General features: G+C 38.3%; 1 protein-coding gene across 1 annotated transcript; it reads left to right on the top strand.

Moving 5' to 3' along the window:
* Nucleotides 1–41,759: 41,759 nt before the first annotated feature.
* HCRTR2 (hypocretin receptor 2) lies at nt 41,760–71,732 on the top strand. Its single transcript, XM_009911650.2, has 8 exons — nt 41,760–41,988; nt 54,421–54,599; nt 56,039–56,282; nt 63,112–63,227; nt 66,937–67,157; nt 68,537–68,658; nt 69,712–69,912; nt 71,530–71,732. The coding sequence occupies exons 1-8, from the start codon at nt 41,760–41,762 to the stop codon at nt 71,721–71,723; spliced, it is 1,506 nt and encodes a 501-aa protein (XP_009909952.1). The 3' UTR covers nt 71,724–71,732.
* The last annotated feature ends 357 nt before the right edge of the window (nt 71,733–72,089 follow it).

Raw genomic sequence — 72,089 nt, 5'->3', positions numbered from 1 at the left:
GTGGAAAGGAGGCATGCCAATAAGGCAGTCATTTGTAGGATCAGTGTCATAGATTATTATATGCAGCAACATAAGGGAACAAACATGAATTAAATAATTATAAATCACCTCAAGCAGCAAATTAAATCATTAAATCCATTGTAAAATATTGCAATAAATTAATGCCATTAAAATCACAAGTAATGCAGACAGGCCAGATGCTAGACGTAAAGATCTATCAGTGTCCCTTTGGCCACACTTCAGATCTGTTTGTTTCATGAATCCAAAAAGCATAGACAGAAGCCCAGTAAACCAGAGGAAAGGATTGCACCTTCTGCAGTGACTCTGTTTGCTGACTTGCTACTTTATCTTACAGGTAGCCTGTATCTTTTTCCCAGATACTAGATGACGCAGACCTGTATCTGGTGCACTCGCCACCAGCCACCTCTTCATCTTCTGTCTCTTCTTAAACTGTGAAAAATTCTTCTATAGATATGGTGTTACGATGTTTTCCATGCTTCTGTTGTCTTTTGTCTTTCTGTACAGTGCTTTTGGCTTTTCATTTTCCACTTCCTCTCTATGGTTGTTCTGATAGGCCTCTTCCATTTCTTTGTCAGTCTATTCACACCAAACGTGTGGAGTGCACTGAATACTGATGTTCACCACAAATGAGATTGTGAAAATGAAATAAATTAGTATAGGGACTGGTACTGAACTGCAGAGACAGATACAGACTCACACAGGTGTTTACGTCTTAACCAAAGTGTCATCTGAGCTCTGAAATGTTCCCAGCATTCCTAACCATCCCAGAAACAGAATACATATATGTGAATGGCAGTGCTGAATTTGTTGTGGGCTTTTTGCTAGATTTTGTTAGACTGTGTTTGTTCACAAGTAAATAAATCTGCAAGGATTTCTTTACATTTGTATGCACACTCAGCCTAAGATGGCCTCCTGTTTTGTAGGTTGCATTTTCAAATTCCTTCCTTTCAACACTGGCATCTCTTCATTTATAGAAGCAGAGGATGTCTCATCTAGATTGTATGTTCAGTCTGTGTTCTGGGGCCAGAAGTCCTTTATCTGTCCTTTATGAGGACTATGGGGAAGAATGCTGAACATTAATCTTCCAGGAAGCTGAACTGGATATCTGGCAGTGCATGCTGAAGCATATATCTAGTGAGCAGCACTGCCCGGCTGCAGGGGAGTTAGAAAAGGCTTTGTACATTTTAGAGTAATTTGCACTCACAACAGCTTGTCCTTTTAGAATGGAGACCAAATTTTTTATTAGTATTATTCCGTAAATGTGTTCTTAGGAGTGTATAAAATTGCAAATCATACTAATCGTTAAATGCAAGAGAAGACGATGATGTTTGTCATGTTGTTTGCTTTCCTCCATCCCACAAGGCAAGACACAGCAGACAAGTGCTTTAGCTCCACCTAGGAGGCAAAAGAACTATTACTGCATCTGCCTAAAACCAGTTTCCACAGGTTTTTCTCATGTATCAACTGCATTATAAAGGCTACAATGAATTGGACTCACTGCTTCTCCCTGAATCAGACTGCTATTTCTGCCACCATTTTTGTGGATGTGAAATTCTGCAATAAGAGAATGATTTTTGCCCAGCATAGAGGCAGCTAAGTTTCCACAGTAAGTAGCTTGGTTAACAAGAATGGAGCTTAAGGAAAATAAAATATTATTTAGACTGCATGAATTCATTCTTGAAAAGAGGGATGAATTCTAATTGCATTATTTAGGGAGAAAGATCCATTTTAATGGAAACTGTTAGTAATGCAAAAGAAATAAATTTGGCCTTGAATGGTTCATTCAAGGTCACATACAAAATCAGATATAGAGATGGAGTCAGTCACTGAAATACCTTCTTCCACTTTACGCAGCAGGCAATCCACTTCTTCCCAGCTAGCAGAAATCTGTCATGACAAAGGCTGGGGTGAGAAGAAACTTGGAGCAAATTCTGTCCTACAAAGAGATTTTATTTTCCATTTTTGTTGTTTATTTTATGTCTGCATTGTCACACATAGAAACCAATACATCTTTGTAATATTTGCACAAAGGAATGGTGGGGTTTTACCTGCTTGTGTAGTGGTTATGTCAGAATGTAAATGTCTTCTGGCCATTAACATTCTGCTTTCATTCTTGGCAAAGGCAGGCTAGTCAGAATACCATGAAGTCATGGTTGTTGATCTCACTCCTGTGGTGGTCTTTCTGCTCACTTCCTCATATGCAGCTTCTTCTTACAAATACTGTGTGCTACTTATACAACTAACTGATTGTTCATTTTTCCTTCTGTTTTTCTGATTAGCAAAGCCTTCATTTTGCATCTTCCTTCCCCACCCCCCCCCCCCCCGAGATTTAAAAAAACACCACAGAGAATCTCCAGTTCTTTTCTCATATCAATGAGCTAATCCAAATTACAGGAGGCTTTTCTGTAAGCTTCAGAGTATGTCTGCACTTTCCTGTTGTCTTAATATGATACATGGCTTCTGACAGTAAACTCATAACCAAAAATAGGAATGTTACCACCTGCTTCCTAGTGCATTTAGTAAAGCAGTTCAGTTACGCTTAATTAATTTTTTAATATTCTTCATATCATGCCTTCCATACAGTTGAAACATCATTCCCAAATTAAAAAGAGATTTAAAGATCTGTCTAATTTTAAGAGCTGGTATGGTCTCCTTGCTTTTCCCTTTTTTATGGTTACACTTATTCTCTAAGCATCCTAGCACTCTGTTTTGGAAGCCATCATATTTTGGAAGCTCTGAGGAAACTTTGCTGAACTAAAGAATACTTCCACTACAGCTGAATATTCTCACTCAACAGCATTACTCACTTCATGGAAGTGCCAATTACTTCACTGAATTTAATGGAGCTACTTAGGACTTGCAAAGATGTCAGGGTCATCAGAACTGATCTCTCAATTTCTGATCTTTTCTCTGTCTCATGACCATTTCAAGGTCCACACCATTTTGATAATGGCTTCTTTTTATCATTATATAGAAATGGGTACATGCAAGAAAGCTAAATGTCTTGCATGACTAAAAGCAACATTTGGATATAAGTGATAACAACATTAATCTGAAGTAACTGCACCGATTTCCTCAAAGCTCTTCCAAATTTAATGACACATCTGAGATAACAATACAATCATAAATACCACCGGGGGAGAAAAAGTACATTAGATAATGGACCTTTAATATCATTCTTCTGTGTAGTCTTCGAAAGATACAAGAAGCTTAAACAGTATGTATCCAGGGAGCAAAGACTGTTGTTGCTTTGAATGCAATATATACATGGCTGATAGTGCCTATACGCTATCAAAACAAAACACAAAAGATTCATCAGGTCTGAGAGTTGTTCTCTGCAGCAGCCAGAGTGTGTGTAGAAACATCTCAGAGGACTCTAAGCACTGCATTTATGTGGAATATGATGGTTCTGCAGGGTTTAGCCTGTAACTTTGTTTTAAAACTCTCTGCAAGCAATGTATTCAATCTCTGTGTTGTTTGCAGGTTAAATTCTTCAGTATGAAAAATATACAAAGGCATGTTATTATCTGATTTTTTAAACAAAAATCTTCCATCTTTGCAGAATGAAAGCATCTGGTTAAGATCCATAATTAAGTTTTGTTTTCAGTTGCAAATGTGCAGACACCACCACATAACCATACAGTAACCATTAAAGTTTATATTGGTGTTAGCACAATAAGACCTCTTTATAGCAATTTATAACAGAAGCTGGAACTACTGCTCTGGTAGACTATCACAAAATATCAAATTATAAAAGGAGTATGAAATATTTAACTAGTTCTTCTGGTTTGCATGGTAAATATTTGGTTTCTTCACAAAAAAAAAAAAAAACAACAAAAAACCCAAACAACCACAAACCAAAAAAAAAAAAAAAAAAAACCAACCCAAACCCAAACCAAAACCAATAGTAAGTAGCAGCCTTGCTTTAAATTTTCATCCCACCAGTGTCTCTAAAAATGCATTCTGTAGCCAGCAAGGATACAAAACTGATAAACATAGATATTAAAAATGAACAAATCATAATAAAGTTAAGGGCACAGGACACAATGCTGGGAAATCACTTTTCCAATGATGTCATGACCTTTAATTTCATACAGTAGGATCTCACATCTATCTATATGCTCAAAATGATCCAGTTTACTGGAGCAGAATTAACCAGTACAAAGATTTCTTCAGCGGGCTACAGTAATTTTAAAACCATAGTTATAGCTGTTACATTTATGCAAAATCATCTTATTTTGGAATATTTGCACAAAAACATATTTTTCCACTGGGGAATTTTTGCATTTGTTAGACCTGAATGAGTTTACAAGGTACATGTCAATCACTGCTCGATAAAGCGAGTGCTATGGTTTAGCTGTCTCCATCATATGGCTCTCAAATCTTTACTGAAAACATTCAGCAAATGTTTGATGAAACAGATTTCATACAAAGAGGGTTTGACAGTGCTGCACAGATGTTTAAATAGCTAATCTTTCTTGAAAGTCAATGTTTTTCACTTAGTGGCATGCAATCATGTAACTAAGTCATGTAGCTAACATGTCAGGTTTCCATGATCTCTGTGTTTTCATTCTCACAGGAAGAGGAAGCTGAAACTTTTTTCAGTATTCAGTAGTATTCATGCAACTAATGAAATTAACTGCTTTCAGGAGAACATAGCTGCTCGGAGAGTTCATTTCTTTTTTCTTATTCTTACTGGAGAAATGCTGGGCTATATTCTGTCTTCTCTGTTGCATCTACAATGGGAAATTAGAAGCATGTATTTGCCACTTATTAGGGATCAGTGATCTGGGCATTAAAGAGGAATTCTGAAGCCTGTTGGCAATTTTTAACATAAGGAGAATACAGAGAGAGAGAGAAGGAGGTACTCCTTGGAATTGTAGGAATACACAGACCTTTATAATGCCAGAAGAATTAAAGGAATAGGAAGCAAGATACAACACTTCTCTGCTTCAGCTGGTAGTTGAGGACAGATGGTAAGAAAAGAGATGCTGCACTTTTTGGAGGAAGAGTTCCCCATTCCAGAGTAATTCTGTGTTTTGGGCTGATTGTATTTGTCAGCTGCCATTTTAGATAATAACAGTCAACTTAACTTTAAAAGATGCTATTTACTATATTACTAATAGCCTTAGCTCTTATCCCCCTTTTTTCTCTTTGTTCTTCCTAAGTCATGAAGCCAAGAATTAATCTCCAAAATCAATGTTTGCTTGTATTTCAATTACTTGTATATTTTCCATGCTCTGAAAATTGATGTTTTAAAAGAAACTGCAGTGTACTGAATCAGTATTGCCTGAAGCAAAGTACTAGATCACTTCATGTGAAAACTAACTTAAAATCCACCGATCTCAAATGGTAAATAACAACAACATTCTTCCTTGTGGGAATTCTAGTGTGAATGCTAATTACTACTCTAAGCTACTGATTCTACATTGATCTGAACATATGTAGCTTATTTTGCAAGTAGTGACATCAGATTCAGTGAACTGAAAATGTGGTGAACAATTTTAAGGGTCTGAGAAGAAAAGTATTTCTTATGAATGCTGGTATTTCCCATATTCTATGCAATCTTTCCCATCTTTTCAGATAAATAATTCCTTTCTTATAAGATGTTGTTGCACCTGATACAACCTCTGTGGTATCAGAGGAGAAAATAACAAGGCCCACAGGTTTTTATGCTTTATATGGTCCTTTGGTACACATCGTTAGTCAAGCAAAGGTGACAGTCACCTTCTTTTCTGTCTCCACAGCTGAAGTGGGAATGAAAAGTTTCCATAGTTCACAAACAGGGTGTAATTTGCCCTCATAAAAGAAAGGTTTTATAACAGACCTAGCTAAATTAGAGCCAGGAAATATAAAGGTTGGACAAGTTTCTTAATTTGTAATTAAATTTTCCATTACATAATGGTGTGAAGTGCCAAACCAAACTTGCTTCTCAAACTGACTGAATTACTTCTAAAGTTCCTAGTTATTTGGTCATGAGCCCATCTCCATAATTAATTTTTCTGGATATACTCATTTCTCTGAGGTATCTAATTGTTATTTCTGGCTACTAGGGCCTTTTCCATATAATTATCTGATTTTAGAAATAAGCAAATTTGTATAGGCTGAGATAGGAACTATTTGTTCTCTATCACAAAGCCTTTTGTAGTGGTTAAGTGTCATTTTCCTTCTTGAAAATACTTTTTAAATAGTTTTAATAAAACCTACTGTGACTAGAAAAGATCTAATATTCCTGCAGATGACTAAACAGTCTTTGTGAAAATACTGGTAGACAAATAAATGACATAAAAGTGGAGTTCTGGTCTTCTGAGTAGTTTCTCCTTCTTCCTCAAGCAATAATAGAAGCAGCTATATTATATACTAGTGCCAGAATAAACATTCACATTACATCACTGTAAGCCCACATGAGTTTTCCAGTTACGGTATAGTTACCTCTCTGCTAGATAGATTGCTTTAGTTGGATATAAAGAGAATCCAGGACTCTGTTTTGAATATTGATGGTAAGAGCTTTTACTTTGGTTTTAGTTCCCCTTTTTTCTCTCCCTTTTCTAATCCCACATTACTTTTATGTATCTGCCATCTGATTTCTTGAGAGCTGAATGGGATACTGTGCAGTTTTACTGTCAGACAAAGATGGAGTCAGGTCTCATGTTCTGCTCACTGTACATAACCTGATTTGTTGTTAGGTTGTTCTTGTCTATTATCCTGAAACAGGAATGTAGTAGCCAGATTGATCTTAGTAATGACATGTAATAAAACCCTTTGTGATTTGCCATTGTCTGTAGATAGATTACTAAATTTTTTTCTTCCTCTTATTCAGCCTCCTCCAGGATGCATGCAATGCCTACATATTCCTGAAAATTAATCTCTAAGTAACATTCTAAAATGTGCACACAAAGTATGTGAGTTTTATTTGGAGTACTGATTGGAACAGATTGCCAAAGAGGGCCTGCAATTTCCACCCCTGGAGAGTTTCAAGACCTCTCTGGAATAAGGCCTTGTGCAACCTGATCATATGTCATGAATGACCCTGCAGGAAACTGGACTATAGAGATCTAAGACCTTCCCAACCTAAATTATTCTACTTTGTTTCACCCCATCAACTCTATTCATTCTATGAGCTTCTGAAGCCCATCGACGCCTCAAATAAAACATGGAATATGTCCCAGTTAAGACATACTTTCTTATACAATTATATCTCACTTAGTCTTGATTTTTCTGCTGAAATCATGTAACTATACTTTGTATACCCATGTCAGCTAATAGCAAATAGTCTTGTGTACAGCATGTGCTTCTTACATGACAGCTTTTGGAGACAGCATTCAGTTCAAGAACCCATTTAGGTATCTAGGTGTGTTGTATGTGTTGAAGTTTTCATTACAACCAGTGGAGCGAGTCAGCTGATCATGCACTTTGGGCAGGATTCACTGCTTCTATGCAACCCTCTAGTGCCAGTTCAGCTACACTGGGCTGTGCAAGATATCTACTGAGGAACACAGATTATATGGAAGTCTTCTGGAAAGACAACTGCAAGATGGGTATTATGCCATACATGAACTGAAATTATGCTTGGCATTAATGTCTAGGCAGCTGAATTTCATTGTAGGTCTCTGCTGAAAAATTAGCTGAATTGCTTTCCTTGAGTCAGTGACCTCTATTGTCAGCAATGAGAAATGAGACTGTTGATGTGTCTACAGACAACTATTAATTTAGATATCTTCATCTCAGACTGAATTTCTGCATAGACAACTTCATCTGAAACCAAGTTTTATCCTTAGCAAAGTTGATGAAGAATCTCTTTGTCTAGGATGAACATTTGTAATATTCATAGGCTGATTAGTCTTTGGGGGAGGTAGACAGAAATAACTGCAGAAACATGTTAATATGTTCTGACTTTATTTTCTGATTTCTGATCCACAGAAAATTAGTTTCTTGTAATGACGTTAGAAGGATTAAAATGGAATTTAAAAGCTGGGGAGCTGGGGGATTTTGAGAGAATGTGTTTACATTGACTTACTTTTAATTTCTTTTTGTTGCATTGTAAACTTTACAGGAATCTTCTGCACTTCAGCAGCAATCTGGAATCAAACAAGGAGGTCCACTACTTTCTCTAGTGAGAGTTTAAGGTAATTAGAGCTGTCAGAGTCCTTCCTTTGCATTTCCTCATCAATTAAGAAAGCTGATGTTTGAGGGGAGGAGGTTTGTACAAATGAAAAGTAACCTTAAAGCACTATATATTTGAATTTGACATCTTTGGTGATGTCTTTCATTTCATCAGAGTTCATTGTCAAATAATAAGTGGCAATGATGTAATCATCACTTCTTTTGATAATATCTGGGTCTGACTTTATTATTAGCCATGCATCCAAACACCCCAAGGATTCTCATGCTTGTGTATTTCAGAGCAGGCACATTTTGTTCATGTTTTCCAGACAATTGTGATTTATCTTGTCACATGCATGATCTGCGAAAGGCATTACTTCTCCTTCAGAACCAACCAGCTGCTGGCAAGGCTTACTTATCTCCATGTCCAAAGTCTGCTTACATGTTATCTTGGGTGAATCCTTTACCTTTTTTCTTCTCAGTTAGGCATACCATTACTTGGAGATCCCAGATCTCTACTATCCCAAGAACTATTTCATTTATAAAGCAACTGATTTGAAGCCATATTTCACATCTTGATTTTCATGTGGCTGTATAGACTCTGTTCTAATAAAATCCCTGCTCAGCCTTCTGCTTCTTTTTCTTGTTTCTAGGTTCCATCTACTATCAAAAATTGGTGTATTGACATACTCTTTTACCAGTTAGTCTCTTAAGCTATTTCTCATATATCTTATGATGCTATGTGAGTATACAAGTGCTCAAAGAATGACAATCAATGCAAAATAGACAGCTAGGTAGCAGTAAAATTATGTTCATGCCACACATTTCCTTCTTAATAGGCTTGCTGTCTAGAATAATATCTCAAGTTTGGGGCCTCTACTTTCAACCAGAGAAGGCAAGTCCAAAGCCACACTGGATTATATACGGCACTGTAATTTAGTAGTGCTATATGAATACTGCTAGAGTTGTGCTTCTGAGATATCCTGACTACCTCTATATGTGCATTTAGTTCTTTAGAAGGGCTAATGCACAGACCTGAGCACTCCTTTCCTCACCAACAATTTCTTTTCACTGCCATAATTACAGCATCCCAAACCCAGCTCAGAAGTTAGCATACGCTACAGACGAATCCCAATGTAGTTCAGCCGCATCCATCTCCTAGTTTTGTGGACATGAGAAATGAACAGTGTGTCAGCTTGCCTTCAGTTTCTGCTGTGCCAATCAACCAGTGTTACTCACTATCACAGGCAAAATCTCTGTGTTTGCCAAAGCCTCTTCACTAGGAACATGGAATAACAGATTTCTAATGATGTTAATCAGGTCCCAGCATAGCCATAATGTGTTTGGGGCTGGTGGGAGGCTTAGGCCTGGAAAAATAGAAAACATTTATTAGCTCAGAAGAGAGGATTGAGAACTGGATTTGGGAATTACGTTTTGTAGCAACAGTCTGCTCTTTAAATTATTGCTAATTATCCTCTGGTTTTGTTGTCAGGTCTTCTCAGCAATCATTAAAGTATTAATTCTAATTTTCCTTTGCACACACACAGTAGGGGTATTTCCAGTTGCCTGCCAACAGTTAGTCATGAAAAAACTTGCAAAAGCATTTTGTTGGTGTGGGTGAGGAGTGGTCTGTCAGTTGTTGGTGTTTTTTTTAACATACAACTTAAACAGTTATCTTTTGGACATGAATGTAATGGGAGAGGAATGGGAGCTGCAAAGCCTGAGAAGTCCTTTTGTCCAAAGACTGATGTGAATGGCAGTGACAGGAGGAAGTTCAAAACAAGCCTATGATGCCCCTAAAGCAAGTGTTTCAAATAACCCTGCAAGGGCTTGCATTAACACTGCATATAGCTACAAGATGGGATTTGCCTGGCTCTGGTAGCTCTAGAGAAATTGTCCCATACTGGGCTCTGACCAAGATCTGGCATAGGGTATGATAGAACAGATGTTGAGAACTCTGACCCAGTCTGATATGTCATGTCATTATACTGGGGCAGCTTGGCACAGAGAAACCCAAGTGTTGCCATGGAAATACATGGTGATCAGCACAGGCTTGCACTGAACACTGTCTGCAGGATTGCTCCCAGGAGATGAATCAATGGCTGCCTTTTAAAATTAAATTCAATATCTCTGTAAGAGCTTAACATTCCCCCACTTCTTCTGATGAACTGTTACAATGTTTAATTTTCATCCTTAGGGAAGTGGCCTGGCTTCAACTTCTAGTAGCGGTGCTATCTCATGCTCTTCTCTGTAGGACTTACAAATTCATAGGCTTTTTGACCCTGCGTAAGTACTAATTACTTGTTATGGACAAGTGACTTCCATCATTTCTTTCTGACTAGCTGGATAGAATATGCTTTTCAACCTTTACAACACAAGGGTCTCCCCTTTCCCCTCCTCCCCCCCCCCACCCCGGTCCCCTTGGATCTCACCTCCTTTAAGACTGGTTTAAAGAAAGGCTTGTGAGAGAATTGGAGTTCAGCCTAGAGAAGAGAAGATTCTGAGAAGATCTTATTGCAGCATTTCAGTATTTAAAGGGTACTTCTAAGAATGATGGATACAGCCCTTTTATCAGGGTCTTTTGCAACAGGACAAAGAGTTGTAAAGTAAAAAGGGCAGAATAAGACTAGATTTTAAAAGAAAATTTTCACAATGAGGGTGATGAAACACTGGCATAGGTTGCCCAGAGAGGTGGTAGACACCCCAACCCTGGAAACATTCAAGGTCAGATTGGACAGGGTTGTGTGCAATCTGATCTAGTTGAAGATGCTCCAGATCATTGAAGGGTACTTGGACTACGTGACCTTTGAAGTCCCTTCCAACCTGAAACTTTCTAGAATTCTATGATTCTGTGATATCAGATTGTACATGAGAAGGTCTGGAAGCCAGTTTTGGCTATGGATATCAAGGGGAAAAAAGTAATGGGTAATTTAATGTTTTCCATATCATCCACTACAAGATCTCTCTCATCCAAAAAGATATCACATTTCCCCTGAGTCTCCTCTTATTACTAGCACACCTGTGGAATCCCTTCTTATCATTTATGTGTCTAGCTAGCTTTATCTGCAGGTGAAATTTGACCTTCTTGTTTTGTCCCTAAATGACTGTCTTTGTTTTGACTTCTTTTATGTCCCATGGTTCTATGTCCATTCTGTATTATTAGTAATGCAGAGTGAAGTATTGGGTCACCTCAGTGAAGGACATTTGGCCCTGTGTGACAGACCAGAAGCCAGTATTTTCAATTGCCTCCAAATTACACATAGTTTTTGTGCCTTGAACAGCTATAGGTGAGGACAAAAATGGTCCTTTCCATCAAGACTGGATTTGTGTAAACCGGTTTCTTTGGCCCTTCTCAAACTGGTGCCCACCCAGGAAAGCAATAAGAGCAGAAGATTATGTATATGTTCTCCGAAGAAAACTGTCAAGATTCTGTAGTATGAAGGGAACGTGATTAAATGCTAATGCATTTTTCTGATATGGTAAAAGTAACAGAAAATTTAAGACTGAATTTCTGCCATCCTTCTGAATGTAGCACTGGTCTTTGTGATATCAAATGCAAACTCCTCACCAAATAATTTAGACTATGGATATAACTAGTGTTTTTATCATTCCTCCTGTGTGGTCTAATTGCCAAATATCAGCAGCTTGACCCATGATGTTTCTTTGCTTTATAGCTGAAAGCCCATATAAATTTAAAACATATTCTCTTGTCATAAATTTTCTGTCTTCATAGTCACTTTAAGATTGCTGTGGTTTCCTTCATGTATTTTGTTTCTGGTGTAATTAGTAAGAGCTAATAGAAAATCAGTTTTTCTGTTTGTGAGCAAATGCCATCAGACAGGAAGAGAAAAGGAATGGTAAAAGGTACACAATGTTCTGTTCTTAGTGTCTCTAAATTACTTTGGCAAAGGAAGAAAGCACAGCAATTTTTTCACTGGTTAATTTGTAGTCGATAGAAGTGGAATTGCCATAAATGCTTCCACACAAGGCCAACATAATTTTAAGTGCTATGACAGTCATATGCTGAAGCATTGTTCATGAGAGGAAAATAGCATTTCAGCTGACCACAGCACTCAAAAAACCTTGAGTGAAAATCACAGGTTTGTGGTTTTTTAAATTTATTTTTCCATGCTCATTGAATCCAACTCAGTGTACAAGCAGCGCCTCAGGTTATAGTTACCTTCACAGCGCACTTTTTGACTCAGTGCTCAAGTATTTAAAAGTAAGTTTAAAATATGGTCATGACACTTGTTTTCATCCTTCCTCACCAAAACACTACCTTCCTCTTTGCCAAGGCCAATAAACATCATCCAGTCTCTGATCTGCTTTTGGTGGCCCGGTGTCCTGCAGGCATTTTCCAGGAAAACAAACAAACAAACAAACAAACAAACAAACAAACAAACAAACGGAAAGTAAAATACACAGAGAAGGTGATAATGTAGTCAGTCTGCCTTTGAAGAACAACCACTTCCAATGTGTGTGGCATCTGGATTTTAATCCTTCCTAGTGAGGGTGAACTAAAATTGTATTCTGAGCTCCCAGCAGAATGTTCTACCAGGACAAGTATCAAGTGGGATAACCCAGGTCATCCCTCATGTCCACTTCTTTGTGGGGAAAAAACCTCTTCAGAAGGGGAAATGAAACCGACCATCCTAATGACTGCCTGACAAAGTCATTTCAACAATACTTAGTGTTTCAACACAGTCTGAAAATTAAGGACTTCACATATCCCATCACACTGATGAGATTCTCTTCTCCCCTAGCCTTCTTTTCTCCAGGCTAAAAATCCCATCTCTCTCAGCCTCTCCTCATATTTCAGATCTTGCTGTCCCTTAACCATCTCCATGGTCCTGAACTGGACCTCTTGCAGTATTTCCACTGGATAGAATAGAATAGAATAGAATAGAATAGAATAGAATAGAATAGAATAGAATAGACCAGGTTGGAAGAGACCTTCAAGATCATCGTGTCCAGCCTATCATCCGACACCACCCAACCAACTAAACCATGCAACCAAGCACCCTATCAAGTCTCCTTCTGAACACCTCCAGTGATGATGACTCCACCACCTCCTCAGGCAGCCCATTCCAATGGGCAATCACTCTCTCTGTGTAAAACTCCCTCCTAACCTCCAGCCAGAGCTGGCAATGTTTTCCCAGTGCAGTCCCAAATGCCATTGCCCTCCCTTGCCTCAAGGCATACTGTCAAATCATGGCAAATTTTTTGTCCTCCAGGACACCCAGGGCCTTCTCCCCAAAGCTGTTTTTCAGATGGCTGGACTCCAGCCCTGGTTTTTCATCAGCTTGCAGGTGCCTCTCTTGCCTCTGCTCCCGTGTTTTTTCTTCTCCTTTGGCATTTCTCCTGCTCTGGCATTTCTCCTGCTCTGGCATTTCTCTTCTGTCTCCCAGTGGTCACTGCCATTTCTTGAATTATTTTTTAAAATTTATTTTTAGAGGTACCATTAACTCATTCGATTGTTTTAGTTTTGGCACACAATGATTCTGCTTTTCTGTGCTGAGCTCACTGGAACCAGTTGACCAGCACAGGGCAGTCATTGACTTCCTCCTGTCTTCCTTCTGCTATCAGGTTTGTCAGACATGATCTCTCCTTTGCAAATCCTTGAAGACTTCACTACCTTCTTGTTCTTCACTTCCTCTTCTGTTACCTTCCCATGGAACTGACATGAGGCTCTAGTTACTCAGATCTTCCTTCTTGTCCTTTTTGAAAGTAGGAGTGACAAACCCTTCCAGTGTTTGCTTCTCCTGACTGACCTCTCAAAGGTAATTGAGAATGATCTTGTAACAACATTGACTAGTTTCCAAGCACTGAGGAATGTATCACACTAAGCCTCACAGACTTCAGCATGTCCTCTGTTTAAATATTCCCTAAGCTGGTTTTCCTTCTCCAAGAGTAAGTTGTCCTTGATCCAGATTTCCCTATTGGTCTTACAGACCTGGGATGCTTGAAGGTCCATCGTAGCAGTACAGATTGATACATTCAGTAGTCTGCTCAGATTCAGCATCCCAGTCTCATATGCCTCCAGCCTGATTTTCTAGAGTGATAAAAACTCACAGATCCAAAAGTTTTAAATGAAAGTTTGAGTACGTACTTATCCAGTTTCTCACTCTGTAAGTAATCATCCAAAGTTCAGTAACTTTCCTGAAAGTGCTAATATTCCTGTCTCTTGTTCTCAATTAAACAATGTCTCATACACTTCATACACTTCTAAGACCCTTGTACTTTGCACCCCACTCTGAAACGATAAGGAGCTGTGCAGATGAACACCGACTGTCAGAGAATATCATTACAAACACACAGCCCTGCTTTCCTTTTCATATAACAGCCCTTGTATATACAAATTTTGTATCTTTAATTACCAGCAAATTATAGAATTTTATGAAGAAGTAAGTGAAAAAAAAAGTGGACAAAATTAAGAGATTTATTCCAAGATCAACATGTGAAGGCTTCATCCACCAGTTCATCTCACATCAGTAGGCTGCATTCACAAAAGAATACAGTTTTGTTGTATTTGTTACATTGTTGTATTCTTCACATCTCCTCTCACTTGGATTTTAATTGAGGATTAGATATGTATAGAGAAAATCTAGAATGTGTTCCTAAAGGAGATGCTCAGGGTTTGGTAGAATGAATGTGGGACTCTCTCTTCCACTTTTTAAGTACTATAGCATTAGGTGGTCCAGGACATTAAGAAACTTAGCCAGCCTGACACCTGCATTTTTAATTATTTTTTTTCTGGTGTATTTTGCCTGGACAGATAGAAAATAGCTCTCTGAAACTAAGATACAAGGGAAAAAAAACAAAGAGAGAAAAAAAAAAAAGTATGTTTCTATATGATCATTTAATCTATGCAATCATAATTTCTTGCATCAAATTATTGATAAAACCAGAAACAACAGTGAATTAATCTCATGAAATGTAGGATCTTCTCTTTTGGTGATAATTTCTTATTACAACTTTGCATTTATTTTTGATTAAGCAGGCATTTTGGAATTTGAGTCCAACATGAACTTAATTAAAGGTTGACATTTCCATTTTCCATAAAACCTTTTTGTAATTAGATCTATTGCAAAAATAATTACTTTCCCTTTTTACTTACCTATATGGAACTGTATAACTATTTCTAAATATAAAAATGATGTGAACGAATGTTTCTTTGAAAGGTTAAGGACTTTATTCAAAAACTAATTTTGAATACACATAATTTATAGAGTACCTTAATATTAATTCTTATTCCTCAAACTACTTCCAAAAGGGAGGGTAATCATTTCTCACACAATAATAGAAGATCTAATGATTGAAAATTTGTCTTACAAAATTAACTGTGGTTATTGTTAAGGTTTCTTAATAGTGGCCACCACCTCCAGCAGCACTGACTGACCCAGGACTTCCTCCTGCCCAGATTCTGGAGCCCAGATCAGTGCTCCAGAGATCTGGGGTTTCTGCTGAGGCACAGTCACTATTGTAACTGACCAGGTTTGTGGGTTTTGGTTTTGTTTTGTTTTGGTCTTCATTACCATTGTCTGTCAGGTTTGTGTCTCTTTATGTTCTTGTTTATGCCTTCCCTTATATCCTTAAAGGAGCAGATGCTCTTTCCTTACACTCATCCTTGGAATTTATTCCATGGGTTGCCTGGACCTCATGAGGGGTTGGACTTGCAGGCTTCAAAAGGAAAGAGTCCAGAACATTGAGTCAGAGTTTAAGTCTGTTATGAGGTATGTTAGTAATTATAAAAGCTAAATATGTATTTAATCTACTAATGCCAAGTACTTTTGGTGCTTACAGACATGAAAGGAACCTTCTGACTTGAGCTTACCATATTTAAATAGAAGGTAATTAGAAAAAAGTCTCACTTCACTGACATGGGGTTAATCTTTCTAGGGACATTCTATCCTCAGTGAATGAAGAAGTGCCTCCAGGAGGCTACTCAGACTTACTCTTAACTCCCTTAGAGGAAATCCTCTCTGGAAAAGGAACCTTGTAAGATCAGCCTTGCAAGATCAGTCTTGCAAGAGATATTGTCAATACTACCAGGCCAGTTTCAGTCATCTTTGACAAAAAAGGATCTTGCTTTGTTTTTCCTAAACACCCTCTGTGTGTAGACCATCCCGTATTTGCAATGCCATAGCCTGTGTGTAGGGATGTGGATATGGATGTGAAAAGGCAAACACTGCACCACAAAAAGGAAAAAAAAAAAAAAAAGAGAGAGAGAGAGAGAGAGAGAGATACTTCATTAATCTACAACAGCAACTTCTTAAAACCAGGTCTATGAGGAAAGAAAAAGACCCAGAGTATTAGTTCACAGCAATGGAAAATAAAACCAACAACAAAATAGTCAAAACCCATAATGATAGAAGTTCCTAAGAACTCAAATTTTAAAAATATCATACTATTAAACTATTTTAAATGGTGTACAGAAAGCTGCAATTATGAAAGAAGGAAAGAAGACAAATCTGCCTTTCTCTTAGGAATTGAGAAATACCAATGTAAACCTCCTCAGACAGATGGAGGCCTACATTGAAAGTTTACTGAGATACAGTTTTTGAGTCCATTGTTTAACAATATTTGCACTATGCTCACCTCCTTTGCAAATGAGATTTTCTTTGCTTAAAGACACCTAGAATCAGAAGATTTGATTCTTACATTTCTGTGTCATTTAAACATGCATCTCAAAGCTCCAGGGACATAATTAATCCCAAGGGGAAACAAGTTTTTGGAAGCACAGAATCACAGAATGTTAGGGGCTGGAAGTGACCTCTGAAGATCATATAGTCAAACCCCCCTGACACAGCAGGATCACCTATACCAGATCACACTGCAATGCATCCAGATGAGTCTTGAATATCTCCATCGCTCTCACAGTGAAAGAAATTCTTCCTCATATTCACATGGAACTTCCTATGCCTCAACTTCCACCCATTGCCCCTTGTCCTGTCATTGGGCATCACCACTGACCCGAGAGACTCCACTAGTTGCAAGCCTTCAACTAGACTCTGTCCCATTGACCACAGCTGTCTGACTTCTTTTCTTTAACCATCACATCTCAATATTTTTTATTGTGTAGCTTATACATTCCTTCTGCTCAATTTTTGTTCTTCCATGAATGAATTAGACACCTGACACTTCATAGCACTTTCTGTGCAATGTACACGAGCTGTAGCCCTGTGAATCTATCCTGGGAATACCATCTCAGGCTTCAAAGAAGGACAAAGCCTGTGGATCTGCACACACATAAGTTAATTGTACATCATCATCAAACAATATTCATCTATATTTAATCCTTTTTCAAATGAAAAGCCATTAAAAATGAGGAAGTTCTTCACCATGAGAGTGGTGAAGCCCTGGAATGGGTTATCCAGGGAGGTGGTTGAGGCCCCGTCCCTGGAGGTGTTTAAGACCAGGCTGGATGAGGCTCTGGCCAGCCTGATCTAGTGTGGGGTGTCTCTGCCTGTGAGAGACTAAAGCTTGTACCTCCTTGTGTGACTCAACAAAGGTAAAATCACTTGCTGCTTGCCCAGACAATATGTGTTGGGCAGAGCCACTGGAAGGAAGGTGCAAAGATCATGTAGGAATCCTGTCTACCAATCCTGGATGCAAATCACCTTGCAATTGCATTGTGATAACACTGGACTGCAGCTGGCCTACAACAATGGCCCAACGACCCAGCCACCACACCTTCAGGACAAGATCATTTCCAGCCATCAGATACCCCAGGAATGGAGGATGGTGAGACAATGGATTCACCACCTGTTTCCTGATGTGTAATGAGTGTGGGGGCATGTAGATGGAGAAGGAGGAGGCGGACACACACACACCCCCACCCCCCTCCATCCAGACCCCTGCCCAAACACACAGGAATGCACAGAAAGATTTCCTGGGGAACGATACCTAGATATTTACCTAAGGATGATTTCCTGGCCCCTGAATTCCTGAGGGACAATACTTGGACAGATACCTAAGGACTAAAAACTGTATAAAAGACTTGACCACTACTGGCCTGGAAGAAGAAAAACGCAGAAGAAGGACTATGCCACTGAGAAGGAAGGAAAAGCCCGGGACAATGCTGCTCCGGAGAAAAGAGGCCATGAAGCCTGGAAGAAGCAGACTGAACCCTCTCTCCATGTCCTAAGTCCTGCCTGCTGCAACTCATGGAGCTGAAGAGGCTGCCCAGAGGACCACATCTCTTCTCCAGCCAAAGCCTCAGCACCCTTTCTCTACAGACCCAGGCTGCCCAGAGGGACCACATCTCTTCTCCAGCCACAGCCTCAGCACCCTTTCTCTACAAACCCAGCATCTCCTGCAGCACCTTTCCTCCACAGACTCAAAATGTCTTGGGGCGGGGGGTGAGGGGTGTGGTAATATAATTCCTTTCCTCTTTTCTCTCTCTTCTCTCTCTCTTCTTTCTCTCCCTCTCTATTTTCTCCCTCTCCTCTTCTTATTTCCACTTTATTTATGTAATAAATAGTCTGGCTGTTGATATTTTGGCCTTGTTTGTGCCTCTGATTTCACAACACAGGAATATTCAAAAGAACTTGAGTCTCTTTCGCCCTCCGGACCAAGACACTGCCCATGGCAGGGGGGTTGGAACTAGATGATCCTTGTGCTCCCTTCCAACCCCGACTGATGCTATGATACTATAGTACTGTGAAATATAGTATCAACCACAAAGGTATCAAAATTAGAGTAACCTCTACCCTCAGCTCTAGCTCAGCTCCTAACCAGCTGGAAACCTCCTTTACTCTTTGCAGTTTGCCACAGAAAAATGATGGGGAGATTAAAATGCTAGCTAGAACTGTTAATGCATGATAAGTTTGCCTCAAAGCAATCCAACACTACAGCAGTGAAGTCTCTTGTCATTGTATACACACATCAATGAAATGTGCTCCAAACACCATTTGGAAAAAACAGAAATACAAAGAGGGTAGTATAAAACCATGTATTGGTAATATGATAAACTGTAAAGGAATAAAAATAATTAAATATAGAAGGTAGAATCTGTTTGGGTCATAATTGATCTGCAAAAGGAAAGACATTTTACAAGGAATAGCTTGGAGTCTACTACATGATCAGTTTCAAGTTAAAAGAAAAACATCCACACACTTGTTAAAGAGATAATGCTTGTAGTATTTGGACTCTTTATGGGACATTTAATTTTGAAGAATATAGAAAGCATCAGTTATTTATGGTGTGAGAGTGTACTCAGGAGAACTGCTCCCCTCTTAGGATTAGTTCTAGAAAGCAGTAAGAGCTTCCATGAAGATTTAATGACAGACATTAAATTTCAACTGAGTAATCACAAACTGATTTAATTGAATGGAAAATAAACAGAATGCTGAAACTAAGTGTTTATTTTTCAGGAAGGAAACTGTAGATAGGAGTCTGAGTCCATGAAGCTTTAAGAACTGACAAAAAGTCTTTATGTTCCATCCTTTTTTTTTTACTTACCATCAGTCATAGATTCCTATCCTTTGCCTCTTCACCTCTTCAGAGGAGTTAGCTATTGACACTTGCGCCTCTTAAGCTAATAATCTACTTTGCTCAAAACTGGATCTGTAAAGAGACATAATTCAGGGAAAAAAACCCAAACAACTATCAAAAAAAGCCAAACCAAAACTACCATTTTCTTGTTAGAAGTCTCACTGCAGTCAGCTGGGGTCAGGTTTCTCAGAGGCTCAAGTGTAACATGGAACATGAAATTTCTATTAAGCTGAATACAAAACTTTGTGATGTTTGTGGTTCACATCAAGGCGAAAGCACACTGAGGCACCATGTCTCCATAAATGAAAAGTCATTTCATTCATAATATTAGAAATAAATCAGAGCCTAAAAGAACAAATGAGAAAGCACAGTGTAATGAAGAAAGCTGAACTACCTCTTGCAAACTGCAATGAACCACGAAATGGTCATTCAAAAGCCATGAAAAACAAATGAAACAGGGATGAAGTAGAATTGGTCCTATAACAAGAATGAGGAAGATAATCTATGTATGATATCCAAACAATAAATAATAGCTTTTGATTTTCAGCAGGACAGAAAGCATTGGGCTATTACTGGGAATAAAGCTACAGAAATAAAAATACTGAATTTAAGGAACAAGCACAAGAACATTGTATTCTGTAATCTTTCGACCCTGGAAGAAGAAGCAAGTGAAATTAGCACCCTGGTAATTATAGTTTTTTAGTAAATCACTCAATCTGAGATGTATGATCCTTGATTGTAGTATATTGGTCAAGATTTTACAAGTTTTAAAGGAAAGAAAGACCAGTGGATACAGTTAGTTAAGCAAGTCCCTAAGTCAGAAATCTGAACAAAAAGAGTCCTAGTAAAGATCCTGTTCAGAATTCTGTGTCAATGAGCCCATCTTTATTTGAAATTCATCCCAACAAGAGTCTAAGAAGCAAGGGGACAACTGAGACCAGTGTGGCTAATTAAGGAATATGAATCAATAAATCAATAAGCATAAAAATGCTCACAAATCAAAACCTGCTTCATAGAGAAAGGAGGCAGTGTGAAAGGAAAGAGAAGTTAAAAAACAAATATTTTAAATGGACACAGCTAAACAGTATTTCAAAGCTTAAAACATCTTGGCTGCAATTAGTGTCCTCTGGAACAATGATTTAGTGTCCATTATCCTGTATTTTTCTTTGAAGTTATACATGAGCTTCTGAAATGTTCTGATTTTGTTTATGAATTTAAAACAGAGTATATGTGAGAAAATAGAGTTTATGTGAGAGTCCTTGAGATATTAATCAGAAAGTCTCAGAAAAGGTTAAAGATGAGATGAATAACTAACTCCCCATCTCATCATATTTCAGTATTGCCAGTGCCTGACTGTGAAACTCTTTGACTGACCAGGAACTTGCTGGTGAAGCTGGGAAGCTCTGAACTGTGACATTTCTAGATTCTGCATTAAAGTTATCCAGCAAGGATATAAATTGTCATTTGTAGTGTTAAACTTAGAGTTCAGTTTTAAAATAACAGGTGTCAAATGCTCACTGAGACCTGGTCAGGATATGTGTCAAAAAAGCACCTTTGAACCACCTAAAATATTGAGATAAGCAAAATAATGAGTAATATCAGTGCTTTCAGATGTCAAATATATTTCTGTCTCTTTGTTAAAAATCTTTGCTCCCCAGAAACTCCTATAATCCCTCAGACCACACATTTCAACCTAGTTTGCCAGCCCTGTGATGTCTGAAAGGCACTTTGAAACATTTACTCTATCAAATTCTTTTTTTAATGATAGCTGAACATATCATGTATTTCAAAGCAACTCCCTACCAATAGTGACAGTTTAAGGATGTGTTAAACTGTAATAATTTGTGTCTAATATTGTGCCAGCATTGAACAGTCAAGGTTCAATGGACCTCTAACTGTTCTTCCTCTCTAGCCTTTTTTACTTGTTAAAGTAGGGGAAAAAATCTGCCACAAAGTAGTCTAGTTTAAACAAAGTGAAGGGTTTTTTTCTATGAATTTATATACTAGTCAGATTTCCATTATTATCTCCTGCATATGCCAGCTGATCTTCCCTTCTTTTGTTTTCTAAACTAACAGAGTCTTTTCAAAATTAAGAGCTAGTATATCCAATACCAGAAATGGCAGCTTTTCCATTTCTTTAGGGAAAAGCATTATTTATAAACATGCCTTTTTCATATGTCAAAGATCACTGTTTAATGTACAGACTATTTCTTTACTGTTTCTTACTCCTGTTTTTATGATTCTAACTCCAGTAATTTATTCCATTAAGCAGATACAAGACAAGTATTAAAGAAATTAGTTGAAAGTATCCAGGTAATGTTTTTCCACGTATTCTCAAGATTTATCCAATGTCGTCCTTCAATAATTGCTGTTACTGACAGATTGTTCTATCTGTGGCAGTCATACTTCATTTGTTCTACAAGGAAGTAGTGACAGCCTTTCTATAAGAATTACTGACAGGAACTTAGAATCAGAGAATTTTTTGCATTGGACTAGACTTTTAAGATCATCAAGTCCAACCGTTAACCTAGAACTGCCAGGTCATCACTAAACCATGTCCCTCAGCTCCACATCTAGATGCATAGCTTCAAAACACCTTCAGGGACAGTGTTTCAACTGCTGCCCTGGGCAGGCAGATCCAGTACCTGGCATCTACTTCATTGAAGAAATTTTTCCTAATGTCCAACCTAAACCTCTCCTGGAACAACATGAGGTTGTTTCCTCTTGTCCTATCACTGTTACTTTGAGGAACAGACCAAATCCCACCAGACTACAACATCCTTTTATAGACAAAGCTTCTCTATTCACACCTACAACTCTGACATCAACAGGACATAAATATGACATTTACATTCAACTGTTTTCGGAGAAGCTTCAAACTTTTCATAGTTATATATATAGATATTTTCTACCATTTCCCTCAGAGATAGAGCAAAATTTTCAAGTCAAAGGAATTGCTCTCTTTTTACACTATTAAGTTAGTACAGTTTGGATGTATGTCTTGTTAAATCAAGATAGTCTTTTAGCTAGAATACTCACTCTTCCTAGTTTTATATTTCAGGTTCTTTTGAATCTTTCAGTGAATAAGGAGTATCACTAAATGTAATCAAATTTGCTGGTCTGGAAGAACTCTTCCAGGGAAATTTATTCCCTTTTTTTGTACTAAATATGATAACCATTGAAAGCAATTTATTCTTATAAGTATCTGTAAGTCATACAAACATAGACATACCATGATATCATTACTCAGTGAGCCACTAAGTATATATTCTCCCATTCAGGTTATCATCATGGCCAAGTGGAAACTGCTGAATTAAAACCAGTGTTTTGTTCCTTAACTGTCCTCATGACAAACCTAAAATAAACCACAGACTGTACAATTTCACAAAATAAGTAGTCACATTTTGGAAATATTTCTTGGAGCAGGCAGTGTATGTTGAAAATATACATAGGATTAAATGACAAAATAATAGAACAAAGCCCAGTGTTCTACTGAATACAAATACTCTAGCTCAAGTATCTCTATAAGATGAAGATTATTTACAGAAAGTATCGTTATATGCTTGTTATAGTCTTATGTTCTTCCTGGGAATCTGCTGACATCAACTGTGAAAGAATGCCACACCTAATGGACCTTTAGCTTGCCACAACAGTGTTGCTTTTCTTCCACTGTACTATATAGACCCTAGGTGTGGCACTGAACAATTTAATGATATGTCTTGTAAGCAACTGACTGTTGAAATCACTGTCCAAAGCAAGAACATTTTCCAACGATAACCATGCTTAAAGCTGCATTAATGTGAATGTTTGTTGATAGCTATGTTCAAGCTGTACAACAAAGCCTGTAGCATGGTGCACATATGTCTAGTCATGTACAGCTAGAGCAGAGCTTCCTTCCTAGAGATGGATGTGTGCGCCTTGCTGCAGCAACACGCTGTAACTTGTATTGCGTTATTTATTGCCATTCTTGTCTTGACACTTCATTACAGAGCACTCAGTCATGTTTTAGCTGCAAAAACCACCTCTGGAGCTTCTCAAAACAAATGAGTCTCTGTCAAATGAGTTAGATGATCCAGCAGTGTTACCTGTACCTGAGCAAGGATCAGCTGTAATCCAGGGAGCTCAGAATACCATCTTAAAATAGCTCAATAATAACAAAATTTGCTTTCAGTCATGTAATTTATTCTGTTTGCTTTCCTGGAATGTCTAGATGTAAAAGAAAAGTGCATTTGATTATAGCTTTTATTTTCTAAGTCAGGTTCTTTAAGATATTATCATATTAAACAAACAAACAAAAAACCCCACACAACCAAGCACAAGGTCAAAGCTCCACACACCAGAGAGCAATTTCAAACCACAGAAACACATCTTACCCTAAGGAGGGATGATGTAACACTAACATGGACAAGAATTGCCAAGCTATGGCTGAATAAAATAGAAAAGTTTGCATAAAAGGACATTCTATATATGAAAAAGTCCAGGAAAATGGAAAGGAAGAGAATGATGACTTTTCTCTTTTGATGTCATGAAACCTACACTAAGCCACTTCGCCAATTGAGAAGATTTAAATAGCATAAAACATCTCAGAAAACGTTGATTAGTTCCCAGTAAAGGTCAGGTATTTACTAATACATGCATACATACATATATACATACATACATATACACACATATATATATATATATGGTTGATATTGGTTGTGGGGTTTTGTTGTTGTTTGGTTGGGTTTTTTTTCCCCATTTGAGAATAATTCCCTGCCAGCTACCTTGCAATATCACCTTTAACTCACCATGTTAATGACACAATTTTAGGACATATTCTACAAAACAAACATCGCAGTTGGCACAGAACAGATTATTTTTCCTCCTGTACCTGATATGAACGGCAGCTGTTTCGTGACATGAAAATTTGCACAGCTAAGCACAAAGCATTGCCTTTGCTGATAAACCAAGCAGGAATCTAAATAATAGAAATAATCAGGTTTTCAGGCACATAGAACATATTCCTAGTATTTTTCCAATTCTGTTTTTTCTTCCTTTCACTTCAGTTTTCTCAAGAAAGAGTTTTTCATTGAAGGTAGTATTTTACCTTCAGGGAACAGGCTGATCACAGATCATTGCAAATGCATTTATCAGTCATGTATATATTTAAATTTGTGCAAAGCTTCCAAATTATTGACCATTTTCTCCAGCTGCTTATGGTAAAAACTTACATAATGATTAAGGAATAGTACAAGTGGACTATAGCCAACAAAAAAATTAGGAATGCTTCTCAGACATATGGATACCCACTTCAGTTCTCTTACGTATTTATTCTGAGCAATTTTGCACTTACTTTTGTTCAGCTGACATTTCTCTGCTAGCAATTAAATTTGTTGTGGGAGATACTCTCTGAATAAAACAGACAAAATACTGAGAAGAATAGATTGCAAACTTTTATCTCAGTATTAAAAATAGCAGCAAGCTAATCAGAAAGAAAGAATGTGCAGCCCCTTATCATCTATCAAAACAATTTTTAGCCTTCATTTATTAGTAACACAAAGTTGAGGAACAATTTACTAACTAGAGTATGCTGGTAATCATTTTACATTATTTTACATTTTAAAGAATGAATACATATAAAATAATTACAATCTATTAAGTTGGTTTATTAATGATAAGACATTCATCTTGTGTAGTTTTTTCTGTCTTGTGTGCTAATTGAAATTGCCTGAAGAAGTAGACCTCATCTATATTTAAAAAACAGAATACACCTGCAATAAATACGCTCAATGCTATCTTGTCAGCTATAACTGCTCAATTTCACAACAAGAGTAACAGTAGAAGAAAAAAGTTAGGTGAAAAATATATTTGCCTGTACTAGTTTAGATACTTAGCTTAAAAATATTCAAGTAAAATTAGAATAAATTTTAAAGATTAAATTTGTGTTCTGTTACATTTAGGGTGCTGCTTGTAGCTCTATAACTCCAAGATCCAAATCTCAGCCAAAGCAGACTTACATAACAAGCAAATCTTTTAAACATAGGTATAAAGGGTTAACAGAAGAACAGTGAAAATTCTTCATTGGTATCTCTGAATTAAACTGAAGAGAATAGAGATCTCATGCACATAATGGAAACCCAGAAATTTCTAAAGATTCAGAGGTACAGTGTCTTCTGTACTTTAATAGGAAATCTAATATGTTAATAAACTTTCCTTAATGAAGAATTGGCTTGGTAACACTAGAAAATTCCACACTTTTTTTTTTGGAGAAGGATCTGATTTATGTGTGTCGAGTCCACATTGGGATCTAGTGATTACAATTTCCAAAGTTTAATGTGCAAGGCACACAGCTGCCCTTTCTGTTTACTGGGTACCCTTTCAAGCCTCACTCAAACAACAGAGACACTTAGGTTCAGAATACAGGTTTTTCAAGTTCCTTCTGTTGTCAGGGAAGGCTTCCAAACAAGCCTAAGATTTCAGTTATTGGGTGTGGTAGGTTGAGAGAGGGCTTAGCTCTCCCTCCTCCACAGAGTAAGAAACCACAGCTAAACCCAGTCGAAGAGGAAGGCTATATATTTACAAGCATATATGGAAAGCAGGTTATATATATAACACAATATATACAGGTATGTACAATATATACACAGAAATACACAACAAAGAGAAATAACACAACAAAAATCCCTCCACAGGGAGGAATTCCCTTCCTGTAACCCCCTCTCTCCCTCCCCCACCTCCCTTTTTCCCCAAAAAGGGGTTAGAGAGAGAGAAAGGCAAGTTACTAAGGAAAAGAGTTGTTAGTAAGCTTCAAAAGCCCATGCAGGATTAGTTGTTGCTTATCTGAAGGCCAACTCCAGCAGTTCGCAGAGAGAGCAGGCAGGGAGAACAGGCTGAAAATCCAAACTCCCCCAACTCCCCAAACGAAACTGAACTGAGGAAAAAAAAATAATTCCAACTGCTTCACAATCTAAAGCTGCATTTTTGTCTATCAACCAATGAAATTCGTTTAGAATATCAGAATGTTTTGGTTCTAGTACCGAAAACATTAGCCAGTGTCTCAGCACTGTTTGTTCTTAAAGGCACAGCCTCAAACGGTCACATTGGGAGAAATTTCTTCCTTGCTTTCTCTCTCTAGTCTAACCCTTGGACCTTTGACAATCCTGACTTGGATGTCTCAGTTCAACTCTTAAATTATTTTGGTTAAATGTGACCATTATGCCATAGATAATAAAACATATGTCAAGAAGACACCATCTGTTAAATAGGATCTAGGATCTGAATTCTGTCTTTTGGGATATACAGGATAAGTAATTCTGCCACACATCCAAAGCCATTCTCCAGGTATCCTACATTTGGTCCTTCAGCCAAAGGACTTGCCCAGTGGATGAAGAAGAACCTCATTTTTATCATTCATTTCTTCTGAAAATAGAGAGCACCATGGGAGTTCCTGTCTACTGCATAACAGCTCAAAAAAGTAATAAAAAATGGACACCACAGAGCTCTCACTAGGTTGTCTAGGAAATCAGTTCTGTAAAAATATGTGATTGTCAGTCAGTGGAGAAAGTGAATTATTTAGCACGTACTATTGCTTGATTCTTTTTTTATTGTTATGTTTTTAAATACAATTTTGCTGCAGGTGGGGGAAATACAAGGTGCCATGGTTTAGCCCCAGATGGAAACAGCACCACACAGCTGGTAACTCACTCAACCCTGGTGAGATGGTGGAAAGAATTGAAAGAATAAAAGGGAGAAAAAACATAGCTTGAGATAATGGCAGTTTAATAGGTAAAGGAAAAGCTGCGTGCACAACCAAAACATGACAAGGAATTAATTTCCTGCTTCCCATCAGCAGACAGGTGTTCAGCCATCCCCAGGAAGGCAGGGCTCCACCACACCTAACACTTACTTGGGAATGTCCCCCCTTCCTCATTTTCCTCCAGCATTATATGCTTAACATGATGTCATGTGGTATGAAATATTTCTTTCACCAGTTGAGGTCACTTGTCCTGGCTATGTCCCCTCCCAGCCTCTTGTGCACCCCAAGCCGATTCACTGGTCGGGTGATGTGAGAAGCAGAGCAGGTCTTGACTCTCTGTGAGCACTGCTCAACAATAACTAAAACATCCCTGAATTATCAATACTGTCTTCAGCACAAACCCAAAACATAGCCCCATACCAGCTATGCAGAAAAATTAACTCTATCCAACCAAAACTATCACACGAGCCTTGATTTTTTACCATACTTAAATGATGTGATCTTCATGATGATGTTAGATCCCCTTAGATAGCATGATCTTTTTTCTTCCACCATCTTAACTATCAGTTAACTACTGCTCTTAGATGCTGCTTATATATTCATAGGGGATCTGAAAGCTACTTTTTCTGGGTGTCAGTATAAATGGAAGATAAGGCAAATTTCTAGGCAGACTATTGAAAAATAATCTACATCGGTGATACGCTCTAGATGTTGTCAGGTTACATCTGTGTTGAAAAAATTACAGTGTCCAATTTCATTTTCCAGTCCTGATAATTGACTTGGCTTGGCTACATCGATATTTTAAAGCTGTCTCCAAGACAGATTCTTTATTCACAGACTCTATTGGCAGTATTCCCTTTTCTATCTTACCTTCTGAACTGTTCCCAGAGATTGTTTGTGAGAGGAATTACTTAGTTAAAACCTGTTCAAGAACAATTTTAACAACTCTGTATTGTGGACATTCAAGTTCCAGTGCTTAGAATGCTTGACACTGATGAAAGTTTGAATGCATTTTGTCATAGAGATTTGAAGTGAAATCTTTGATTTTTATAACCAACAGTTTGCTGATTTAAGACTACTTAATAGCTATTCCTTTTAAATTAAATAGAGTTGGGTATGAAATTTGCTTGCCATCAGCATGGTCAAAACATTCCAAATTTCCCTCAGACAGAAACATGTTGTAAGCCTCCCATGAGGTGATGATACTTTCTTAAATTTTCCTTCTAAGAATCTATAATTAGCTAATACAGAAACCCTGTAGGTTGTAAAATTGTGCTGTCAGCCAAATACATAATCATTTTGCATTCCTTTCTTTTGTTTTTGTTTTTTTTTTTTAACATCTATTGTCTCTTTTATAAATAACCTTTGATAAACTATAAAGAAAAATAGAAGGTTTATTTTCTTTTTCACTCCAGAAAGCATAAGTCTGTCACTTGCCCCCATACAAGTATGCTTATTTTTCTGGCTCTGTAGGCTGTTGCTTTAGGGAAGGTGAGGTGCGAGGACATTCATTTCAGTATACTAAATGCTCTGTGTGTACCCTTGTAGTGCCTAGAGCTACCTGGTTTATGTTGAAGATGCAACTGTTAATAAAATCTGGTGTCATTCTGGAAATAAAGAATTGGGAGGATAGGGAGGGACAGATAACTCTTTTAAAATTGTGGTTGTTGTTCTATGGTTTCTGTTTAGTTGGTTGGTTGGTTGGTTGGGTTTTGGTTTTCGGTTTTGTTGGTTTGGGGTTCTTTGTTTGTTTGTTTGTTTTTTACTTAAGGTACTTTCCAGAAATATTATTACCTGGAGTTTCATTGTCCAGAAATAATTATCTATCTAGCTCATGTCTTTGCAAGAGGTAAATTAGAATATTTCAAATAATTTGATAAGAATCTTTCACTTCCTGGGGCCAATTTAAATCCAAGAAAAATGTGAGTTATAGAACACATTACAGTACTCCTTCCTTACAGTTCAGACTACTGCCAAACTGATAGTTTTTGAGTGGCTCTCTAGAAACCACATGCCATTTTGTCACCTAAGAAAAGTTTCTGGAATGCTTGGATAAGGTCCAAAACCAAGTGGCTTTAAGTCAAGATATTTAGAAAGCTTCCTGATATTTTAAGAAGCATTTCATGTGCACTGCTGGAAGAAAATGCAATTCCTTTTGCTTAAGTAGATCCACTGGCACATTTCTGCAATTTTAGTTTCTGGCTTTAAATATGCCTTAAGGCTGTGGGCAAGTGGAATAATCTGTAATGGCCCTAAGCTATCTCTTGCTCTTAAAACATTGCTGGGTTGGTCTATAACAGAAATCCTTGAGTTACAGCAGTCCATCTGTCTAGTCATGCTCATGAATGCATGGAAATTCTCATATGATTCTCTGCCACATGTCTCTCTTCAGAACTAATTAATTTTTTGAGTTTCTTTGAGAATGACATCAAACTAAAGGGGACTACTGACAGGAGTTGTACATATCCAGACTGTGCCTAGACTTATACTAATGAACCAAAATACAGTTTGAACACAGGTGCTCTGATTTGAGAAGCAAAATATCAAGTAGTATCAATGCAATTGCTAAAGAATTATGTCTGGTATAATAATTTATTTAGTATAGATATAGCCTCATTTTAATAATAAATACAATTTATTTTCTGAGATGGAAGCTTCCATGAGGGCCTGTGAGCTGTTGGCAATAGTAGTTGGCTGCCTTCCTTGAAGCACAGTAGGTTTCTGTATGAGCAATTACAATATGTTACCTGTAAACATCACCCCTGCAAGCACCTGACCTAGACATCTCTAAAGGAGTCCTCCAAGGAGCCAAACTGAGCTTGGAAGAAGCCTTATTAGTTGCTTATTAAGATCCAGGCCTTTCCAGCAACCTCCCTTGTGCATAACCCTCAATAGGTAACCAGTACATGGAATGGAGGCTTTGATGAACAGCTTAAATAACAGGGCACAGAGTTATGGCTCTGCTGTGATCCGCTGCTTCACCAGAAGAACATAATTTCAGATGTAAAGGGTATGTGAAGATGTTCACGCCTCTTTTTTCTAATGGGCCACATTGACACACTGGTCATAGTCCTCTGCTTCTGAGGTGAAAAAGGTTTGGGTTTGTAAGACAGAAGATTAGGAATCAGAAGACATGAGCTAGATTTCCAACAGTGTGAATTATTTTCTTTGGCATTAGAAAGGTCTGCACATCTCTATTTTTCTGTTCGACCTCCTACATTCTTCTTTATTCTCTGTTCCCACAGTAAGCTCTTCAAAGATGACCAGGTTTTTAAACTCTGTTTATGTTTTCTAGATTACTGTGATTTTCTTTTAAAGTACACATTTTGGAATAAGAACAAGGCAATTTGTCCTAACTTTCAGGGACTTTTATTGATTTATAAGTGCTATGATTTATTACCTGTACTGCCTGATTTAATTTAACTAAAATCTCAGTCCAAACATAATGAGTATAGCACTTGTCACAGAAAACATCAAAGGTATTTCTCTTCCTAGGAGAATCCATCCTAACTAAATAAACAAAGTGTGTTCCAGCTGGAGATAAATATTGAACACTGTGGTGTGGGCTGCAGGACCTGCAACTGGAATCCACAGGAAAAGTAACCAACAGCTCCCTGCATGCCTTTCGGATCCATCAGTGAGATTTAGGTCATGGTTCAACCATCATCAAGATCTGAACATTACTGGGTCACCTTTTAGTATCAGCTGCACCCAGATTGAAAACAAGGACAGGAATGAAGTTCCAACAATTTAGACAGAACATATAATGGGTTATTTATTAAAATTGTATGCTAACTGTGAAGAATTGATGATTCTTAACCTATCTTAAAAATCTTCAAAAAATTATGAACACACTTCTACTAGAAGTGTTCTAATTCAGCTCCATGGTATGTGGTAAATCCAGTGATGCAGATGGAACTGCTTGATTCTATTGACTTTCTCCGTCATCTTTAATATGTCATGACAACCAGGAAGGATTTCTGCAGACTGCAGAAGTGAAAATGTAACATCCATCTTCAAGAGGGGCAGGAAGAAGTATTGAGGGACAAGCAAACAAGCCAGGAGCCTTCATCTGATGACACCAGTTAATATGACATGGCTCAGAAAAGTCAAACTCTTTTCTTGGAAAATAGATGGTGTCCTGAAAACTGTGTATAGAAATGGTTCCTACTCTTTTTAACTTCCAAAACAAATTCAGGCATTGCTTACATTTTGTTTAGTTTACTGTCTAGATGTTGTCAGTACCAGCAGAGACGTAGTCAAAGAGATCCAAAGCTAGGCTAACTACAGACCAGAGAACACGCCCTGGCTCTATTTAATTAAAATTACAGATGCATTCATTACTTCACAAATCAGTCCAACACATGCATAGGCACTCTGGGGACAAGCACATCGACAAGCATATAGTAAATACTTTACTCATCTGAAATCAACCCCCACTTCAAACAGCAGAAGGTTTCTGAAAATGTTCAAAGACTATTTTTCAGAAGACATGGAGGAGAGGAATGATAGAAAGGGTGCTAATCCTTGCTTTGCAGTACATCTTCAGATCTTTAGGAAAAGGTTTTGGCTAATCATGACTCAGCTGAACTTAAACTGAGACAAGGCTGCCTTGTTTGCAACCTACTCTATAAATGAAAAATATGCAGCCAATATAATTACATTTTCTAAATTAAAACACTCAGTAAACTAAACATTACCATTACTGGCACTGAAATGCATTTGAACAACTTTAGACTAGTTTATGCAAAATTGTGATGGTCTGAAACAAACATGACTTTTATAGTAACATAGATGCAGCTATTGTATTTGTTACATGGTTCTTCCTTGATTCCCTGTCATTTATGGTTCTTACAGCAAAGTATCACCTTTTTGAAACAGGCAGAAACATCTAAATGTGACAAGAGTCTGGAAACAGGAATGCCTGTAGTGACTTCTTCAGGGCCCTACACTTTTCACTGCACTTTTATATAACAGGGAAAATTTGTAAATGTTATGTTAACTGCAGAGAGTACAAGAAAGGTTGTCTGTGAGTGTGTTAGATTATGCACAGAACTGAGTATCACAGATAAGTAATATCTACTTGATAAGTCTGCTTGTAAGTCCTGAATGTGAGAGTAATTGAAAGGGCAGTTAAATTCAGCTGATCTATTGACAATAGTGGATTGTTCCATTTCTTAATACAAGAAAGCTGTCTAGAGATGATGAGATTGCATATCTTTAGGGACCTTTGAAAACCTTGGTTTGGGTTTTCCTCAGAAGACATGAGAATTACCAGTAGGATGGAGTGAAAGTATTTTTATAGTCTGAGGAGATCCTGAAAAAGTTTTATTATTTAACAAATCAGTGAAAGAACTGCACAGATTCAGGTATTTTCCCAAAAGAGTAAATCCTAAGGTTGCAGGTGTACTGCCATCTCCATGTTCATACTCATCACTCAATGCATGTAAAGCACTGCATCACACTTTCACCTTCACAGAAAATTAAGTGTTTGTCCTCTTCAGTGCTGGTTCCCCACAACGTAACAATAATGTGAGAGATTATAGTAATTTGTTTACACAGAAGTTTAACAGTTACAGGCTGCTTATAAACAGATGAAAAATCAAGGAAGGTTCCTGTACTTAAGAGTTTCCAGTCTGCTGATCCAAATCAGTGGTCATGTTGATGTTGGCACATGTCTGAGCCCATCTAACATCCTGCCAATTTCAATGGGCAGTTGCACAATAGATGAGTAAGTTTGCACATGCGTGGTCACAGGTCTGATCCTTCCACACTTACCTTTACTGGTAGCAGAGATGGTCTTTAAATGATATTTTTCTTTTTCTCTTCCCCTCCATAGAAAATAGGCTTATCCTGCAAAATATATATGCAGCTTTATTTTAAATCATGGATACAAAAATATTTTAATAATAGAAATATAATTTTCTGTGTCTCAAAGTTGTCAAGCAGCAAAGGGAAGATGAAAGTCTGTCCTGAATCATAGGCAATGGTATTCCCAGGCATAACTGAAGCTGGATTTGACTCATGAAATGCAATGATATACAAAAATATGGGTTTAATTTGCTAAATGACTCATCTGATACTCAGGCTAGGCTAATTTCTGTAGTACAGGGTTGGTCTCTATCGAAGTTTTTAACATATTCTTTTCTTTTTGATATTTCTTTTTTATTATTAATTAACTTGTCTTCTTTTTACAAGTTGAATTGCTGGTTTATGATGTTTAACAGAGTAAATATCTGAACCAGCAGCTGTCTAGTAGGACATTGGATAATGAATAGTGCTAACAGTATTCCTTAATGCTCAGCCAGGCAAGATAAGACTTACTGAAATATGCAACTGACAGTGAGAGATGAACACAGAATGCAATACTCAATACCCAGGGAGTGGAGAAGATCACTATAGGTTCTATTTTTAGTGATTTTCTAGACGATAACTTCTGTTATTTAATTATTTTTTGGCCCAGCATCACAGAGCCTGAACAGTCAAACTCTTCACTGATTTGGTGTTCAGTTTCAGCCTTTTGACTAAAAATCTCTTTAATAAACATGCATTTTTATAGATGCAGGAACCAACTGCAAAATAAAAATAAATGAGTACAGTTTATGCTGGCACCATAGTGCACTTTCATCCCACAGCCTGAAAGATAGAATCCTGTTCAAGAGGAATCAGATTAAAATGTGTAAGAAATTCTTTATTTTCTTCAGGAATTTTATGTCGTTATATATTAACTTTCTAATGCAAAAAGCATATTTTTCTATTACACATTATAGAAAAGAATCATCACATATTTTGAAGAGATCACATATATATCACATTTACCTTAAATTTTGTTAATCATACTTTGTTTTCAAAACATTTTATACTTTCAGGGTCTTGTAGGTCTTCATGTGCTTAATAAGAGGTTCAAGGGGATAAGAAAATAAAAATCTAAAAATAAATAATTATTTATGAAAATGGAAAAACGTGGCAGCAGAAATCTATTACTAGATCCAGAAACCCATATTGGACTTGTGTTAGTCACCATATTCATGGATGATTTAGCAAAGGGCATGAACATAAAAGGTAACAAAGTTTTCTGAAGGTGTTGAGTAACAAAAAATGATTGCTGGACTGGAGATCCTTTCAAGGACTTGACTGAAGAAAAGAGCATCACAACTGCTATGGGAAAAGTGGAAAAGGGAAATATTAGAACTTTTACAATATATGACAAACAAACAAATAAGATAATCCAGTAACAATTTTAAAGCTAGCAAAGGAGGGACACTATAAAACAATGGAAAATATTGCTTCTAGTTCAAGTGGAAGCCAGAGGTTCAGATGGGTTCAAAAAACAATTAAGCAAAATTGTTGGGGAAAAATATAATGACCTATTTATTAACTATGATTTGTCTCAGGAAGGTGCTAATTTGTAAATTGGCCATAGATGGGAGGTTTCAACAATGGAAAGAATCATTGCAAACTTGCCTTACCCTCATGTTCTTCTCTACATCCATTCCTGGCACTGTCAGAGATTTAATACTGATTAGAGGGATTTTTGACCTCATGCAGTATGACCTGCTTTTCTGAGGAACTGGAGAACAAAGTAAGAAACAGTTGGATGAAAGCAGTAAGACAATGCAGTACTTTAGTCTGACCTTACGTCATCAGCTCAGTGAACCTGAATACAGAAAACATGGGTCGTAGACTGTCATACAGGTCAGTGTCATTCAGCTTCCACACACCAAAAGTGATACATCACTTAAAACCTTTTTTTTTTTTTTTTGATGTTTTGCTTCCCACTCTTACTCTATCTTGCCTACCTGAGGCATGAACTCTGCAGAATAGAGACTGTTCTTTGCTGTATATTTTAAAGGGTATATCCAGAGTTCTAATCACCATGAAAACCTTTATGATAAAGAACATTGTGTTTTCTAGAACACAAGATGTTATGCTAAATTCATTTGAAAAACCTTTATTTCCTTTTAAATAACCAAATTATTAATTTTAAAAAATCAATTAAAAAAAGAGAAGAGGCTTGTGCCTCTTCCTTAGTCTTCAAACTACTTTCTATGAAAACATCCATCTTGTCTCAGATCACACCAAAGATACTGTGCTGTTTCCAAATGGATCAGGAACAGATGCTAAGGAAATTCATTTTAAGAAACAGTTTACATTTGGAGTTTTGTTTTCTCTGGCTCCAGAGTTCTTGACTGCAATGTTGTATCCAAACTGCTTCATTTAACAGCTTTGAAGGACTTGTAATAAATTTGCCTTGGCTTCTAGAAGAAGTTCCAGTAGTCACATAAACATCAATTTAAGAAGAGCTTTTTATTTTTTATGTATTAAAATTTGATGACTGAAATTATCATTGGGTGTGCCTTGTCTAAAGGAAAAACAAACAAACAAAAAACCCCAACCCCAAAACCATAAAATGACATCCCTCTTTCAACTCCTGTATGCAGTCCAGAAAAATCTTTAGTAAAGGTACATTATAATTTGCTCTATTAAGGCTGGATCTATGCCCTGATCATTAAATGTGTTTGCTTTTAAATATTTGTAGACTTGGCAGAGCAGTAAATACTGCAGAGGGAACACATTTATTTTCCTAATCAAAGCTGATTTTTTTTCTGAACTCCTTTTCCTATTTGACTGCAAATAATCAAGTAGCTCAAGAAAAGCATGAGGAGCAGTGTACTGGGTTTGTGTTTATTTTTAATATTCATTGTACTACATTTTAAATGATGCCTATAACATATAGGAATGATGTAGGCAATTCTATTGCAGGTTGCAAACCAGTATTTTCACCACAATTCAGATTCTCATGCTGCTTTCAGTTTATCTGAATTTGCACAACTGTGTAGTATATTGTTTTAATGAGTGTTACAGCAGCACCACTCTACTGATACGAATGAAGTTCTTTCTAATTTGTGGTAGTGTGAGATGAGAATCAGAATTCTTCACTTCAAATATGTTCTGCACTGATGGGTGTTAATTATGAAGATGGCATGATTTAACCAACTGTTTATTTTTCTTATCTGATTACTGATAGAAACAGAGCAAATTTTCTTAGCTTTGCCTCAATGTAATGGTGCTACTAAGCTTATAAATCAATAGAACATAGCTGATATTCTTGCTATATTTGGGTAACAGTACTCTAGCAAGCTCTCCAGTTGTTTAGAAGAGGATCCTACATTTCACACACAAAGAGAAAAATGTCTTAGGGTGGCTAAGCAAGGTAAATTGCTGGATACTTCTTTTACCACCAGTGGCTCCAAGAATTCAGCATAAGGTGTGAATAATATGTATCATATTAAAACTTAGTTTGGTTCTTGAACCTACAGTTAGTGAATAAATTAATGGTATAGAAAGAGGGAGTCTAAAAGAAATATGGCACTGTAAAGACATTGCATGATCACAGAATCATGGAAACATTCATGTTGGAAAAGACCTGCGGGATCACCAAGGCAAACCAATAACTCTACTTTACAAAGTTCACCCCTAAACTATATTACCAAGCACCACATCCAGACAACCTTTAAACACATCCAGGGTTGGTGACTCAACCACCTCCCTGGGCAGCACATTCCAATGCCTGATATCTCTTTGGATGAATTTTTTTTTTCCCTAATGTCCAGTCTAAATTTACCCAGTCATAGCTTGAGGCCATTACCTCTTGTTCTATTAGTAATTACCTGTGAGAAGAGACCAGCACCAGCCACTCTACAATCTCCTTTCAGGTAGTTGTAGAGAGAGATGAGGTCTCCCCTCAGCCTCCTCTTTTTCAAATTAAACAGCCTCAGCTCCTTCAGTCACTCTTCATAAGATTTATTCTCCTAGCCCTTCACCAGCTTTTTTGCCCTCCTTTGCACTCTCTCCAGCACCTCGACATCTCTCTTGTATTGAGGTGCCCAAAACTGAAGACAGTGTGGCCTCACCAGAGCTGAGCACAAGGGGATAATCACCTCCCTACTCCTGCTGGACACATTTCTAATACAAGCCAGGATGCCATTGGCTCTCTTGGCCGCCTGGGCACACTACTGGCTCATATTCAGTTGCTTGTCAATTGGAACCCCCAGATCCCTTTCTGCCAGACAACACTTTCCAGCCACACTTCCCCAAGTATGTAGCACTGCTTGGGGTTGCTGTGACACAAGTGCAGGACCTTGCATTTGGCCTTGTTCCTTGATGGAACATCATTATGTTAATTTATAATATTCCTGTTTAATCCCTTCTTTTCACGAACATTCCAGTACTCATTTTTTTGTGGAACATGACTGACCAGGATTGCTCAAGTAAATAAACAGTAAAGCTGGTGGTTTTCTATTGAACTGTTGTGTGGCATATATCTTAAGAGAGAGAGGAATAAAATGGAGAAAGGGTATTAATGGGAACAGGGAAATGAAGATGGGAAGGAAGGACATGTTCATACAATCTGTCTCCACTGATAATACAGCACTCTATTTCTCTTCACCAGCCATGTTTATGTGGTTTGCTTGCCAAGAATGAAAGCACCTGTTAAAATGTTCACCAGAAGCTGAACAGAAACCCTCCAGCTACCTCTTAACCCAAGTTTGCAAAAACTTCAAAATTCATTCTGCTTTGATAAAAAGCTTCCAATTTAATATGCTATTAGACTAGTATTGAACTAATCCTATAAATCAAAGAGATATTAAAACTAAAAGGTTAGGCTCTAAGTTATGAAAAGATGCTGCCTGTTTGTATGATTAACAAAAATGTTAAGTCTGCATAGAATTATTATTATGGAGGGGGGAAATGTGTTTGATAAAACAATAAACTTGGATGCTGAGGTAGGGTTGGTTTGTTCTCTATGAATGTCAGTTCCTGTGAGCTATCAGAGGCAATAAGGCATAAAACTGCATTTGATTCATATTCACATGGTCTAATATCATACACTGAGTGTCAGTGAAAGCCACAAGGCATATGTTCTAGGGCTGGTAATTTAATTTCATTTCAGTATATTCGGATTAGTGATAGACAGTTATGGATTAGAAGAGATATCAACATATGTGAAACTTTTAGTCAGATAAAGTACCAAATAACACTCTCCTGAGATAAGAAGTTTAACAGAGATATCCTTGAATTTATCCTTCTTTTAAGTTCTGGATAGCCAGTATGGGTTTTGTTTGCAAAATTATGTAAAATCATGTTAAATGTGTGTTAAACTGGGGAAAAACAAAAGTCAGCAAAACAGGAATTACATGCTTCTGAACATTTGCTGTTCACTTGCATATGAAAGGAATAAATTTAAACTGTTGTACTAGTCCTGATGAAAAGAGTATAATTAAAAAGGAAAGACAAATCAGCACTAAAATTCATCATGTGAATCTATTTTGCTAAGGTACTTTCACAAATTAGAAAGCCAGAGAGTGACTATTGTAACATCCAGCCTGACCTATTGCATTCTACAGGTCATATAAGTATTCTGAATCAATTCCTATTTTAGCTAGGACTTACCTTTTAGAAAGGCATTTGATCTTGATTTTAAAATGCACAGCTAAGTCTGAAAAGTATTTCCTCAGTAGCAGTTTTGTACATGCTCCAAACCCCCTATCCAAGTCCCTCGAAGAGTCTCCCTACCCTTGCGCAGATCAACACTCCCACCTAACGTGGTGCCATCTGCAAACTTATTGATGATACACTCAATGTCTTCATCAATAAAGATGTTAAACAGAAATGGCCCCAACACTGAGCCATGAGGAACACCACTTGTGACTGGCCACCAGCTGGATTTAACTCCTTTGACCACCACTCTTGGGGCCCATTTGTCCAGGCAGTGCTTTATCCAGCAGTGCATGCTCATCAGAGAGTAAGATATCCAATGAGTGTAACAGAACCAGGAACTGATGGTACAAATTAATGGGCTCAGTGATGACTCTTTGCCTACCATTTCATTCTGAGATCTGTTAGTGAGTCCATTTTGAACCTTTATAATTTGTGCCATATTGATTCTTCACTGTCCTGCCCCTCAATCAGAATATGCTGTTTCAGTCAAGGCAAATGTCTTACAGTACTGTAGGAATACCAAATGCATTGATAATCTGCATAATCAATTATTTATTATTTTCTCAATCAAGCTTGTAATCTTGTTGAAAAAGTAATGAGCCCTAACATGTGTTTTTCATAAAAATGTGTTTCTTAACATTTAGAACTTTTAAATTCAGCTCCTTGCTATTGGTGTGGGAGGAAGGAAAAAAAGCAGTATATGTCAAAAACAGTATTAGTTGCTCCAGACTTTATGACAACTTGGAAGCAAATACTGGAATTATGGACCAACATTTTAACATCTGAAACAAACTTGAGCATGAATGCTGTTGTCTATTACTGATCACCAAATGGTCATGCTCTGAGTCTTTTCACCACTCACAAAAACCAAGACAACTTCCTTAAATACCTCTCTATTTGTGTACCAAGAATGTTCCCACAATCTTGGGAGAAGTCTCAATCACTTCTCAAAATTCATACTTCAACTAATATAACCTTAGATGATTTCATTAGTTGCAAATTATCTAATCTTTGTTTATGATGCTTACAAAGACTAGGCTTCTAATTTATGTAAGATTGGTGCTGATCCTATCTGCGTACCTAAGTATATCTCATTCTTTAACATATTTAGCCTAAAAAGTCCATTTAGCTTCCCTTTGGAAAAAGAAAGGGAGTTTTACTTTTATTTACAGGGAGCTAAATCACAGAGAGCAGGACTACAGAATTTGATACAGGCACACCAAATATAAGTATGCTGTACTGAAGTTTGAAGGTACTAGAGAAGGCTGCACACTGATAAAGAACAACTCAGCTGAAGCACTCCCTAGAGCTAAGCACTACAGTGTTAATGAATATCAGCCTCTCTGTTATGCTTGTGCTGGAGGCAGTGTCCCACCATAACAGTGCCTTCATTTCTATGGAGATGCAGACCCTGTGCTGAAATGCTTGTTAGTGAGGTTTGCCATGCAAGTGGTGCTTAATAGTGGATTCAAATTATTCAGCTAGGAAGTAATGGACCAAAAGTAGAAATGGGTAGATTCAGATTGAGTGTTAGTAAGAAATTCTTCACCATGAGAGTGACACTGGAACTGTTTGCCCAGGGAGGTGGTAGAAGCCCCATCCCTGGAGGTTTTTAAGCCAGACTGGATGTGGCTCTGAGCAATCTGATCTTGTGTGAGGTGACCCTGCCCATGGCAGGGGGTTGGAACTAGATGATCCTTGAGGTCCCTTCCAACCCTAACAATTCTATGATTCTATGATTAAGTAAATGTATTTCCTGAATGTGAGCAGGTTTTTTTTCAGTTGGGGAGAGACAAGTTCAGACCTAACCTTTCTCTTACAGAAAATGTACACTGGGCAAAGTATGAAAATAGTTCGAAAAGCAGTGATCAGAAGCCAGGGATGCTATCATGCTGTTCAACTGGCATTTCTGGGCTCTCTGGAATTGCTTTCTGCCAGCTTAGCTCAATTCAGAATAGCTAAGGGCCAGCTGCTGTCCTAAGATCCCAATCTGGATGTTTGAAATAATGTCAACCTAGGGACCATGCATGATGGATTCAAACCTACAGTGAGCTATCAATGATCCTCAAACCCAGTGAAACCCTGCACTTGTCTGATCAATGCTCTTAAGGATTTTAACATTGAGGTTAGTTTGTCTATTTTAGCACCATACTCAGCCCAGCTTTCAAAAGAGGCACAGAACGAAGACAGCTTCATTAGACACTCGTTTTTAATGGCTTCTTACTCCCTGTACTTCCTTCCATAGCAGTTTTCCACTAGCTTTAATCTAGAAATATCTTGACTATATATTCAGTATAGAAAGGTCAAAAGAGAAGTGCCTGTGTGAGCCAGGGTGCAAAATCGAGGAGAAATGGGGTCGGAAGCGGGGGGGGGGGGGGGGGGGGGGGGGGAAGGGGGGGGTAAAGGGGGGCGAGTCGGGACCAGCGGGGGGGGGGGGGGGGCGAGCCGGGACCAGGGTGGGATGCAGGGCTAGAGGACGTGCAGAGATGCGGGGGAGTGGCGGGGGGGGGGGTGGGTGTGGGGGGTGGAGGGGTGGGCAAGGTGGGGAGAGGTGTGTGCATGTGAATGGTTTGGGGAAAGAAAATCATCGTCGTCCAAAACAGACGTGACTTTTCCAGCACGGGAGATGCAGCTGTCACCCGCGGCATGCAGCCCACCGGCTGGGGAGAAGGCTGGTCAAGGGGACCGACGCGGATCCCCAGCCTCTTCCCGCATTGGCTCCCGTAAGTTCCCGCGTCATTTTTCTCCCCACACCCCGCTTTTCGCACTGGCAAGCACAAGCTTCGATGGACAGAGGGGAGAAAGCTCGGATGATCTGAGAGGGTCTGTTTTGTTGGGGGGCTTTTGTTTGTTTGTTTGTTTGTTTGTTTTTCCCCGGTCACCGGACCAACTACCAGGAATGTCCCGGATTCAACCTGAGAACGGTTCCTCTCCGTGCAGGAACTGGACAACTGGGTCGGAGCTCAACGAAACGCGGGAGGCTCTTTTAACCCCTTCCTCCGACTACGACGATGAGGAGTTCCTGCGATACCTCTGGAAGGAATATTTGCATCCCAAGGAGTACGAATGGGCGCTGATCGCTGGCTACATCGTCGTCTTCATCGTGGCGCTCGTCGGGAACGTCCTGGGTGAGTCGCACTCCCGCAAACTTCCCTTTCCCCCTTGCCGAAGCGGGCGTTGCACGGAGGCTGGAAAATGGAGATGGGTTTCCCTCACTGCAAAAACGGGTATCCCCAGCAGCGGGGGAAAGTTAACACTGCACGGAAGGGTTCTTTGCTACGGGATGCGTGAAACCGCTTCTCCCTGCGCCTGCGACGGGCTGAGGAGTGAGCCTCTTGCTGCTGGGGCTGGGCGGGCTGGGAAAGGCCGGCGGAGCTCACCCGGGAATCCTCTGGGCGAGAGACAGGGAGCGCTGGCCGGCGCCCGTCTCTGTCCGTCGGGCCGAGGTGCTGAATTCCCCGCGCCCTGCCCTCCGCGGCCGGCGGCTCCGCCTCTCAGCCTGCTTGAGAAAGCTGCTGCGCCCTCACATACATACACACACACACACACGCATCCCCCGGCGCCGCTCTGGGAATAACAAAGGCGCGGTATTTTCTGAAGGGCGAACAAAGGGAGAACGGGGCTCGGAACGGGGCGCGGAACGGGGCGGAGGGCAGCGGACTCGGCAGACAGCCATTGCTCCCCTCAGCATCCGGCGCACGAAAGGCTCCTCGGAGCGGCGCGGAGCGGGGAGTGGAGGGGGAGTGAGGGCGGTGCGCTCCTGGGCTCTCATTGAGGGAAACGAGGCGGGTGGTGCTTCGAAGCCGCCTCCCCCCTTTCCCATTCAGCCGCGATGAAGGCGCAGAGGCTGGGGGGAAGGGGCAGTGCTGTCGGCGGGCAACCCTTGAGCGGGTCGCGGGAGCCTTGGGCACGGGTGGGCTACGGCCACTGAAAGCGTCAGCGCTTGCAGAGCAGGCGGAGGAGGTGAGGAGTAGAGGCAAGAGGTCTCTGTCCAGAACCCTTTTGTCCCCTCCCGAGCGGAGCTGCTGCTCTGCTTCCACCCCAAGCCGAGAACGGCCCCACAGCTTGTCGCCAGGCAGTCCCTGTTGGGGCGCGGGGCAGGCTCTCCTGTGCACATGCACGCCCTGGGGCGGCTGTGTCCTCCGTGTAGCTTGCCGGCAGCCCGGAGGCTCTTCATCAGTTCTGTGTTTATGAATGAGCTTAAGTGCCGGGAAGCCATCAATGCCGTGAGAACTCGCTTAGCTGGAGGCACGGCCATTTGCATTTCTGATTTACACCGGTGACATTTTCATGAACGGAGTGGCGCGCTGGAGCGCCCAGCCCTGCCATACGGGTCTTCCATTCATGTTTTTCAGAAGGATTTATGCATTGTAGGGCTGTCATCTGCAGGCTCTTCAGGCTTTTCGAGGCAAGATGCAAATAGGACCGTGGCCAAAGGCAAAATTTTGAAAAGATTTTTTTTTTTTTCTTTACATGGACTTATGATACTGGCTTGTTCGTTTGGGGGGTTTTGGTATTTTGTTTGGGTTTTGTTTGGTTTTGTTTGTACGGGTTTTTTGTTTTGTTTTGTTTGTTTGTGGAATAGGGTGCTAAGTGCCTGTAAACCAGTACCCACGTTGGCAAAAACAGTGCGTTTTCAGCCAAAGAGGGTATGTTAGAGCTGTCGAGGAGCCCGATGAGTGTTTGCTCTGTCCACTGCTCAGCATTTAGCTTGATAGGCAGTGCAAAGATAATAGCCCTCACAAAGAGGCTGTACTTTAGGATCACAAATGTGCTTTGTGCTGATTGTGAACAAAGATGGGTTTAGGAGAATTACTTGTGTTTACTTATTTGCTCCCACCCGTTCTGTAAACAGGTTGTCCTCTTGCCTGTGACGACTCAAGGTTAAATCTTCAGCTATAGGAGCTGTCACTTTGTTTACACTCTTTTCCCTTGAAGCCACGAGGTGAAAAGCTTTCTTCTCTGTGCATTTGCAGGTAGAGATGATACTGGTGCTGATATGGAGCTGTTCCTCCCTGACATTTGTGCATGTTATCTTTTTGCTTGGGACAGAAACAGGTGTTTGGCTGTCCACCCACTTTACCTGCTGCCTGAGCCATTTGCTCTTTAAACTTCCTTTGTGCATTACATGGACCTCACCCACACAAACTGTCACTTCTCTTTATGGACCAGTTGTTTGTGGGATTTGCAGGTGCAGGTGCTTGTTAGCTGAACACTGTCTCATCTTTATGCAGGAAAGATCATACTGCACTGATTGCAGTCTCATGTGATTTTGAGGAGAGAAACTGACATGGTCTAATTCTCTCTCCAAAGACATTTTTGTGAAACTTTATTTTACTGCCAGTGAACATCTTAAGAGCCCAGTGCACATGATGAAATCTCTGAGAAGCCAGTTTCTCCTGCCTGAAAAATTCATATTCAAGGTTAATCTGGGAGTCATGGGCCTTCTTGAAGCAGAGCAGAAGTGATTCTGAAGGGAGTTTTAGTGGCTAGTAGTGCTTTATGGCATCATCAGTGTTGCTGAACTTGGGTGGCATATGAAGTCAGTGTTTTGACACTCTTTAGTCTGTGCCTTATTCAAAACTGTGAGTTTCATTATTGCATTTGAGTACCTCAGGGTCAATGATTCTCATTTGTGCTTGTGTTGGCTTTTCACCAGAGATTTCTGTGCAAGCCACTGGGAAGAAACTGTTTTAAAGGACACACTTAATGAACATTCATAGAATCTGTAATCTGGTTGAAAACATCAGTATGCTTTGTCCTGTTTGCTTTTTCACTTGGTCACTATCACGAACACCAGAATAGATACTGAGAGTAAGGATTTTCTGTTTTGCAAACAAGACCAGAAGATTTCTTTATCACTGCACAACAATTAAAATTTTGCAGCTTCTTTTCACAACTAATGTAAAACATAGAGCTTCTTAATAGAGAATGTATGCTGACTGTAAATAGCTATTTCTTCTTTATGAGAAAACATTACATTAAAAACATTGCTTAAAAGTAGGAACCTTTATAAAGATGGAAAGTTTTTTGTAGGATGTGAAGAATTCTCTGGTTACTGATGTTATTCCACATTAACCAGTTGTAGCAGTTAGTAACTGGAATGAGACCACAAGAGATTTGTAAGTAATGTACAACTCCATACATTTAACTCTACTTGTACAAGAAAAGAAGAGCAATAATCCTCATTTAAGTTATTCATTAACATGGGTCAGGACTTTCCTAATTAAATGGTTCCCCTCGGGCTACAAGCATTCATCAAAATCAAGATGTGCTGCAGAGATCAATTAGTTTGATCAAAGACTGAAAGCAGAAAAAGCAACCTACTCTTGGCAGCCTTTCCCAGAGGTAGCAGGAGCTGAGATCCTGTGCGCCACAGCCTGCCAGCACACAGTTTGCAAGTCCTCAGCACTGCAGGCTTCCAAGGCTAAGAGACCATGCAGGACATGAGAGAGAGATTTCAGAAACTATTTAATCACACAGTTTGGTGATGCTTGTTTTTCTTTCCAGCTCAGAATAACCCCAAATTTAATTGACACATAATTACTATTTGCTGGGTAGCTCTTTTATTTAATATCTACTTTACAGTAACTGCTAGTAGTGCTGAGATCTGTATTGAATCCAACTGTGGTCCTTTCCTCAAAGAGTTCATAGTCTGACTCACAGAGCTCAACAGCTCAACTTTTGATTTTTACTTATTGTAGTTAGACATTTTTTGGGCTGCAGAAGAAAACATTTCTGCACAGTACTAACACCAGAGTACTAGCCAATGTGTATCAATAGGAAACTTGCCTCAAATGTTACTTTGTTCTCATTGTAAAAGTATATGAATACTGAGATCTAGGTGTACATGCACATATTGGTAGAATTAGAACGAGTCCTATATTCTCTTAAATAATGCCATAATCTTCAGGAATCCTTTTTGATTGTCATAGATGAGGCATACTACATTTAATCACATTTTAAATTGCTACATTTGATTCTGTCTGGATTACTTGGGGAATCTGGCACTGAAAGGGCTTTACTTTGGTCATAACAGCATGAGAGTCACTCTTTATCTTTTGGATGAATAAAAGCTAGAGTGACTTTACCATTTTTAAAAAGACACCATGTAGGTGCTTAGCTCCTGTAAGAGTACAAATATCAACTGAAGTACATTGATATTTGGGTAACATGGGGATTCCTGGCAAGAATGAGTCATACACATCCTTGTGAGGTACCCAAAAGCCGAAAACCATTAAAAGACGAAGATGGCTTGTAATTACACCTTTTTCATTCTAGATTCTTTGTGACCCACCACATTCTTATATCCAGATATGTAACTAGTTCCACTCTTTATGCTTACTGATCAAAGAGACTCAAGGGGGGGACAGTTTTACTCTCCCTTACCATTCTTTATGTCAAAAGGCAATTCTGCCTACTGTGAACAGCGTGGTCCTACTGAGCCCAGCTCTGAAAAACAGCAGTGCCCAGAACTGAAGGAAGGTGAGCTGCAAGAAATATTTGATGTCTCATTCTGTTCATTTTTGAGTTCTGAAAGAAAGGACAGTTCCATCTGTTTGGAGGCTATCCTTATAGCTGAATGAAACAAGAATGTTTTTGGAGAGTTTTGTTTGTTTGTGTTTGGTTTTGGTTTTTTGTTTTTTTAATTTGAGTAAAATAATAAGCAGTTTGGCTACTTGTATTCTCACATCATTCCAAATGACAATAATTCTGCTGTGAACTCATTCAGTGAAAAAAGAGGAGGGCCGGAACCTGAGTAAGTGGAAAAGTGATTGGTCTCTGGTGTCAAAACCCATCTGAAGTTACTGAAAGAGGAAAAATGCATTCATTTCCATATGGCGTCTCATATTCTGTTTAATTCTTAACTACTTTCAATAGTGTTGTTGCTGTTACTTCTAAGAAGGTGGCAAAGTAACTCAGCAGAGCAATTCAGCAATGGCACAACTCCAAAAGCACTGAAAACACTAAAACTCCATCTGCCAGTAGTTCAACAGACAAGCACATCTTTCCCATAGGTCAGTGAAGTACTCTTCGGAAGAACTGTCTTTGGTGTATTACCAAGTAAAATGAAAGCTGTCACCACAGGTTTTGGAATGCCTCCTAGTTCTTAAAGTGTTGTTTACTTTCTGTGTTGCATGTCAAGTGAAACCTTTTATTTTTGGACATTAGCAGCTGAGTTATTTAGCTTATGTCTCACAAGTGGAATTTGTCAGAGAAGAACTAGAAGGGTCTGTTCCCCAGAGGACGGAGAACCAGGAGCTGAGGGCAGCAGCAAAGCTAGCAAGCCAGCATAACCACCAACACAGTCCCACGGATGCTGTGGGCTGGTAGATCCAATGATGTTTACTAGGGTTCAGTTACCTCTCAGCACTTGCTAAACAACTCCATAATGATGAAGCAGGTCTGATGTTAAGTCAGAAAGTCAAGTCAGTGGGTGAAGACTGCAATCAAAATCAACAAGGCACATGCAGACTTGCAGTAGGGTCTTTGCCTGAGTGGGAGAGCCTGAGCTTAAATGCATCTCCCAAGAAATATGTGACTCCCAAAAGAGCTGTCTCATATCTTTATACAAAATATCTGTTCCTAGCAGTCTCATCCTTGCTTACATGCTGCCTGGTACCAGAGCTGGCCTTCAGTACCGGCAACTAGCTCCTGGGGCAGAGGCTGCAGAGCTTGGGCCTGCACTCAGCGCTGACAGAACTGTGTCTCCTGGCTCTCAGACAAGAGAATTTTAGCCCAGCTAGGGAAAAATTGTACAGGCAAAGCAGACTCATTATATAGATTCAGCAGTTTTATAGTGCATGCCTTATTTGCTGTAGCATTTCACTAGCATAGTGAATTGTGTTTTCTTTGTGTAGTCTAATGAAGGCATTCTTACATTAGGAACAAACATGAACATGGAAGAGTCTTTCCTAGTGCAATTCCACAACTCCTAACTGATGTGTATTTTGAACCATATAGTTTCAAGTTATACAGCATTTCAGCTTTGGCGCATAAATGGATTTTAATGACTTATGCAAATTTGAATTCAATCACTCTGAAGTGTGAGATCTTTTTATTGTAGTATCATGTGCAATATGGTACCTATCTTTATGGTCCTTCCATCACTATCACGAAGTAAGTGCAAAGTTTTTGTAGGCTTTATATTGCTGCTATGGATAGAAAACTAAGTGTATCAGATATGAATATAAAATAACTGGTCATTCAGTACAGCTAGGTCTGCAGAGATTACTGGGGCTGCTAATTAATGCTTTTAATGATTTGTGTGTTTGTGGTGGGACAATTCAAAATCAATCTGTATTAATCTGTCAGGAAAAATGTAGGATAGTACTTTACACTTTCTCCAGAGCTGACCAGCCTGGTTTTATAGCATAGCTGATCTTTTGATAATGATTCTTATTTCTATTTGGTTGTTAATTGCTTAGGACTATGTAATTTGAATGAATTATAAAATGAATCCTGTGCAATTAGACAGATGTGCTATAATTGCTGGTTTGTGATCTGTAGAGGTAAGCTTCCAGCAAGAAGATTTAAGTTCTTATGCTCTTTCTCTAGCACCATAAGGCAGACAAAATAATGTAGTAGTGGGCTGGAGAGCATAAGTAGCCCACAACCCCCAACTGCTAAGTCCCCTTAAAAGCATGAGTACAATAGAGCACTTGGTAGCTAGAAAACCTTTCAGACAATATATTGCGGCAAGGAAGCTAGTTGCTGTATATCTGCTTTATTTCATGTAGGCTCTCACTGTCTTTTGTGGGAGACGGTTTTCCATTAGTGCATTTCAGTGAAGCTCATATTCAACAAAATATTTCAAGCAATGTTATGCAGCTATAATTCTTTCAATTTACATATTTTTCTTATATTTTTACTAGGAAAGAAAATTATGGAACCTACAAAAATATATTTATGTATGAGTGATACAAAAGAACATGACCTAACCAACTACTCCTTTTGTCATGCTTCCATTATATTGTTTCAATTTGTTTTATTGTTCAAATCTATTTTGTACTGTTCATGAGCTATTACCTCACTGGCAGGAGTGTATGTAATTCCTTTGTGTATGCAGCCTACAATATTGTCCTTCATATATTCAAGGACAGTTCAGACCTTCTGGGCATCATTACCAACTCTAGGGCTTTTTTTTTTTTTCCATTATAATAAAGATTGCATTAAAAATGCCCTCTTTATGTCATTCTTTCTATTACTTTTAAAACATAAACCTATGTCATGGATTAACCTCAGCTGGCAACTAAGCCCCATACAGCTGCTCACTCACTCCCCTTCAGTGGGATGGGGGAGAGAAATGGAAGAGTGAAAAGTCATAGGTTGAGTTGCAGCTTAATAGGTGTGAAGCAAAAGCTGTGAACACAAGCAAAGCAAAACAAAGAATGCATTCACCACTTCCCATCAGCAGGCAGGTGTTCAGCCATCTCCAGGACAGTAGGACTCCATCACATGTAGTGGTTGCTTGGGATGACAAATGGCATCACTTTTAATCTTGCCCCAATTTCTTCTTCTTCCCCCAGCCTTATATGCCGAGTATGAAGTCATATGGCATAGAATATCCCTTTGTTTATTTTAGGTCAGCTGTTCCAGCTGTGTCCTCTCCCAACTTCTCAGGTACCCATAGCCTAGTCCCTGGTAGAGTGGTGTAAGAAACAAAAAAGGTCTTTACTCTGTGTGAGCGCTGCTCAGCAACAGCTAAAACATCTCTGTGTTATCAAGAACATTTTCAACACAAATCCAAAACATAGTCACATACCAGCTTCTATGAAGGAAATTATCTCAATTCTAGCCAAAACCAGCACAACTTGGTCTTCTATTGGGCTCTCTTTTTCAGATAAGATTAGTTACATCAAAAAAAAAAAAAATGAAGCAGTGTGTGAGTTTAGAGCTTAATAGTGAGTAAGAGATGGACAGCTTAGGAAGCAGCTGTCATATTCCTATCTACAGAAGACATCTTTTGTTCTCACTGCTGGTTTCAAAACCCCCTAATTAAATAGTCTTGGCAAATTAGTTGAAGTGCTTCTCACCTCTAAATCAAGATCATCAATAATGTTATGGAAGACTCATGGACAGCCTTCCCAAAACAAATTTAAAAAGCTTAGTTTTAGGCACCTAATTTTCAGACTCTTAAGTTAAACCAGAATAATTCCCAATCAGGAATCATTCATGATGAAAGTAGTTTCAATGGCAGTGTTTTTCCTTCCAGCAGTATGCACTGATTCTGTGCTCTAGCATTCCAGCGTCTTCTTTGGTAGCCTTTCTACACAGCCTTTCTTTCAATATGATGATTTCACAGAATAGCCCACCATCCAGGCCTTGAACTGCAGTAGAAAATGACACTGCCAAAAAAGACCAACAGAGAGAACGCCATATGGAGAACTAATTCATTGTCAAGTGGAAACAATTTTTTTGGGAGGAGATAGGAGATCGAGAGTAACGTGTAACTCAAACATTTAACACATTTGTTAATAAATGCTTGATTGTAAAATACTGCAAAGGAGTAAAGCTCTTTAGAAGCTTTCTGCTCCATGCATTTGGATGATGACCACTGATGACCACTGATGACCACTGTTTCTCATTACAACATTACTTCCAAATAACTACTGGATGGCCACATTATGACCTTTTAGTCTAACAACTGTGATACTGAATTACCAAAGAAAATAAAGTCATTGAAGTTCAGCATAACAGGAAAGAAAGTGATAATTATTTGTTTATATGCATCTGGGATTTATTTATTATTACCAGAAATAAGATAAAAGGTAGCATCATTCATTTATATAAGGAGATGTCATGTATTGCTGGTTATGGGAATTATGCTTCTATTTTGGCTGAGAAGTCACACTGGAGGATGATGCATTGAATAAGAGATTGACAAGATGTCTGGAGTGTTAGGGAAATGATTTAGGGTTGATATGTAAAAACCAAATTGACAACTGAACCAGCAGTCCACTTGCAGAAGGACCGCACTACAATGTTTAATATGCTCAAGACAGTATAAATCTTCCAGGAGACAAACAGCTGCATTTTATACCAGCTGGTGCCTTTGTATTGTTTTCACATTCAGCTTGAGATACAATCAGCTGTGCTAATTGAATAGATGGCATTACAATTTCTAATTAAAATGCCCCAGGACACTAACCCAACAGGGATTAAACTTGTATGTGAAAATGCCAATCTCTGTCATATTTGAGAGTTGGTTTTGGTTCTGTTTTGTTTTTCAGGAACTGAATGAGATATATGAATTTTCTTGATGGAGTTCTAATAGCATCCCTCTTAGACTTTTAACTTTGATTTTCATTTGCTATGTTTCGTTTTTACTAGGATTTGCCTGTGGGACTTTTTGAGGGATGGGAGGCTGCAACTATTTGGAAGATGGGTTCTGAAATAAGCTTCATTATCGCAGAATTTTTCTCACTTGTGGAAGAGTCCCCACAAATTTTCCAGTTAGCCTGGCAGCTCATTTTCGAGTCTTCACTGACACTCTGTGGCGGAGATAGGAATAGCAGTTGTTTTACTTAAAGCTTGTTGGATTCTGGCAAAAGAAAATAAAGGCATCAGTAGTGAGATGGCGTTCTGGGAGTGTGATTGCTTAATAACCATTAGAAAAATAGCTGCTCGATGAAATTTGGCTTGCGTGTTTTCTTTTGTAGCAAAGTTATTAACTGTAACTTTGAGAGGTTTTATAAAATAAAACCTAAAATGCAGAAAATAATAAAACATACTGGGCAGGTATTTAAGTTCTGATAGAGTACTAGCAGTCAGGATAACTATGCACATTCTGAGCATGTTTCTCAGTTTCTCTCACATTTCTCTCTGACTTTTTCCCTTATTTTTAAAATCCTGATTCTCTCTTCTTCTCAGGCTGTATTAATACTTTTTTTTTCCCTCCCCACTTGCTTCCTCTCTCCTATTTATAGCTGGGAATATCAAAGGTTGCATAAAAGATTGGCCTATTATGTTAAACTGAGGTTTTATTCAGAATGATTTTTACTGTTTCATAGATTTTAAAGCAGATGTCTGAAAAGCTCAGTTTGGGCCACTACATTGTGCCCTTTGTAGGCATCTGGTTAACCCTGTGATGTCTCTCAAGTATTTTAGGAAAGCTGATGCTGGTCTCATCTCCTGTTTTATAATTTTGGAGTATTTTTGGGTAAAATACATGCTCAGTTGAGAATCTTTGCTACCTTTCTCTAATATATTTCTTGAGGGCTGTGCAGGAGCTTGTTGCTTCCACCTGAGATCATAGAATCATAGAATCAAAGAATTGTTTCTGTTGGAAAAGACCTCTAAGATTACCAAGTCCAACAGGCAGCCTAAGACCACCATGGCCATTAAACCATGTCCTGCAATGCCATGTCCACACAGTTTTTTTAGCACCTCCAGGGACAAGGACTCCACTACCTCTCTGGAAAATTAATGTTTAAACAAGTTAGAGTGAAGAGTATACAAAATCCTTTTGTTCTGATACTTAACTACTTACAACATACTCAACAGCATAGTCAAACTGTCTTGCACACCAAGAGCATCTTCATGATCTGTGAGATGTTTCCCAATGAAGCTATTGCCTGAGACTCATGAATAACCTTGTACTGCAAGAGACTCAGAAAGCCATCGAGTTTGGAAGGTATATATTGAACTACCTTTCTGTGCTATTCAAGTAACTCACAGGAAATCCTCACATCTCTGTTTAGCCTTTCGCTAAAAGAAAACATTACCAGTGCTTCTGCAGGTTGAAAACAATACTGCAACCAGCAGAGGGCAACGAGGTGAGGGAAAAGCTGACTGGTTTTAAAAATACTTTCAGAAAAGAATACCATTAAAATGATGTTTTCTTTAAGCTTTTATAAAGCTTGCCCTTCAGATATCTGAGGCAACAGATATTCTGGAAGGAAACAATAGAAGAAATGGATACTCTGGGAGATATTCTCAGAAAGATGTGAAACACTGCTTCAGGGAAAAACATCATTCCTGCCTGTGTGCAGGGGGAAAAAAATGTTATCTAAAAAAAGTTATATATTAATAGCAGCAAAAGAAAAGTAGATTAGATATCAGAAGATTTGTTGCGTGAAGGTTTTGGGTTGGTTTGGGGTTTTGTTTGTTTGTTTGTTTTTCCTTTTTGTTTGTTTGCTTGTTTCCTTTTTGTTTGTTTGCTTGTTTTATAGGGAAGAGAGTTAAACATTGCAACACATTTAAGAAAGGCATGATATCTTCAGATATCAAAGCACTATCTAGCAGATTTTGAAATCTAAACTTGTAGGCAGTGGCTTAGTGATAATCTTGATGTACTTGTGTTGCTCTAAAGACTTAAACAAAAAATTGTGAAATGAATTTTATTAGATCAAGTGATACAGCTGGAAGATGGGCACAAGCTTTCAAACATACCATCTTTAGGATCTAAAGAAGTGTCTGATATCAAGACCTTATAAGCCTTCAAGTCTCTGTACTTTTTCCCAGCTGTTTTATCTAGTTTAATGAGAGAATGGTTTAACTCTAGCTGATTCCATGTTAGATTTGGGTAACCTCTTGATGACCTTTCCAACTGTAGCATCCTGTGATATATTTAATATGTCTAAATTAAGTATAGTGCAGATTAAGGAGATTTTGATTTGTCATCTGCATTTGCATGATAAATGAATTATTGTTTACAGAAGAACCTTTGATGCACAATGAGTTGATCTGTTCTCTTACAGGAAATATTCATTACTTCTGGAAAATTTTGTGATCAGTTCTTGGAGTTGTTGGTGAATTAAGCTATTGATAGCTACAATGTCTAATGTTATTTGAAAACTTATTTTTAGACTAGTTTCTCAGACTCAGTTTTTGGCATTTAATGATCATGAATTAGTGCAACCACGTGAAAGGACTAATTTGCCTCATTTCTACAAGCCTTTTAAATTGAAAAAGAGGGGAAAGTTATAAAACAAGTTTTAAAGGCAGATCTCGTAAAGTGTCTGCTCCCTGCTGCTTTTGATCACAGTAATCATCATCAAAAATATACCACATTTAAAACACTACAAAAATTACATGTATTTACTTACTTCCAAGGACAGTTATGCAGACAACTGTTACAGATCCTCTGCAGATGCAGTAAATATATTATGCCCAGCAGTATATTGTATGAAATGATTGTTGTCTTGGTACAGTTTACAAGATTCCATGTGGCAGCAGTTTGGATGAAACTTCACATGATGATAATAAAAAGATGAACTTTTACAAATGTAGTTGTCCATTGCCATAGACTAGAGCAAATGTATTAAAATAGACATGAAGAAATTTGTGTGAATAGGTAGTGAAGAATAGGTGCTTTCTGTATCAGATTATTTTGCATGCTGTGGCCTGTGGAAAACTACTCCTTGTGGACTTAGATTCTCCCTACGTGTTTCCTCTTGTTTCCATTCTAAAGGAAAACACATAGTTCTTACACTGAACTGCATATTCAAATATTTTCTGTTAAACAAAGGACATAAACATTTCCTTAATTCCGTGCTTTCCTGTTGAAATATTCCCTAAGTAATTTCCATCTCACTAACTTGCCTTTCCAAACTCAGTTTGTATTGCAGTGTGGAAGAATCATCACATGCGGACAGTTACCAACTATTTCATAGTGAATCTTTCTCTGGCTGACATTCTGGTCACAATTACTTGTCTTCCAGCAACTTTAGTAGTGGACATCACAGAAACGTGGTTCTTTGGGCAGCCCCTCTGCAAAGTGATTCCCTACTTACAGGTATTATTTTACTGTGTTTGTGTACACATTATTCATGTTAGAAGAATGGCATCTTCCTAACAGTGATAATATGGTGGAAGGTCTGTCCCTGCTGAGGATTAAAGGACTGTTTCACTTCTGAGTATATTTATGCTTGATAGATAGTCCATCTGGTTGTTAAGACTTGGTTAATGCACTTTCTGGAATATCTGAAGCTTGTAATTTTTTTTTATTTATTTTTTTTTTAAAGTAATTAAAAGGGATATAAAGCAATACAATTGTCTATAAATAGAATTACAGTAATTTGTTCTCTGTGTGTGGATCTAAACAGATTCACAAGGGTCCAGGACACAGAATCCAAACTTCCAAAGGAAATTTGGGCTTTCATATTTGTTTAGTGACTTACTTTGCTTTCTTTAGAAACAGTCAAAGTATCCAGGTTCACTGGGAGCTGATCAGATTGTCTGCCTTAAGCACTTATTGCCAAGACTCATTTACCAGTGGATTTAATGAGTTGTGAGATTGTTTGCATCAAAATGATTGACAAATACCTTTTCTAAGAATAGCTGGTTAGTTGATCTGACTGGGCATACTAGAATGACAAGTGCTTGTCCTTCCAGTCATTACAAATCAAAAGCATTAAGTAGAACTCTGAACATATGCAGGTGATCAGCTCTGTGCCTCCAGCACAATTTATATTTTCAGCAGATACCTGTATGGCTGAAGAGCCACTTTATCAAGAGCAAAACCTCTCTCCAGCAGCTACGTTCTCTACTTGATGCAATCAAAGTCACACAATTTTTTCTCAAAGCCTCCATTCTAGCAGAAGGAATTATGAAAAGAAAGTGAAATGATCACCTAGTGTACAGAGCAAAAGAGTAAAACCAAAGTGATGGTATTTCCTGTAGTGAATAAAAGGTAAAATTACTTAGTCTGTCTAAAGTTGGTTGTTGTTAATTTTTTTGTTCATGAGACCTTGAATTTCCATTGCTCCTGTGAGAACTGAAAAGGCAAAGTGACGGTACTGTTCTACACAGGAAAAAAAAAAAAGTCTAATTAGTTGTCTAGTGTTTTAAAAGTAGTTTTTTAGAAAAAAACCCCAAAACTTTTGCAAATTTTAAATTGCATAAATTTGCTCTTCCAGAATCTGACCCTGCTACACTTACTCAGTTTGGGTAGCACCCTAATCTGTGAATTGTCCTGCTGGTTGTAGTAGGACTACAGCAAATGAGGATATCTGTTGTAATCCTGTAAGAAGTGATGGTTTTGTTTGTTGTTTCGTTTGGTTGGTTGGGTTTTGTCCTGGGAACAATTTCTATTTTATGATTGTGTGTAAAGAGATAATCATGTTGAAAATAGAAATAATTTTTAAAACTCTAGGAAAAATCTACAATATGTGATTTTTAAAGCTCTGGAAAAAAAAATACATTTACATTTGCTTAATATTTCCTTTTCTTTAGACGGTTTCAGTCTCTGTGTCTGTACTAACACTCAGCTGCATTGCTTTGGATCGATGGTATGCAATTTGTCACCCTTTGATGTTTAAAAGCACAGCCAAGCGAGCAAGGAACAGCATTATAATTATCTGGATTGTGTCCTGCATCATAATGATTCCTCAGGCTATTGTTATGGAGTGCAGCAGTGTGTTCCCAGGATTAGCCAATAAAACCACCTTGTTCACAGTGTGTGATGAGCACTGGGGAGGTGAGTGTGTCGTTGACCATAAAAACTGAATTTGTACTGCTGTTAATAAAAATATCTGAGCATAGTAAGATGCAGTCAGGTTGTGTAAACATATCACAAAACGTTCTTAATTATACAAGCTTTCCTAGAACCACTGTTTTTCAAATACTGTGAAATGTTGGAGTGCTAATACTTAAAGTACATTTGAAACCAAGTTTAAATTAATGAGGCTGGCTAGTGTCTTGACCATGTTAATGTTTCCCAGAGGGTAGAAATGTTCCCTCCCTTAAATGCTTATGCTTATATAATTCTGTGATTGATGGACATTGCAGGTTTACAAAGACTTCAGTGTTTACCCTTAAGAAATAAGTACATGAGAACAGAATTACCTGAACTATTGCTTTTTCTAATTGCTGATCTATGACTCGTCTTTATAGATATCTCCTGAGACTTCAATGCAAACTGTGTGTCATCAGAGAATTTGAAAAGGTGTCACTGATATGGGGTAGTGAGTTGGTCTATGATTTGAAATTTGTCATGGACAAGATAATTTAAATAATTCTGTAAATGTAATCAGTTACAAATTATCCTGTCCAAAAAGTGCAGTTCTGCCTTTCCTGGTTAACTTTGAATCTGACTTGTTCTGCATCTGAATTCAGCTGTAAGAAATCCTAAGGGTTGCCAGGGAGTAACTACGTCTGTTTTGTCCCTCTTCACAGCAAGTGATATTAGCCACCCACTCAAATGGTTAAGACTCAACTCTGGTGGGCCTTGGCTTAACGCCAAAGCTAACAGAGGGTACGAGTTACATGCTGTGACTCTGACACTGGATATAATGACCATCAGTAAAACCATTATTCACACACAGGAAAATAAAGCCAAGTTTGCCAAAATATATATCTAAAAGGTGTCTGTTTAACAGCCTTGAGTCAGACTAAAACACAATCAGATTCTCTCCTAGAGCTGTCTCTGTAGAAGATTCCAGTCCTGTGAACGATTAAGATAAAATACAACTGGATCACCTGCACTTAATTATCATGATAAATTATCTTGAGCAGCTTGAACAGCTGAGGGCTCTTCCATGTGTTGTTTTGGAAGTTGCTCCCCTGATAATGGCCTCTACAGGGCCACCAGGGGATTAATGAGAAGACATTGGCTGTCACACTTCCTATTCTTTATCTCCTGCATCCCAGTTAGTCGTCTGGGACAAGACAAGGAGGCAGAGATGGCCATTAGCTAGCTGGCACTCATTGCATGCAAAGATATGCTGAAAGTTTGGAGGTTAGAGGAAGTGTCTGCTAAGTACTGAATGTTGTACTTGGTGTTCCATTGGAGAGGACACATCTGCTCTTTACTTCTAGTGCTTTTCTTCATCTGCAAGCAATTTAATATCCCAGTCTGCTGCTGGACAGTTCAGTATTTATGTGACTATTTTCTTTCACAGCATTCACTCCAAGTACAATCTGTGTCCATTCATTTTGGCTGCAGAATTAATTATCCATCCCTTCATGTCTTCTAGATTAGCTTTGCAGAAGAAATTCTTTTAATCAATCTAGGAGATGAAAATTATGTAGTAAATAAATTAGGAAGTCAGGAGAGCATTTCATTAGGGAATACAATCTCAGAATTTTCAGATCTGCATTGGCCACTTTTTGATTCCTAACAGGAAAGTGCTTCTTTTGAAGTACAGAGATCATAGTAGCTTTGGAACTATTTTAAAGAGAGCCCCTCATTCACTGATGCACTGAAGTAGTTCCAGCTCACATATATGCCTGAGCTGAAGCACCCATTATGCAAAAGAAAAAACACCTTGTGCTTGTTTTCAAGGCTCTGCTCCTATGGGGTCTCTTTGCCCAAAAATTAAATCTATTGATCTTGAGGGTATCCTGTGAGCCTTCATTTGGATGTTTAGAGAGCTAAAAAAGGGTGTAACAAAGACATATTTGTGCACATAAGTAAGTTCTGGTTTGTGTGTGTGCCTTCAGAAATGAAGTGCAACCCCCCCCCCAAAATTAATTATTTTAAAATTTATATTGAGCATGAAATGAAATATTTTTACATTTAAAATGCATTAAAGTTTAGTTTCCTTTCATTCTACTGGTAGGCAACAATCCTACTTTCATCCTACTGCCTTTTTAATGAATTATTCCTCTAATGATAATGCTCCGCGATTGCTAGTTATTCTGATGGTGCATTTTATCTATCCTTAAAGTTAATTCTTTCCACTTTCTAATAATAGCTTAGCATAATAACTTGAGACAAGAGCCTTTCTATGTGTTAGGTTACAAGTAGGTTGCTCCAATTGTGGGACTGTTTGTAAATGTAGGCTTAACCATATGTTATCAATGAGGATAGGATATACATATACATATAATATATATTCCTTAACATCATTCCCTAACACTCATTAGGAGAATGAGTGTCATTAGCTACAAAAAAATTCGGTTAAACTGAAAATACCTAAAGACACCAAATTAGGCCAAAGCATAGAAGAGGCAGTTTTTCTGATGAAAACCAGGGTTTGTACTCATAAAAGCCTCAGAACAGAAGAACCAAAGAACATAGATAACAGGACAGCAGTTTGAAAAGACTGGTGAGCCTTGAGGACAGAAGCAGCAATAAAGAGCTAATAGTTTGCTAATAGCAAGGAAAATAGGTTTTTGGGGTTTTTTGATTTTTGTTTGCCTTTTTTTAGTATGGGAATATTGAGGATGAAAGAAAGAGAACTATTAAAGAAGAAAGAAATTCATGTTCCCACAAATAAGATATATTTGCAAAGAGAAAGTGGAGATGTAAATACTGTGTGCACTCAAGAGATCCTCAGGAAATGCTAGAGGAGAGTCAGTTTATGGGAAAGGATATATTTGGGTGTTTACTGCATTGTTTAGAACTGCATATAATTTATGTTGTCTAAAATTAGTGTCTGATGAAATCCTTGCAGAGCATCATGTACACCATATGTCCCAGGGATGCTAAACTGTAAATTGTCAAGGTTAGGGCCATAAGAAGAAGGTGCTTAATGACATTTTTCAAGGTGGTTTGGAAGTTTACTCTAGTTCTGGGAACTCAGGGCCACTGAAACATCAGGTACTATGGAGGACTAACAGGAAGCCATGTCCAGGAAAATGTCAGACATCAAAGCAGGAGACACCACTACCCATACATAAGTCCATCTGCTGAAATCCATACAAGTCTGATGAGTGTCTGGAAGAAAGGTCTGATCAGCACTGTGACACTTGGGCTCCTTAAGAGTGAACAAATAGTGGCCACCCTGACTAATAAGATTTCAAGCAGGCTGCTGGAGAGCTGCCAGTGACTGCAAATGGAGTAATAGTTCAGCCTAAAACAGGGTTCAATTTATTTTTAATTGCTTCTGGCATTTCTGACTATAAAATTCATTGCCAATTCTAAACTGAGGGCTTTTCATTCTGAGTACTTTCTAATAAGAATATTTTATTTGGGAATACAGAAGGATCCAACATGTGACCTATAAAGGCTCACTTAAGGAGCCAGTGTTGGCCACAGTTCTATAGTAGTCTGTAATTGCTATGTGCTGATTTTGATGATAAAGTGCCAAAATAAAAGAAAATTATATTAAAATGAGTTCACCATGTGTCCAAGTAAGCTAAATATATTGTCTTAGAGTTGTTCATAAAATGAATTTTAGCCAAAGTGCATCAGCCAATCCCTTTGCAAACGATAAAAAGAACACAGAGATAATCCTTTCCCAAACTATATGGCTGAATGGAAACAAAGGGAAGACTTTGTGTTCCATTTCCTCTTAAGCTACTCATAAAATAGTACAAAACCATATTGTCTTAATTCTGGAAAACAAATGGTTGGAAATTCAATTAATACATGGAGTTTTATACATCCTGTTTATTGAAGTGATCAGAATTTAAGGAAAAACTTGTGGGATATTTTAATGCAGGGAAAAAAATAATTTTGCTAATGCTAAAATTATGCCTGGTGTCTTCATGAACTGATAAACATCAGGTTTGAAAATGTAATTTTAGTATTAGCTAACTGTAAGTACTCTGACATAGGAACATAGCTTGGAAGGGGTTGTGTTACGTGGTTGATTTTTCTCTACTATGGGTACCCACTTCCTAACATCCTTAGTTATTAAGCTTTATTCTAAAAATATACAACAGCCTATGACTGCAACATGGTGACAAGAAAGAGTTTTTAGAAAAGTTTAAATTTGTTCAATGAGCCCTGCAGCAGAAGTCTTGTTCTAGCATACTGACCCTTTACCAGGTGGACCACCATATGACTGGTGCGAAGTAGGAATGCTAATTTCACCCTAGTACAGTCCCCGTGACCATCTGTGTGCTTTTTATTCTCTTCTTCCTTTTCAGTAGAAGAGTAGCCAGTGATGTAAGAATCATTAATTTCTTCTTAAAGAAATGGTTACTCCAGCTAAGAATGACCTCCCCCTGTCCTGAAGCCCATTAAGTGACCATGGAAGGCAAAGACAGTTTTCTCCTCTTCTGCCTGACAATAAGATGTTCAGCAGTCCCAGACAGGCAGCTGATATATCACCAAGACTATACACTGATTGATGTTCTCATTCAAGGAGCCTGGAACTCACTCATTAGATAAATGAATGGTATCCCAAACCAGCCCTTCCTCCTTCTTGCTGCTGTGATTGTCAACAGCTTTAAAGCCTTTCTTTGGCTTGAGAAGCTAAACAGAGTCATGCATTTTAGGGAAAAGTTCTCCAAAGGGCTTTGCCCTGGGTGGAGGAGGGACAGGTTTCCTTTGATGTTTAGCAGCTGGCACTTTCCAGGTGGCTAAACTTCAAAGGCAAATGTTGGGATCTTCCTCCAACCTGGTCCGTCAGTTCTTTGTAAATAGCTAGGCTCATTTAATGTTTTGCTTTACTTGGAATGCTAAATTAGAAGCCATAAACTCCAGATGGCCTTTTAAATATGTACCATCCTTCTACCTGAAAGGGGCCGGGATGCCTGCAGAGCATTGATGAGGCAGGTGTCACCTCCTTCTGAGCAGAAAGAATGTACTTTCAGTTCTGACCTCTCATGATCCCAGTAAGTCACATTACTCCAATTTCTCCTTAATCTCTCCACCTGTGAAGCCTAACAGGACTCCCGTGAAGCTGCCTTTTCTGGAATGCAAACCAAGTTGGAGATCATGTGTCAATATACAAACCCAAGTTTCACCAATTATTAAAAAAAAATTTCTGCTTTCCCAAAGGACATTGATAAGAACTAGTAATTGCAGCTGCTAATACTTGCTAAGCTGGTTTGCTATGGATCTTAGTGCAAGAAAGGAGCCAAATGCTGTTCATCTGAATTTTTGCTACTTTGATCAAATGGCAACGGCAACAGCAACATCTCTACTACCTTTGCTGTATAAATGTGGGCTGGATTTGCTATAGCAAGTTTCTGTTTCCCTGATACTCCTGTTTTTCTGACTGGTGAATGCGCTGGCATTTTCAGGCCCAAGATTGAGTTTAATATTATTTGAGTCTTGTTTTGAGAGTTAACATGGAGTTACTTTGATAATGTACTCCTCTCTGTTATGACAGTTACCACCCAAATCTTTGCATCTGGTTGGACTCTATGTTCTTAAAGTTTTTCTTCAACTGAAATGATTCTATGATTCTGTGATTGCCCTTGTCTTCTGGCATGCAAAAGACCCTTGTTTAATAGTGACCATGATCTCAGTCACTTTAAGAGGCAGAAACTGTTTAACAATTTTTTGATCTCATGCAATATTTTCTTTTTCTTTCTTTCTTTCTTTCTTTCTTTCTTTCTTTCTTTCTTTCTTTCTTTCTTTCTTTCTTTCTTTCTTTCTTTCTTTCTTTCTTTCTTTCTTTCTTTCTTTCTTTCTTTCTTTCTTTCTTTCTTTCTTTCTTTCTTTCTTTCTTTCTTTCTTTCTTTCCTCCTTCCTTCCTTCCTTCCTTCCTCCCTTCCTTCCTTCCTCTCTTCCTTCCTTCTTCCTTTCCTTCCTTCTCCTTCTTTCCTTCCTTCTCCCTCCTTCCTTCCTTCCTTCTCCCTCCCTCCCTCCCTCCCTCCTTCCTTCCTTCCTTCTCCCTCCCTCCCTCCCTCCCTCCTTCCTTCCTTCCTTCCTCCCTCCCTCCCTCCCTCCTATTAAAACTACAATCATTACAGAGTTTTAGTTGCAGATTGTATCATCCTGAAGCATTTTAAAGTTCTGAAAGTTAACAAAATACTTTAGTCAAAATGCAATTGATAGAGTTGCCACTTACGGGTTGCACAGTTTCTCTTTGGTTACTTATTGTCTCTCTCCATAATGCTCATTCTTTTTATGAGGCCATCCATAGTTGTTAGGTTGTAATTAATACCAACATTTGGTAACACCAAACTACATTTGGCAATGCAAAATTGAAAGCACGTGATGCTGTAGTCTACATTCTCTGTTTATAGGTAAAAGCCTATGCAGCTTGCCCAGGAATATATAGTAGCCTTTGCAGAATTAAAACTAAAGGCAGTTACATAACCTGATAAATGCATCAAAGATGAGGTAGCTTGGCTAATTAGTTAGCTATTGTTAGATAATGAAATTTTCTATCTTTCATTGATTTAATAAAAAGCAAAGCTTCTTAAGGCTTCAAACCTAAAGTAATAATGTGATATGAAGGAAGTAATGTGATATAAGAGATGCTTGAGATAAAAGCGTGTTTATAATAGAAACAGAATCTGTGCAGAAGTGATTAAAAAATCAATCCTGACCATATCATCATTGGATGCATCTTCCATTATAACCTATTATGTTTGAATAAATAAATGTGTGAATAGTTTGTCTCAAAGTGATTTTGGAATGTATGTGTATTTAAATGTACTTATTTGAATTCTCTTTTTAGCTGAGGTTTATCCCAAAATGTATCACACATGCTTTTTTCTGGTGACATACATGGCACCACTGTGTCTTATGGTGTTGGCCTATTTGCAAATATTTCGAAAGCTGTGGTGTCGCCAGGTGAGTCACTTCACACTATTTCTATTTGCTTGCTGCTGTGACTATATACAGATTCTTGTGTACAGCCGCCTTCTCTGTATGCTCCATGTTCACACTTAGGATCTGGAATTTTACATCCAGCACTGTGGCCAGGTTCAGTGACACTGCTGGCTTATGGCCACCAGAGATGCATTAAAAAATGAAGGCAGTCGGGATGACTGTAAACCCCTTCTTCCTCATATGTGTAAAGGGCATAGAGGGAGATAAAATGTGTAAATGCATTGACACTAAAGCCTACTCATATTAATAGCTAGAAGGCCTACCCATTTTTATTTTAGTAGATGAAATATACCCTACCCATATTTGCTATTTGCCATTACATTCGGATTTCCTCTGGTTATAACCTTCTTGATAATAATTTGCAGTGTACAGGAACCATGCATAAGACAACAACTTTCAACTTTTATTACCTGTTTGGACACATCTAGGGGGCTTTTATGAGCCATCAGAATTACATAAATTCTCCACGATTATCTCTATAACTAATTCATTACCAAAAAGCAAATATATGCATTATGCTGGCATGTGTATACTTGCACGCACATAATCATAGAAATATTTAGGTTGGAAAAGACCCTTAAGATTGAGCCCAACCATAAACACAGCACTGCCAAGTCCACCATTAAACCATGTCCTTAAGTGCTACATCTATACATGTTTTAAGTACGTCCAGGGATGGTGACACAATCACTTCCATGGGCAGCCCACACATAGATACATGCACACCCTCTTCTGAAGTGCTGTGCTCCTTAAATCATACCAGTTCAGCTATGCATCTGTGTGCATAGAGCTCTTCTTCTTTCTTTTTTTTTTTCTTCTGATAAAATTCTTGCTGTATTACTGCCTATTGATGTAACAGCAACAAATGCCAGGTATATGCCAGGGAAAGACTGAGGAAAAGAGGGAACTTTTGAAAGGCTCTCAATACAAACTCCTGAGGACTTAGCAAATAAATATACAATGCAATGAGATTATACATTTTATACAGTACTGCCTTTGATCAGCTCTTGGTATTAAGGACTGAGTAAACACAAGAATACACCCTTCTATCTGCATATGCAGGTACAGACCATCACAGAATGTCAGAGATATGAAGGGACCTTGAAAGATCATCTAGTCCAAACCACCTGCTAGAGCAAGGTCACCTAAAATAGGTCACACAGGAATACATCCAGGCAGGTTTTGAATGCCTCCAGGTAAGGAGACTCCACAGTCTCTCTAGGCAGCCTGTTCCAGTGTTCTGTCACCCTCCTAGTGGAATAGTTTTTCTTTATGTTCACATGAAACCCCCTCTGCTGCAGCTTGCACCCATTGCTCCATCACTGGACATCACTGACAAGAGTCTGGCTCTGTCGTCCCAACACTTGCCCTTCACATATTTATAAACATTATTGAGGTCACCCTTTAGTCTCCTCTACTCCAAGCTTCAGACACAGCTCTCTTCTTTCTTCATAAGGGACGTGTTCCACTCCCTTAATCATCTTTGTCACTTTTCACTGGAGTCTTTCAAACAGTTCCCTGTTCTTCTTGAACTGAGGGGCCCAGAACTGGACACAATATTCCAGATGTGGTCTCACCAGGGCAGAGTGGAGGGGGAGGAGAGCCTCTCTACATCTGCTAGCCACGCCTCTTCTAATGCATCTCAGGATACCATTGTCATTGTTGTCCACAAGGGCACATTGCTGGCTCATGGTCATCCTTCTGTCCATCAGGACCTCCAGGAACCTTTCCCCTACACTGGGTCAGTCTCCAGCCTATACCAGTACATGAGGTTGTTCTTTTCCAGATGCAAGACCCTACAGTTGTATTTCATTCATTTTCTCCCTGCCCAATTCTCCAACCTATTCAGGTCTTGCTGAATGGCAGTACAGCCCTCAGGTGTGTCATCCACTCCTCCCAGCTTTGTGTCATCAGCAAACTTGTTGACAGTGCACTCTGTTCCCTCATCCAGGTTCACAATTTTGAGCAAGATGTTTCTCTTCATCTAAATTACATTTAATTACTGTGAAAGCTGGTCACTGATTTCTTCAAATTAATCTTTGGCATAATCAGGAGGGAGAGATTAGGCTGAATTTCTATGATCACATCTCCAACTCTTGCTCAATATGGTAACTTGGTATGACTGAAAAAGAAGGAAAAGCTTCTCCTACAAATTAGAGAACAGAATATCAAAGTGCCTCTGATATGTCAGAATCAGAATCTTGGGCAGCATATTATCTCAGTAGTACATGGCAAACACATAGCAGTACTGCACCCTACAGCTAAGTAGGGTTAGCCCCTTGCAACAGGACAGACATGTCCAGGTATGAAGTTGATAATGGTGCTTTCAACTGAATGGGTGGAAACTTGTAGTAGGAGTAAGGGCATGAGGTTATTTTTTTGCTTTATGTCCATAGACTTACTACTGAAAAATAAATGCCATACTATATCCCCTGTTCTGCTACACAGAATTCCTGTTCATTGCAACACAACTTTGCCAAAATGTTCCAATGGTTGTAAATCAGATTTGATGGTGCACATAAATATGAAATTAAGGGCTTGTCTGTGCAAGGAAGCTTTTCACAACAAGAAGACCCCCAAACCAACACAGGAACTATTCTAGAATAATTCAGAATGTGTGTGCTTTTATTTTAGAACAAGCATTCCCGTTTTACTTTACTTTTTTTCCCTAAAATATCAAAAATTCCATCCCTTTCTGGTCAGTTTGCATGGGTAAACCCTGATATTTAAACTGTTACAAAACACAGTTTGAATTTTGCAGATACTTTTAAACATTGATTATTTTACACTTGTGAGACTAGTCACAGACAATTGCACTATGCATGAATAAAACCACATTTCGACACAAAAGGTTTTCATAATTGAAAACATTACAAGTGCCATTACAATAGAGTTCTCTGAGAAAGTCCTAGCCATCTGTAGCCTTTCCTATTTGGCTGCAGGGAGGAAACAATTTTGAAGAACTGAAGCAAAATTGCTTTATTTGGCTTAGTTTATGTGAAGACACAGAAAAAAACCAACATGAGATTTTTTAATAGCATTGTGTTATATCTACCCATTGCAAGATGTCTTTGGCTAACTTAATTCTTTCTATATCTTGCCACACTTCCATGATTCCCTTCTATTCACAGCTATATATTCATTTGAAGATCTTTGCAGAGAGATGCACATTTCAACTCTGATGTCTTTAGGTGCTTCATTGTCATCTAGATAGTATATTTGGAAGTTTTATGGCACTTAAAACTATGTATGCTTTAAATTCTTGGTTTCCAATGCGGAAATGCACTTTAGCACCTTAACTTAGCAGCATATTAATGAGATAAACTGCTCTGCCAGACAACAAACCACTTAATACAGAACTTTACATCAACATAATTGCAACAATGGAGTTGGTAAATCTGAGAGTCTGAAGACATAAGTAAGGCAAGTTATGTGGGAAGAAATTTTTTGACATATTAGCTCATATATTTGGATAAAACACAAATTTTTATACAGTCCTTTAAGTGTGCCTGAAATTGAGTTTGTTTGTTGCAGCTATGATGATTAATTTAATAAAAAACCCTACTTCTCCCCACAAGCTTATGTCGTGTACATCCACTTGTCTGTTTTCCTTGTTATAGCTACCTGCAATGACAGTTTGTCAAAGTTCCCCTTATTTTTCCTTTCTTAGATCCCGGGAACTTCTTCTGTTGTTCAGAAAAAGTGGAAGCCTCTGCAATCTTCAACACATCCCCGAGGGCTGGGACAATCAACAAAGTCAAAGATTAGTGCTGTGGCAGCTGAAATAAAGCAGATTCGCGCAAGAAGGAAAACAGCACGTATGCTAATGGTTGTCCTCCTGGTTTTTGCACTGTGCTATCTACCAATTAGCATCCTCAATGTCTTGAAAAGGTAAAGTTTATCCCAGTATGTAAACACTTGGGAAAGCTTTCTATCTAAAAACAATCCTCTGTTATGAGATTACTGTTTTCTGGCAGATACTTTTGAAGAATAGACTTAATTATTTCATGATAAAGCAATGGAAAATAAGCATACAGTTACAACCCCATCCCCTCATCCCCCCCTCCCCCATATATATAACCTATCCATAGCATTTTAAAAAAGGCCAGATTGTTGAATGCTCATTAGCAAACTCTTCCACATGAAAATTATCTCCTGCACCTCTTCATTACAACTTGTCATTTATATGGGATTGCAGCTTGTTTACTGTTAATACACCCATGGCAAGTGTATTTACCTAAAGCAGCAGCTGAAGGCGAGCAGTACAGTAGTTTCATGTGGCTTGGCTCTGAGGACTGTGAAATGCTGGATTTAAACCACTAACCCTTCAGTCTGCCTATGAAGATATATTTCACTTTTTAACCTTTTTCTGTCCTCTTCATTTGAGAAGTAATTGTGTACACTCTTGTTTTTTCTTTCAGTGCCTGATAGGCTAAGGCTTCAGCATAGTTATATCTCATGAGCCCTCTGGAATACTGATAAAATAATGACATGTAGCAGAAGATTTGAATATCCACAGAAATGACCAGCCTGTTAGTGGTACTTGAGGAATGTTTAAGTTTTTAAGGAACAGTTTCAAGTTGGATATGAAGACTTAAATGCATCACACTCAATTCTGGCACTTTCCTGAGGCCTAATTTAGGTCCCTTGTTACACAATGTGGAGGGAAAGAAGCATTTCCAGAAGGGAGTTGAGGCCACCTATGATCATCACCACAGAGGAACTAAACAGGCTGCCACAACTACAATAGCTGAATAGGCCCATAGTTAAAATTTCCCTTAGATGGCAAAAGTAAGGAATCTGAGCAAAACATATTTCTCTGGAGGACAAATGCTGCTACTGTGGCCTCAGTTTCAAAGCCAGTTCAGTGCATTTTCAATTCCAGTGTCCTTGTTTATTGGAGAATGTGCCTGAAGACAGGAACCTCAGTGACATGAATAGGTCACAATCAACTTTTCCTATCTTTTCAATGGCTTATCTGACACCAGCTGATTTTGGTTACTTAGCAGGAAAGACAAGCATCTGCACCACTGCAAAAAAAAAAAAGTACTGAGGGACTGTCTTATGTTAAACTAGTCAAAAGACGGAGGGATGGAGGGAGGACTTCATTCTCTCAAAAAAATGACAATGTTACTATTGTATCTGCTTTTCTGTGATACTGCAAATAGGCCATCAGAGATAAAATTAAGCCAGGAGTTGCCAAATATTTTTGTATGATTTCTAATTTTGCCATCTTTCAGCTTTACTTTTTTTTTTTATTTTATTTTAAGGGTTTTTGGAATGTTCAATCATGCTGATGACAGAGAAACTGTATATGCCTGGTTCATGTTCTCACACTGGCTTGTATATGCAAACAGTGCAGCCAATCCTATTATTTACAACTTCCTCAGTGGTAAGTTACAGTTACCTAGAATTCAACTTTAATGTGTAGTTTGAAGGTAATGAGCCATAACAAATAAGATTAATAACTGTGTAACATCAGCCCAACTCCTCTGGTGGGAACTAGATCTTCTCGGAACAAGTTGCCTGAAGTATCCCATTACCTTCAGGCTATCTACCTAGAAGTAAATTAAACTTGCCAGGGCTTGAGTCCAAGTGCTTGAATTTGACAGTCCATACCATTAATTTGGCAAAGAAGTCCCTGGCATGACTTTGGTCTGAAACCAAAGCCATTACCCTAAATACCCTCTGGATACTGCCTGGAAGGTAACACAGGCCAGAGGCTGTTTTTAGTAGGCACTTTATATGCAGATACTGGGTTTTGGAAGCTGCACTTGCATGACCAGACTGCACCAACTGCTTTCAAGACCAAAGAATCAGGCAGGATGCCTTTGACTTGCTAGTACAGAATTGTCTTTGCATTTGTCTTATTTGGCTATGGACAGCAGAATCAGACCCTGAACTGGTGGTATTACAATTAAATACAGGGAGACAAAAGTCTACTGATCCCCCCTTTGTTTATTTTGTCATGTGCAATGTGAGGATGATCTGAACAATTTACTCCGAGCCCCTAAAGCAGATGAATGGGCTGTTGAATAGTTTGAATCTTCTTTCAAAATGTATCCAAGATGAAACACACATTAGCCATGCCCTCTCATTTCACCTGTCAAGTAATGACTCAGTCATTGTTATTGTTAGATATATTATTAACCAACAGATTAACCATGATATGATTCCATAAATCATTCTAGTTTGTCCATTCTGTCTATCAAAAAATAATTTAGGCTTCATACCACACCTCACATATCCTCTTACAAAAGTTATATTTTTTTCTCTATTTCTCCAAGATGTTGAAATTGTGATTTCCTACTTCTGTGTTAAAAGAAGACCTGGATGGCTTGGGTTGATTTTGCTTTATATAGCTGTTTTTTTCTGATCTAGAAAGTTTGATGAAACACAGTTTATATATCATAATTTCTTCATGAGTCTTATTTGTGGTTGACAGGGAAATTTAGAGAAGAATTTAAAGCAGCATTTTCTTGTTGCATCTTTGGCATTCGCAGTCACCGTGATGAACGACTCGCCAGAGGTCATGCCAGTACAGAGAGTCGGAAATCATTGACCACCCAGATCAGCAATTTTGATAACGTTTCAAAACTTTCAGAGCATGTTGTACTGACCAACATAAACACAATTCCAGCAAATGGTACTGCACTTATTATGCACTGGTATTATACTTGTCCCTATGCTTTTTGATGCTGTGGAAGTAAAATTTCATTATGCATGTGACCATAGTGGAATATGAGCAAAATGAAGTGAGAGAAGAATGCCTACCATTAAAAAGTGACTCTAAGAAAAGTAACTTAGAAAAATTATTTAATAGAATGTGCTACAAATTTGTTTATATACTGATGGAACAAATTTTCTTTTAATTTATTTAAAAAGTAGATTTGTAATTGGGGAGAGGGTAAGGTAATAATATTTTTTTGTATATAGTTTCATTGGATCCTTACTTCCTTCAGATTCCTAAGTAAATAAAGAACAGGTACCTGAAAGTATGAAAATAATTTTCCCTGGAGTTCCAATGTGTTTATAAATATTCATATTTTAATCAGACCTAATTCTCTGAAGTGTGGTATATTTTATAACAAATAATTGAACCAAAAGAGTATGTAAAAGTTGAACTACCTGAATGTCCTTGACTATGTCAAATTATCTACTTATCACACATTCTGGTGTGAGTTGAGCTGATCAAGTAAGAAATCCACAGTAATGTCTCACATTTTCTGTCCTTTTTTTGTTTTTTCCTCTTGGATGGGTTATTGTATGTATTTGGGAATAGCTGTGAAGCCATTCTTGATTTTTTTTCCAGCATTGGCTGATAAACAAACACAATCTGAAATGAAGGGCAAAAGTTGCTCAAACTTTCCCAGTTCTGGGTCAACAATTAGATGATTGTGCAGTTCTCCAGTTTTGTGGATGGATGGAAAGGAGCATATAATTTATTGGTTGATATTTCTCATTATATGCTTCATTCAGTCAGGACTTTGCAAGGCTCTGCAAGTACAGAATTCATCCCTCATCTCCTAGAGATGAGAATGTTCATTGTCTAGAAGTTACCTCAGACACTATAGATTATGACTATATAAGCTCTATATTGATAACAAAGAAATTGGTATCCCCCAGGAAACCTAATCTATTCCTAAAATGTATGTCTAAAAGGAATTAAGCTATCTCTGAAGAAGTCTGCTCTTTACACATACTATAGAAGGAATGTTTTTTTTCCTGAATTTAGGTTGTTGTCCTCCAGTAGGGTCGTGATTCTTACAAGTATGGCAGAAGCAAGGTTACAGCCATGAAACTCAGATGCCAGTATGACTGTAGATTATTTTACTCTATTATTTGTTGTCATTTTCATCTCACTTCCTGTGCTTTGCTCATGGCCATGTGGTTGGAATAGATGATCTTTAAAGGTGTTTTGCAACTCAAACTACTCTGTGATTCTATTTCTTGGTCACAGTGGCATCTGAATAAGGAACCACTGGGCAATTTACCAAAAAATGCATATTAAATAAGTAGCAGAACACAGAAAAGATATTTAAAAGTAAGGAAATCAAGGATTATGCATCAGAAATCACCATGCATTTAAGTCAAGAATCATTCACTTAAGTTTTGCAAGTGCAATTTGGAATATATGCTGATGGACTATTTTGTTAATAGATCATCACCCACAGTGTTCAAAATGACAATCATAAGGTGATCCAGTCGACTACCTGATACAAACAGCATCAGATACAAACAAAATCTTTGTTTTGTCTTACAGGTATCCCAGCTATACTGAGCCCACTGAAATCAGTGGAACTGCATCTTCACATACCAGGGGTAAACATGACTTCGAATTTGGATGAAGCTGTGAGGGCTTCTGTGGAAGATACTGGTAACACAGAGAATGCAGAGTGGGACAAGTTTGTCCCTAGCATAACTAAATTTACCTCGACAGAGTTACAGCAAGGGTGACTGGCTCAGTTCATGTAAGACCACCAGAGAATGGCACGTGCTTTTTTACAGACTACAACTGGTCAAAGGGATTCCTTCAAAATGACTGCCTCTCCTTTTTCTTCTCAGTCTTACAGAAACCTACTTACCTCAGTATGAGCTAAAGAACACATCTTTACAAGCCTTTTTAGATTGGATTGTATCATACTTTGTAAATAATGTAGATATTTATTTTTATATATTTTAGATGCTGTGGAAAGATCTAAAATGTATCATATAAAGAACTCTAAGTATTTGAAAGAAGTCTCAAACATTATTTATTTATATCCTGTTTCTATGAGTGACTTATTTACCAGGAATGCTTACTTATGCACTTGTGATACTCCG

This window comes from Dryobates pubescens, chromosome 3 (genome assembly GCF_014839835.1).
Source record: "Dryobates pubescens isolate bDryPub1 chromosome 3, bDryPub1.pri, whole genome shotgun sequence".
Taxonomy (NCBI): domain Eukaryota; kingdom Metazoa; phylum Chordata; class Aves; order Piciformes; family Picidae; genus Dryobates; species Dryobates pubescens.
The sequence above is the reverse complement of the archived record's forward strand: the minus strand, read 5'-3'. Positions and strand labels throughout refer to the sequence as shown.

Coding starts and splice junctions, on each gene's coding strand:
- HCRTR2 (XM_009911650.2), top strand. CDS start 41,760: ATGTCCCGGATTCAACCTGAGAACGGTTCCTCTCCGTGCAGGAACTGG. Junction 63,228..66,936: donor GAAAGCTGTGGTGTCGCCAG/GTGAGTCACTTC, acceptor TTCCTTTCTTAG/ATCCCGGGAACTTCTTCTGT. Junction 69,913..71,529: donor AAACACAATTCCAGCAAATG/GTACTGCACTTA, acceptor TTTGTCTTACAG/GTATCCCAGCTATACTGAGC.